Here is a 72,089-nt window from a genome sequence, read left to right as displayed (position 1 = left end):
CATATATCATGAAATTCCATTCTGCCTTTGTATCTTAATAGCATAGTACTAGTTGATTCTAGTTGAATCTAATTTCATATTAATAGTCAATTTAATTTCATATAGTCATATATTTTCATAATTAACAAACTCAAATCTAAACATGGCACCTGCATTTTAAGTGCAAATCATATTAATGTCAAATTGTAAAGCTCCACTTTATGTCTTTCTATAACTTTAAAATGTTTTCTTCTGGTATATAACTTCAGTTTGATAAAATATTTTGTATTGCATATTTTCTATAATTTTTACAATGAAGCTTGTCACTTCAAGTTGAGTAAATATTATGACTAGATGTTTTTTAATAAAAATAAAGCATACCAAATAAATCCACCTGCTATATAAAAATATTTTAAGAATCAGTTTCCAAATACTATGCAGAGCTAAACCCTATAGAGTATTCAGAATCTATCACTAATTTCTAACTCAATTCTGAACTCAATAGCTTAAAAATATTTTTTAATTAAAATCACCAGTTGTATATATGCTGGTACAGTTTAAACAAAAAGAAACCTGAGAGGAAGATACAAGCTTGCATAACAAGGTACAGAGCCCCCCAAAATAACCTTTAATGAATATCACCATGACTAGAGAAGTTAAAATGAAGAATCAAACACAATTTTTGCCCATAATAAAGAATCTAGAGTTTCTTCTACTTGGCCATTTATTGAATGCTTAGACTTGACACTTTCCTCACCAGAGAAGTTACTGGTATGCATAGTTTGGTATTAAGATCAAAGAGTCATCTCAAAGAGAAAAGTTCATATCATTGTCATTATATAAGTATAAACACTAAATATTTGCTGATGCAAGAAAAAGGCTGGATAAAAATTGACCTTTGAATGTATCTTATTCAATTGAAAAAAAGACTGTGTAATGTTTTAGTCATCTTGACATATTTGTCATTGTTTTAGTTTTTCTTTTTAATGTCCTGACCCAGCTTCCACATTACTACAAAATGATACTTTTTGTTTATACATGCAGAGCTTCAGATATTAGAATTATTATTTTTTAATTAAAACCTGGCCTTTCATGATTTTTAGATGTATTGATATAAATGTTTACACTGTTGTTATGTGAAATTAATGTATTCCCCAATAGATTTTTAAATAATACAATCAGTCTATCTTTCAAAGTTATTTTAAGATCTGATTTTTCATTTGAAATGGATTTAACCCAAGATCTCTTTTTTAAGTTTATTGAGATATAATTCACATTCTATACAATTCACCCATTCTAAAGTATACAACTCGATGGTTTTTAGTATACTCAGAGTTGTACAACCATCACCACAATGTAGAACATTTTTATCCCCAAAAGCAACCCTATACACATTAGCGGTCACTCTCCACTCCCCTAGCCCCCCCTCCCTCTGACAGCTCTAGGCAACCAGAAATCCTTTCTGTCACTATAGATTTGCTTATTCTGAAAACTTGGAAACTTTTAACAGATGTACTTGCTGAGAATGTCAGAGAGGGTTTTTTTTGGTTTTTGTTTTTTTGCGGCACGCGGGCCTCTCACTGTTGTGGCCTCTCCCGTTGCGGAGCACAGGCTCCGGACGCGCAGGCTCAGCGGCCATGGCTCATGGGCCCAGCCGCTCCACGGCATGTGGGATCCTCCCGGACCGGGGCACGAACCCGTGTCTCCTGCATCGGCAGGCGGACTCTCAACCACTGCGCCACCAGGGAAGTGCAGAGAGGTTTTTTATATTGAGGAGTTGGCAAATAAAACAAAAGAAACTTTGTGGTTAGTGCCAGGCAATAAGGTCTTGACTTATCTGGCTAAATCCTTAATTGTTTCACATTTCCGAATGCAATAAAATTTTGCATCTGAACTTCTATTATCCTTATTTTTGTTACTCAATTTTACTTTAGCCCTGCACAATCAATAAAAAGGAGACATCCTCAAAGTACTACCGTTCAAAAGCAATTAATTAGGAAAACCTAAATTTCAAATTCAGTAAACTTAAATTTCTAGTCCATTTCTTTCATTTTTTCCATTCTATCCAATCAGCACTTGCCAAACATGACTATCCTTTCCAGAAATGAGGCGTTTACAACAGAAAACTTTTGTGTATATGCTATTTGCAGTTGAATGCCATAAGAAGCAGTTGATTCAAGCTTGCCATCTGTTTTTTCTAAATCTCTAATATGAAACATACTTCCTTAAAATTACACCTATTCAGAAGAGTTTTATGAAACAAAACTGCCTCTCTTCTGATTGGCTTTGCTTTATTCTTTTACAATAGTGGTGTAGCGTAACACATTAGTAGGAACTTTCAATTGGTATACATTTTAGCTGCCAACATCAAATTTTTTTTAAAGTACATAGAACCTGAATATAAAAACTAGAACCTTCTACCCAAGATATCATATTGATATCTACTATTTAGTAGACTCCTCATTAAAACAATCTCATAATGTCTAATAAAATATATAAATTTTATTTAAATTTACATTTAAAATCCTATTTACATCCCCAAATACTTCTTTTAATCTTTTTTTTGGTAAATATGCTCTATACACACTAGAAAATAAGTGTTTTTATCTGCATTGTGCTAAATATGAGGATGTGATAGAAAATGCATCATTTTGTATTTGAAAGCTTTCTCCAGTGGTTTTGTCATTTGTAATTGCTCCTTTGGTTTGCCATGCTCTGTTGGACTTCAGATTCATTGCTCCAAGTGTCACCAATAGTCTATTCCATTGCTCTCTTTGACATGACACAGTAAGTTTAAAAGGCAGGATAGTGTTAGACAAAGATTGAGATATTAAAAAATCCATGGTAACTTGAAGAGAAAGGTAAGGAAAATTAAATTAATAAATCAACAGGATAAGGCAAGGGGATATGTTTGCTTTAAATAGTCTTTACATAGGACTCGGTGAGAGAAAAAAATGTTTTGAAAAAAAGGTAGAAGAAATAGAAAAGGAGAAGAGTGTACTGTATGGTTCAATTTATGAACTTCTAGCACTGGCAAAAATCATCTATAATGATAGAAGTAAGAAAGTGGTTGCCTGGAGTTAGGGGGTGAGGGTGAGGGTGACTACAAAGGAGCAGGAGGACAGAAACATTCTATGTTCACTGGCAATTACACAGGTGTGTATACCTTCATCAAAACTGATCAAACTATATTTTAAATATGTACACTTTATTATATGTAAATTATACTTCATTAAAGGTATACATATTTAATTTACATATAATAAAGTATTATTTACATATAATAAAAAGTATAAAAGATTTTTAAAATGTCAAAGTGGGCAGTAAAGGGTAACTTTTGGTTTGAATGTGGTCGTGTTTTGATCCTGAATGAAAGATGACCCTTCTCCATGTCTTTCCAAAGTACATTCAGCTCTTTTGCAATGTTAGCATTTACTCATCAACCCTGGATTGACCTGGCACTTTAATAGCTTTTAGGCACATTAAGATAGGCATTTCTTTGATAGACATTCTACTCTAAATGCCTGCTTTTTCCCCATTATTTAAACTGAGGGGAAAAAAAGCAACGAACTCATCCATTAAATATTCACAGAGTTCTTAGGACTTTTAAAGTACAATTTTGAATTGAAAGTACTGTTTTATAATATCCTTTTTCAGGGTAGGCTAAAAGCAAAAGAACAATACTTTTGCAGGAAAAGCAGGATAAAATCTGTCTTGCACAATCACAAAATTGCCTTTATTGTCACTTTATAAATCAATTATAAATAGCTTCAGAGGTCATGGGATTGCACATATGAGATTCAAAAATATCCTATGCGCTATTTTTGTAGGAGGGAATTGTATGGTGTTTGGATTGCTATGTAGAATGAGGTTGTTTTTTTCTATGTAGAGTCACTAGCCTGCAAAGGAGAAAAATCTATAAAAGTCATGGGGGAATTTACAAAAATAGCTACTCAGTAAGATGGATAGAAACTTGAAATGACAGAACATTGATAATAATATATATCTTAGGCTTATGTATAAATGAGAGAAAAAGACGGGAAATGAGAGTGTATGATAGAGGCAAAACATTAATATAAAGAATGTCATGGTTGGGGCAAATCAAGTAAGGCTAAAGAGAGACAGAAATTGAGAAAAAAATTTAATTTCCCCTAGGGTGTTCCAGACTTCTTCAAAATTAATTAAAATTTTTAAATGTACACTGAAATGTTAGAAGCATCAGAAAATATATTTTCAGTTGATGATTTTGAAGAAATTGTTTTAACTGTCATATTGGGTTTTTTTAATGAAGGAACAGAAATGCTCCATTATAAGATATCTCAATCCTTCCCCAAGGGGTGGGGGTGGGAACCTGCAATAAATAAATCTTTCATGAATAAATGGCATAACCACAATCACAGCTCACATTGTTCTGACTGCAATAGTCACAGTTAACCACTAGGGGGCTGTAATTCCATTGGCAGCAGTTCTCCGACTACGAACGTTTCATTCCCTGCAAGGGTACTTGTACTGGTTGGTGAAATTAAGTGGGCGCTACAGCAGGCAGAACAGGTCATTACTGTGTATTAAAAATGCTTTACTGCATTGCTATGTATAATTGTTATTGTATAGAGTAATAACTTGGCCACCAACTTCATCAAGCATGGAGTCTCATCATTGCTCCAAGTTGGCTATTAATTTTGTACCTCAGCTTCTTGAAACATACTAGGTAGAACCAGTTTTACATCCCTTTTCATGAAGAAATTGTTTTTATATACTATAAGTCCCCTACCATTTCATTAAAATAGAGGTTTAATGTGATCATGTGTTCTCACATATATATTTCAATAAATCTTTGTATTATTTGGAGCTGTAAAAGAGATAAGAAAATCCTGGTTCAACTTTTTTTTTATAACATTAAATGTATTTTCTGAAATTTAGATTAAAATAGCAAAGCTCTTATCCAACTTGTTTATTACTAATTTGAATTTAGAACTATTTTTTTTTATTTACTGTCATAAGGAATGAAAAATATAACAATTTGTTCTTATAGTCCATTGCATCTTGGATGATTAAAGGGGTAATTACATTAAATTATTTAAATTGTGGCCTTAAATTTTATCACATAAATATTGTATACTATGCTTCAAACATGCTAACTTATATTGATGATTATGAGCTAATAAAATATTTTAATGTCTTCAAATATGATAATTAACATTTCATATGTATTTCTCATCACATGAGAACTGGTCTTTAAAGCACACCATTCTACTTACTTGGCTGAAGGAAAGAACTAGCTTTGTAGGGGAGAAAAATCTTTTCCTCTACCCTGTTGGGTTCTATTCTTGAGGACTGCAAATTAAACTGACAAATGAGAGATTAAAAGCAGTAAAAGGTTTATTTCACATGTATATGGGAGCAACAAAAGAAAACAGCTGGCTTGTTTAATGGTTCAAGTTAAAGGCATATATACCTAATTTAGCAGGGAGAAGGGAAGGGTAAGGAATGGCTTCTATGGGAAAAACAAGTAAGTTTCATTTGGAAAGACAGATGGGTTTTTAGGAGAACAGACAGGCGATAAGATTGTGGTAATGTTTGTCTATACAGGTATGAGTGGTCTTTACATCTTTAGAGCCATAAAACTCCCCTGGAGAAGGGGTTTATGGTAGCCTCATTTCCCAGAAGTTGCTGTTTTTAGTCAGATAAGGGAAGCTCCGAAGTGGCTTTTTTTCTGCATCTACTGAATCTCAAAATGTCTTCAACTTAAAATAATCTGTATACCAACTCTGTGGGGGCTCTAAGTGGGTTCCCACAGCTTTATATTTTAAGAAAATCTTTGTATTTAAAAGTTTGGGTCATGTTTTATGTGCTTTGGGAAACTTCTTAGGCTTAAAACATGTTAAATATTAATGTTGTTATACCAAATTAATTTGTCCTACTGCAAAAATGTAGCTAGCTAATATTTGTTTTAATTTTGTTTCCACATCCCAAAATAAATACTGTCAATGGATACTTTTAAAATAATTGATACTGAAATGGTGATTTTTCAAATGCTATTTCCCCTTCCAGCTTCCAGTATCATTTTAATACCTATGGGTAAAATAGCATTTAACTACTCCTGGTCTGTAATTATTTTATGTGAAATTATGTTTTAACTTAATATTTGACTTAGAATTTTGCTGATTCATTTATAATACTTAGCTGATATTTAATTTCTTCTTGAACTGAAGGACTGACACTGATATACATCCTATACTAATGTTTGTTTTTTTTTTAATTCATTTTGTATAAATGAGACTGTCTTTATTCTGGTGCTAATGGATATCAGCCTCATTACTTTTCAGTTATGCCTTATACGTGAATAGTGTAAATAGTTACCTTACTTATAGAGTTCTTATTGCATTTTTCTAAATGTTTGCTTTTAGGGTTATCAGCCAATATCCATGAGCATCTGTAGGCCAATGATCACCGTCCTTCAAAAATAATTGTAAGTATACCCATAAACATGCCCGAGGACTCTTATTTGCAATAATATTCAACCATTATATTTAGGTGATTCCTATTATTTAGCTAATTTAGACCTACCTCTGACCTAGTAAAACATTTGCCATTAGTGACTTACCATATCTGAAGAAGAATATTATTTAACTGGTAAACGATATTTTAATTCCACCTTAGAAAAGGTCTCAGTCTATCTTATTACCAAATAATGTGATCAACAGAAACCCTTGCCAAAGTGTTAACCATCACCTGACTTTATATTAAATATATTTTAAAAAGATAGCCTAAGAACAATTAAGTTACAAAATATAAATGCTCCATTTTCTCCTTAAGAAACAAACTCTTATATCCAAGATTGGGGCATAGGAAATCCAGTTATTATTTTCCTATTATAAATTTTACAAAACAAACCTCTTGAAAATATTCCTGGTGGATCGACCTGAAAATCTCAGGAAGAATAAGAGGGAAAACTGAACTTTGTTTCTCAAAAGGGGATATCAAGTTATAAATGCTGAAAAACACTGCTCTAGAGAATGGACAACTCAGCATTCTATAGGCTTCCTGAGCATGATTATTTGACTGGGTAAAATATATTACAAGTTAGGTAAGGTGGGTCAATATATGGTGTCTTATTTTAAACTCCAAACTGCAGAGGGGATTCTCAATTAAATTTGAGTGTTCTCAGAGTCATATACATATATTTAATACCACAAAATGTTTTTAGAATGATAGTTTTGGGGGAAGAACTGATATGATTGTGGAGGTTAACTCACTTTGACAGTAAAATTTTAACAGACTCATTTAGTATAAAATTAATATATACTCAATATATAAATGAAATTAAGTAACACAAAAATAGAGAGTGGAACTCTATCAAAATTGGAAAGAGATTAGGGAGGGAATAGGGTTCGGAATGTCTGTTATATGCATTATTGATAATCAAAAACTAGAAGAAGAGAATGGTGATTTTACATCAAGACAGTTGCATTAAAATGACTGTATTAAAATGTACCAGTAGTTAGAATGGCGACCATTAAACTGTCTTGCTTTGTTATTTAATGAATCACCATTTACGATGATGACAAAGGTTTTACTTCCTTTGTTAAGTATGTATTGAAAAAGTTATTGAAAGCCAGCTTTCCAAAGAGAAAAAAATGAAATTTAAAAAGTGTAAAATGTAAAAATTGAAAGAGCCCCAGCAGCTCTCCTCAGAGTGCACAGGAAGTCACTCATTATAAGTTTGTGAAGATCCTAGCTTGCCTGCAAATATTTTCACTGTGTTGGAGAAATAGGTTAAGGTGCACATGCAGGTAAGTTTACATTCTCAAGCTTCAAACTGTGCTCACACAAGGCCATCTCACATAAATCAATGGCCTCATAAGCCTTGCCTTAAGACCAAGTAAAGACCAAGGTAGTAAAGACCAACGTCAGCCTTAGTAGAATGTGACGTAAGTCAATTTTATTTTTAGTATCTCCCTTTCAGCACTATTCCATCCTTACCACATTGTCTCCATTATGATTGCTCCTTGCTCTTCTCCCAGGCCTGTGCACCCCTCTTTGTACACACACCCGCTGACATCTTGCTCTTATCCAGCTTTTAATTGGAGAAGATCTGATACACAAATTCATCCTAGGGTGGCAATACCTAATAAGTCCTATCCCATCCAGAGAGGCACGTTTTAACATTGAAAATGTGGCTCCAACAACTGAATTTCTTGATGGGCTGAAAGAGAAAATGTGCCCCAAATCTCATCACGTGGGTATGTAAGGTTGTTGCCTACTTCACTTCTCTGAAAGGCTGGCCTTGTCAGGGCATGTTAGTGACATGAAAAATATATGTACAACCTGCTTAATATAAAGGTTAGAGACTGGTTATTTATGGTAAATAATTTTGTTAATGTTAAATGTGTTAATTCTCACTGTATATAGAAGAGTACCAAGAGTTATGTTATAATGTATAATGTATATGTGTACATTCCAAGTCTTTAAAATGATATTTTGCAAGTCTTTAAAATGTTGGGTACCTGGTGATTTCTGTGGCTATTTTAGCTATATAAGATTCAATTGATCTTAAAAAATAAGTCAGTTGACCTGATTTGTCTCCAGCTGTCATTCGAATTTAGTAAGACCTTCCCTAAAGCCCTACTTATGCTACCTATGCTACTGTGAAATACGTATATCACAGTCAAGGTAATAATTTAGGTAATGTATTCAAAGTCTCCTATGAAAAATGATCAGTTGGACAACTGTGCTTCTCCTGAGCTGGATAAGGTTTGTAATATCAGTAAGTATCAAAAGTAAACATTATCTTTTTTCTGTAAAGCCATATTAGCATTTAAAGTTTCTTCTCAGAAAACGCTAATGTAATGAAGAAATGGTGTACATACGTTGATTCTACACTGTCATGGTAGGATTTATACTTGTCGCTCTCTTGACACATATATTAACAATTTAAGAATTTTATCTTCTATCTTTTAACCTTTTATTTATGTGACCTTCTATTGCTAAGAATAAATACAAATTCACCTAGAATTTTTTTTCAGTATGAGTTCTTTGATATATAACTGAGTGTCTATTATTGCAGAGTTTTTTCTTTAGATAATTAAATTACTTTAGTTAAAACCTAAGTAGACTATAACAAAAATCAAGTATTACCTACATTGATAGACAATTCCATTATTTTCACTTTGCAGTGTATTGTACTTAGTTGCTTTATTCACAAATAGTTTAATTTCTTGGATTTGATAAAATAAGTGTATTTTATCACTCTTCAACTCTTCATTTGGTTAAAGTAAATAATACATAATTAAAACTCATGAAATATATACAGAATTGAGTGTTAAGTAACAGAATATAGTGTGTCCCGTGAAGAGTATATGTCTTTTATGTCACCTATAGGAACTAACATGGTACAATATCTCACACATAATATGTATTTAATAATATATTCAATAATTCATTCAATAATAACAAACTAATAATGGTAAAATAATGGCACTTCTAGAAGAGAGGTACTCAATCAGGCATGATTTTTAGCAAATGAATATATATACACATTTAAAGCATAGGAAAACCTCAGCCTTTGTAAGACAATTCCACATGCCTCACATTTTTTACCTTTATTAATATTCCAAAAATTTAAGTGGTCCTTTATAATAATCAATTAAACTGAAAAACATGGCATTAACTAAGTACTTAAAGAAATATTTATTGATTTTAATAATCTAATTGAGCCAATTGATAACTTGAAAAACCACGTACCATACACATTTTTCACTCTGAGTAGCCTGCACCAAAATCCACCAAGGCTGACAATAGTTTAGAGTGTACACATCCTAAGCTATTTCAACTGTTCAAAAGAAGTGAAAGTTACTTTATTTTGGAAAGGTAAGTAGCCCAGCAGTTTCAAAGGAGAGTTACATTTCCATCCATACTAGATAATAACAGTAAAATAATTTCACATGTATGTTTTCTGTTTTTGGATATATGCCTTTCAAAATATGCTTCCACTTTTAAAGTATACATTTTCAAAACATTTATATCTCCTTAAATATAAAATATGGGTATAACTTAAGTAACTGCAGTAAGCAAATTAATATATGTCATATAAGAGGATATCATGATCAAAGAGTTTATGACATAAACGTTGATTTTTTTACTTCACTCTTTTAAAATATTTATTAGTCTTAAGTTTAGTACATATTGCTCTAATTTAAATAATACCACATATTTTAAAAATAAAATACAGATACTTTAGTGGAGTGGAATTTTTATATGTTGTGTGAAATGAATATTTGTGTATTGAGTCATGTTTCTATTGCATTTTACTCTAATTGTTTTTTCTTTAACTGAAATTTTAAAATTACTTTACCTCCACCAAAATTATACATGTGATCCTGACAAGTAATACATTGCATAGGTTAGCTTGCCAACAATTGCTTTCTGAAATATTCCCTTTTTATAAATCTAGGTACGGTCATTCATTTAAATTTCTCAAAATTAAATATCTTTATTTGTATTTTTAGAGATACTAATAAGCTAGTACTAAACTAATAAAAAGAGAATAAGAAAACATGAAAATCAAATATTTATGGTATGTTCATTAAAATCTGTATATAATTAACTGCCATTCCACTGAGTATTCTCATTGACTTCATAGGGTTTTGATTACGAGAGAACAAACTTTCAATGTGTTGCAAGTTTCTTAGCATCATTGCTAATGACACTATCACTTAGATAGCTAGATTAGGCAAGAAATGGTCAGCCATCCTTGAACATCTTCCTATCCCTTATGTCCCATAACCAAATTCATCACTAACTCCTGTCAGTTTTAGCTCCTAAATGTCTTCACTCCATTTCTACCATCATTATACCAGTTTGGCTTTCCATTATCTTTTGTCTGAGTACTGGAATAGGCTCCTAACTAATATGCACCCAATTATACATTTGCACTCCCAAATTCATTCTTCCAAATCTTATTTCTCTTAGAATAAATACCCATATATTTATCATGGTTTACAAGGGACCACCTGATCTGGCCCCTGTCAACCTCTTCAGCATCATATTTTACACTTTCCCCTCACCCTCCTCATGAATGCTTCAGCGGCATGGTCTACTTCCAGTTCCTTGAACTCACCATTCTCTCTCTTCTGCTGTGAAAACTTCCTTGCATTTCCCACCTCTCCTAACACATCGCCAGTTAACTTCTTTTAAACCTTCAAAACATAACCTAAAAGATATTTCTTCTGGGAACAGGGAAGCCCTCTTGCCTACCTACCTCCCAAGACTAAGTCAGTTTCCTCTGTTATATACCCTCATAGGTAACACTGTGTAACTTCCCACCATAGCACTTATCACAGTCCATAATTATACATTTATGTTTGTGATTAGGTGAGGATTGCTATGGCCTCCACTAGATGTGAACTCCATGAGATCAGGGACTGTATTTGCTTTTGCTCAGTATTATATTCTTAGTGACTAGAAGAGTGCCCAACATATGATTCAGTAACTATTCATTGACTGACTAACTGAATGAACAAATTTAGGTATTATCTATTAAAAGTCATTTGTGTAACTTTTTGTGATGGTTAATCTGTGGTTGTTCAATTGCAGAAGATTTCTTCTACTCCTCCCCAGTGGTAGTTATAAATATTGCAGCCTGGTGAAAAATTAGACCCCTCAGTTACTAAGGCCTTAACATAGGGTTTCAAATGTCAGCTACCTACTAAGTTTGACAGCAGTAAAAGTATTGCCATGACTTTAAATGTAACATTAGCTACACAAGCAGCTGACACTTTTATAAATGCCTAATACCACATATGAATTGTTGAATAGTCCAACAGAGATATTGAATAAGTCTCTCTTGCCCTGTTCCATGCACTAAGAGCTTCATATTCACATAACCAAATTATATCACTGCTATGCATTATTAAATAAGTAAATTCAAATTTGTGGCAAATGAATTAAGCATAAATTGTAAAGTATTAAGGATTACTGCTAATGGAGCTTACGTTTCACACTAAAAAAGAATGGGGGTGGGGGAGGGATGGACTGGGAGTTTGGGGTTAGTAGATACAAAATATTACATATAGAATGGATAAACAACAATGTCCTACTGTATAGCACAGGGAAACATATTCAATATCCTGGGATAAACCATAATGGAAAAGAATATAAAAAATAATGTGTATATGTGTATAACTGAGTCACTTTGCTGTACAGCAGAAATTAATGCAATATTGTAAATCAACTATACTTCAATAAAAATTAATTTAAAAAGAATATATATATTCAATATATATATTGCATTTAATTATGAATAATAATTGATTATATGGAATATATTTAATGAATATATATATTAATATAATTGAAATGTGATGTTACTAAATGAATACATTGCTAAGTGGTCTAATTCTTAGTTCATATTTCCTCCTGGCTAATGAAGCTTTCTCATTTCTACTTTAGTCTCATACTGTACTTTATTTTTATTCCACTGAATTTCACTTGCTATCTTGCAGTGGCCCAAGTTTGTCTTAAATTACATATATCTGCCATAACTCATACAGTTTAATATCCTAGTCATGTTTCCATTTTTTCATCTGTTAAAATATCGACAAACAATTTTAAGACAGCACAATGAGTGTTAGAGCAATGTTTCACAAAACTTACTGTGGATAGAATCATCTAGGGATCCTTTAAACCTGCAGATTCTGATTCATTAGGTCTGAGAAGGAGCCAGAGAGTCTGCGTTTCTAACAAGCTCCCAGGTGATGTTGATGCTGCTGGTGCTCGGCCTATATTTGGAGTAGTAAGGTAACAGCAGGAGTCAACAAACTTTTTATGAAAAGGGTCAGAGAGTAAATATTTTTGATGTTGTGGACCATATGGTCTCTTGAAACTTTTCAGCTCTGCTGTTGTAGCATGAAGTCAGCTATAGACAACATACACATAAATGAGTATGGGTGGGGCTAGGTTCGAAGAAAACTTTATGAATACTGAAATTTGAATTTCATACTGTTTTCACTTAGTATGATATATTGTTCATCTTTTTTTTCCCAACCATATACAAATGTAAATGCCATTCTTAGCTCATAGGCCATACAAAAACAACCTGTAGTCTATCGACCACACTGCTAGTCCATAAAGTACCAATGGGTGACTTTGCCTGAGGCTGGAGGTGTGTGGTAAGACAGGTTCTGTAGAAAACATTACAGCTGCCTTGAAGAAGTAATGGTTTTCTGGACAGAGAAGAAGTAGGAAGTGAAAGAGAGAGCTATAGGCAAGCAACAGCATTAGTGGTTTCTAAACTGAAAGCATAGGAGTGTGACATAAGAACAACAAGCCTGCCTAGGTGGAGAAGGCTCAAAGGAAATGGGAATTACTTATATGCATATCTAAATAATTTCCAGTTTTAATGAGTAGTGGTGTCAAGTGAGCAGAATGAGAAGTGGGGGATGCTATTAAGTTCCACATTTTAGAATTTCCAGAGAGTACTGGTACACTGGGAGGGAAAAAGAGAATAGAAATGATTAAGTAAACCAGGACAAAATGCATTTGAAAGGTCAGGACTCTCTGCAAGTGACTACAGACTGTTCTCAGTTGAAAGCTTTGGAGAAGCATTGATGTAAATGATCAGGGTTCACAAATTCATTGATGAATAGTGAAATGAGTATCACAAAGATAGGCAGAGCAAGGCAGGCAAGCCATTTGTCCACTGTTACAAAGCACACAGCAAAGTCAAAAGGGCACCTAAGAACTGACAACTGAAAATTAAAAAATGGTCTCAGGAGGCAGAGTCAAGATGGCAGTGTGGGAAGATGCAAAGTTAATGTCTCCCCACAACTAGGGTGCCTGCCGGCTGCTAGTGGGGAACTCTGATGCCCAAGGAGACAGGAGGAGCCCCAAGTGAACTGGTGGCTTTTGGGATCTTGGTTCATGAGCCCTGGGGTCAGGCCAAAATTCCTGCAGTGGGAGCTCCAAGTCTTAACCACTGGACTAACAGAGAACTTCAGACCCCAGGAAATATTCATTGGAGTGAGGTCTCATGGAGGTCCTCATCTCAGCACCAAGACCCAGCTCTACTCAATAGCCTACAAACTCCAGTATTTGAAGCCTCAGGCCAAACAACCAGTAAGACAGGAACACAATCCTACTCATAAAAAAAAAAAAAGAGAGAGATGGCAAAAAATATGTCACAGATGAAGGAGCAAGGTAAAAGCCTACAAGACCAAATAAATGAAGACAAAATAGGTAATCTACCTGAAAAAGAATTCAGAGTAATGATAGTAAAGATGATCCAGAATCTTGGAAATAAATGGAAGCACAGATTGAGAAAATACAAGAAATGTTTAACAAAGATCTAGAAGAAATAAAGAACAAACAGAGAAGAACAACACAATAACTAAAATGAAAAATACACTAGAAGGAATCAATAACAGAATAACTGAGGCAGAAGAACGAATAAGTGAGCTGGAAGGCAAAATGGTGGAAATAACTACCGAGGAGCAGAATTAAGAAAAAAGGATGAAAAGAATTAAAGACAATCTCAGAGACCTCTGGGACAGTACTAAATGCACCAACATTCGAATTATAGGGGTCCCAGAAGAGGAAGAGAAAAAGAAAGGGTCTGAGAAAATATTTGAAGAGATTATAGTTGAAAACTTCCCTAACATGGGAAAGGAAATAGTCACCCAAGTCCAGGAAGCACAGAGAGTCCCATACAGGATAAATCCTAGAAAAAACACATCAAGACACATATTAATCAAACTAACAAAAATTAAATTCAAAGAAAAATATTAAAAGCAGCAAGGGGAAAACAAAAAATAACATACAAAGGAATCTCATAAGGTTATCAGCTGATTTTTCAGCAGAAAATCTGCAGGCCAGAAGGGAGTGGCAGAATATACATAAAGTGATGAAAGAGAAAAACCTACAACCAAGATTACTCTACCCAGCAAGGATCTCATTCAGATTCAATGGAGAAGTCAACAGCTTTTCAGAGAAGTAAAAGCTAAGAGAATTCAGCACCACCAAACCAGCTTTACAACAAATGCTAAAGAAACTTCTCTAAGCGGGAAACACAAGAGAAGAAAAAGACCCATAAAAACAAACTCAAAACAATTAAGAAAATGGTAATAGGAACATACATATCAATAATAACCTTGAATGTAAATGGATAAAATGCCCCAACCAAAAGACACAGACTGGCTGAATGGATACAAAACCAAGACTCATATTTATGCTGTCTACAAGAGAGCTACTTCAGACCTAGGGAAACATACAGACTGAAAGTGAAGGGATGGAAAAAGATATTCCATGCAAATGGAAGTCAAAAGAAAGCTGGAGTAGCAATACTCATATCAGTTGAAATAGACTTTAAAATAAAGACTGTTACAAGAGATAAGGAGAGACAGTACATAATGATCAAAGGATCAATCCAAGAAGAAGATATAACAGTTATAAATGTTTATGCATCCAACATAGGAGCACCTCAATACATAATGCAAATGTTAACAATCATGAAAGGAGAAATCAACAGTAACACAATAATAGTAGGGGACTTTAACACACCACTTAGACCAATGGACAGATCATCAAAATAGAAAATAAATAAGGAAACACAAGCTTTAAATGACACAAGAGACCAGACAGATCTAATTGATATTTATAGAACATTCCACCCAAAAGTGGCAGAATGCACTTTCTTCTCAAGTTCACACGGAACATTATCCAGGATAGATCACATCTTGGGTAACAAATCAAGCCTTGGAAAATTTAAGAAAATTGAAATCGTATCAAGCATCACTTCTGACCAAAACACTATGAGATTGGAAATCAATTACAGGAAAAAAACCTGTAAAAAAACACAAATACATGGAGGCTAAACAGTGCACTACTAAATAACCAAGAGATCATTGCAGAAATCAAAGAAGAAATTAAAAAATACATAGAAACAAATGACCATGAAACACGATGATCCAAAACCTATGGGATGCAGCAAAAGCAGTTCTAAGAGGAAAGTTTATAGCAATAAAATCTCACCTCAAGAGACAAGAAAAATCTCAATCTCAAATAATAAATCTAACCCTACATAGTCAAAACAACTAGAGAAAGAAGAACAAAGAAATTCCAAAGTCAGTAAAAGGAAAGAAATCATAAAAATTAGAGCAGAAATAAATGAAATAGAAATGAAGAAAACAATAGCAAAGATAAATAAAACTAAAAGCTGGATCTTTGAGAAGATAAACAAAATTGATAAACCATTAGCCAGACTCATCAAGGAAAAAAGGGGGAGGACACAAAACAATAAAATTAGAAATGAAAAAGGAGAAATCACAACTGACACTGCAGAAATACAAAGGATTATAAGAGACTACTAAAAACAACTATATGCCAATAAAACGGACAACCACAAAGAAATGGAAAAATTCTTGGAAAGGTACAATTTTCCAAGACTGAACCAGGAAGAATTAGGAAATATAAACAGACATATCACACATAATGAAATTGAAACCATAATTAAAAATCTTCTAACAAACAAAAGTCCGGGACCAGATGGCTTCACAGGCGAATTCTATCAAACATTTAGAGAAGAGCTAACATCGATACTTCTCAAACTCTTCCAAAAAACTGCAGAGGGAGAAACACTCCCAAATTCATTCTACGAAGCCACCATCACCCTGATACCAAAACCAGAAAAAGATACCACAAAAAAAGAAAATTATAGACCAATATCCCTGATGAACATAGATGTGAAAATCCTCAACAAAATAGTAGCAAACAGAATCCAACAGCACATTAAAAGGATCATACACCATGATCAAGTGGGATTTATCCCAGGGAAGCAAGGATTCTTCAATATATGCAAATCAATCAATGTGATACACCACATTAACAAATTAAGGAATAAAAACCATATGATCAATATGCACCATGCATCTCAATAGATGCAGAAAAAGCTTTTGACAAAATTCAACACCGTTTTATGATAAAAACTGTCCAGAATATGGGCATAGAGGGAACCTACCTCAACGTAATAAAGGTCATATATGACAAATCCACAGCAAGCATCATACTCGATGGTGAAAAACTGAAAGCATTTCCACTAAGATCAGGAACAAGACAAGGATGTCCACTCTTGCCACTCTCATTCAACATAGTGTTGGATGTCCTGGCCATGGAAATCAGAGAAGAAAAAGAAATAAAAGAATACAAATTGGATAAGAAGAAGTAAAACTCTCACTGTTTGCTGATGACATGATACTATACATAGAGAATCCTAAAGATGCCACCAGAAAACTACTAGAATTAATCAGTTAATTTGGTAAGGCTGCAGATACAAAATTAACGCACAGAAATCTCTGGCATTCCTATACACCAACAACAAAAAATCAGAAAGAGAAATTAAGGAAACACTCCCATTTACCATTGCAACAAAAAGAATAAAATACCTAGGAATAAACCTGCCTAAGGAGGTGAAAGACCTGTACTCAGAAAACTATAAAACACTGATGAAAGAAATCAAAGATGACATAAACAGATGGAGAAATATACCATGGTCTTGGATTGGAAGAATCAATACTGTGAAAATGACTATACTACCCAAAGCAATCTACAGATTCAGTGCAATCCCCATCAAACTACCAATGGCACTCTTCACAAAATTAGAACAAAATATTTTACAATTCGATGGAAACACAAAAGACCCCAAATAGCCAAAGCAATCTTGAGAAAGAAAAACGGAGTTGGGGGAATCAGGCTCCCTGACTTCAAACTATACCACAAAGCTACAGTAATCAAGACAGTATGGTACTGGCACTTAAACAGAAATATAGATCAATGGAACAGGATAGAAGGCCCAGAGATAAACCCACACACCTATGGTCAACTAATCTATGACAAAGGAGGCAAGAATATACAATGGAGAAAAGACAGTCTCTTCAATAAGTGGTGTGGGAAAACTAGACAGCTACATGTAAAAGAATGAAATTAGAACACTACCTAACACCATACATAAATATAAACTCCAAATGGATTAAAGACTTAAATGTAATACCAGACACTCTAAAACTCTTAGAGGAAAATATAGGAAAAAACACTCTTTGACATAAACCACAGCAAGATCTTTTTTGACCCACCTCCTAGAGTAACGGAAATAAAAACAAAAATAAACAATTGGGACTTAATTAAACTTAAAATATTTTGCACAGCAAAGGAAACCATAAACGAGACAAAAAGACAACCCTCAAAATGGGAGAAAATATTTGCAAATGAAACAACAGAGAAAGGATTAATCTCCATAATATACAAACAGCTCATGTAGCTCAATATCAAAAAAACAAAAAGTCCAGTTAAAAAATGGGTAGAAGACCTAACTAGACATTTCACCAAGGAAGACATACAGATGACCAAGCGGCACATGAAAAGATGTTCAACATCACTAATTATTAGAGAAATGCAAATCAAAACTACAATGAGGTATCACCTTGTGCCGGTCAGAAGGGCCATTATCAAAAAATCTAGAAACAAGAAATGGTGGAAAGAGTGTGGTGAAAAGGAAACTCTCTTGCACTGTTGGTGGGAATGTAAATTGATACAGCCACTATGGAAAACAGTATGGAGGCTCCCTAAAAAACTAAAAATAGAAATACCATATGATACAGCAATCCCACTACTGGGCATATATCCTGAGAAAACCATAATTCATAAAGATATATGTACCATAATGTTCATTGCAGCACTATTTACAATAGCCAGGACATGGAACCAATCTAAATGTCCATCGACAGATGAATGGATAAAGAAGATGTGGCACATATATACAATGGAATATTGCTCAGCCATAAAAAGAAACGAAATTGAACTGCTTGTAGTGAGGTGGATGGACCTAGAGACTGTCATAGAGTGAAGTAAGTCAGAAAGAGAAAAAGTTAATACCGTATGCTAACACATATATATGGAATCTAAAAAAATAAATAAATAAAATGGGGCTTCCCTGGTGGTGCAGTAGTTGAGAGTCCGCCTGCCGATGCAGGGGACACGGGTTCATGCCCCGGTCCGGGAAGATCCCACATGCCGCGAAGAGGCTGGGCCCGTGAGCCATGGCCACTGAGCCTGCGCGTCCGGAGCCTGTGCTCCGCAACGGGAGAGGCCACAACAGTGAGAGGCCCACGTACCACAAAAAAAAAAAAAAAAAAAAAAGATACTGATGAACCTAGTTGCAGGGCAGGAATAAAGAGGTAGACATAGAAAATGGACTTGAGGAACTGGGGCAGGAGGGCGAAGCTGGGGCGAAGTGAGAATAGCATCGACATATATACACTACAATAGATGACTGGTGGAAAGCAACAGCATAGCACAGGGAGATCAGCTCAGTGCTTTGTGACCACCTAGAAGGGTGGGATAGGGAGGATGGGAGGGAGGCTCAGGAGGGAGGGTATATGGGGACATGTGTATGTATATGTCTGATTCACCTTGTTGTGCAACAGAAACTAACACAGTATTGTTTAGCAATTATATTCCAATAAAGATCTACTTTAAAAAAGAAAAAATATGGTCTCTACCAATGTCTCAGCATCTGACAGACTTTGCTGATGAGCTACAGTGTAGGCATACACAATGACAGGCACAACAAGCATATAGATTTTATAGAAGATGTTTCTATTACTTCTGTGGAAGTGGAAGTGGAGTGAGATGATGAAATATTATAAAAAACACCAGAGTTAGGAATTATGAAAGATGGAATATCAAGTACAAAATTAACTCAATCCAAATACTTTTAGGAATTCTTACTCTTCCTCTAATTCTCTTTCCATTTTCCATCTCATCCCTCCCAAAAGGACTTTGTCCAGTTGTTTTGGAGTTTTGTTTCATTGGAATGCTAGACGTGAAATAAGATTTAATGAGAAATTATTATACACAAGAGACTTCAGAATTAAAAAAAAATTCTCCCAACAAGCTAATAAATGGGGAATTTTTGCTCCCACTTATTTACCTGTATCTCCCTGAAAACAGGAAGTGCATCTACTAGTAGCTGTGGCTTAGTCATAACCCAGGGATAAAAACGGAAGGCAGAGCAAAGGGAGAGTTTTCACTTTTCCACACTAGAGGGAACGTACAAATTTTGATCAGAAAATTTTAGGTAATTTTTAAATACTGACTGACCATGAGAGGAAAGGTAACAGAGTTTTATTAATCAGAGTTAGAATAGCAATGTAGACATAGGGAATTGTAAGTTTTTTTAACATTCAAAGGACCTGTGATCAAGTTCCCCATCAAATGAGGAGCGATGTTATACATAGTTATAAGTTATCATTTACTGAATACTACTCAATGTCAGGCAATATGCCGAAAATTATACAAATTATTCCATTTAATTTTCACAACATTCCAATGAAAGTGCTTATTATGACCTGTACTTAATATATGAGGCCTCGAGGGCTTAAGTGAGTTATCCAAAGTCTCCTGAGTCCTATGGACTTGCCAAAGAAAAACTGCTATTATGTCAATCCAGTAATATTAAGTGCCTAGCACATACCAGATGCTAGACAAAAGTTAGCTATTGTTCTTTTTATTGTTACTATTGTTATTAGTATTATTGCCATTTACTCACCTCCTCTAAGCCTTGTTTAGCTCAACAATAACATGGAAGTTAGTATGATATAAATTTGTCAGATGGATTACATGCAACAACCCACTTAAAGTTTCTAGCATATAAAAGCCACTTAGTAAATGTCAAAACTGTATGAACTTTTCTCTTGAAGGATACTTTATATTTTTAAATGAGGCCAAACAAGGCAGTAGATATTGATATTTCCCGTTATTTAGTGGCATACCCCTGGATAATGAACTGGACAGTTTGTCTTCAGAAAACAATGTTTGACTAGAAAATGAATTTGGTTTAAGTACCTGGCGTCAGGAGGTTAAGAGAGTTTATGGCTAAAATACTCAGCACATACTTCAAAGATTCTGAGCTTTCTTCCTGCTCCATCTACTACTTCCTATAGTTTGTATCTCTAAAGACTTGTACAGATATTTCCAAAGTATTTGTGTATTTAACAAAATAGTATTATTCATAATGTTATTAAAATAGTATAATTCATTCATTTGTGCCCCAGTTTAAACATTGTCTTTTAATAGTTCAAGCAATGCTTATCGATAATGTGGGAGTACTCAATAAATGTGTTCAATAAACATTGTATGAAAGTGTGAATGAATGACTCGTACATTATTATTTATTATTTTTATATCTTTAGATTTCTGCACAGAAAGCTTCCTTTAAATTGCATATATACTTATCTCTGCAAATTCATTTTAACAAAACACATAATGTTCCCCTGGATATAAAAGCATAAATTAATTAGTCTTTTTTTTTTTTTTTTTTTGACTGCGTTGGGTCTTTGTTGCTGCGTGCAGCCTTTCTCTAGTTGCGGCGAGCGGGGGCTACTCTTCGTTGCAGTGCGCCGGCTTCTCTTTGCAGTGGTTTCTGTTGCAGAGCATGGGCTCTAGGCACACAGGCTTCAGTAGTTGCGGTGTGCAGGCTTCGGTAGTTGTGGCACATGGGCTTAGTTGCTCCGCGGCATGTAGGATCTTCCCGGACCAGGGATCGAATCCGTGTCCCCTGCATTGGCAGGCAGATTCTTAACCACTGCATCACCAGGGAAGCCCTTGAATTAGTCTTTATTACACTTTATTTTTTTAATTATAGTTAAAATTGACTTTGGTACTTGATGTGCTAACAGTTAAGTGCAGCACACCTTCCTTACATTGTTTGCTCCTTGGTGCTTTTCTTTATTTAATATTCATTTTGATGAGTTGGCACTCCTCATGCCTTTAAAGTGTAAGCCAAATTTTCAGTTTACAAACAGATCTTTATGTTATTGGCTAACGGAAACCTCTGATTCTAAAAGGGAAAAAATGACCAAGTATCTCTAACATCCTAAAGAAACCTAAAATTTCAGTGTCTTCTCCAAATTTGTCCAATAAAGGCTGAGCTAGAAGGTACTTCTGTTTTCTGGTAAGGACAGGAGAGTCAAATCCACCACTTCTATAGTTTGTTCCAGTTCTAGAAAAGAATTTGGTGGAGGGGATTATAACTCATGGGTTAAAGAAGATTTAGACTTTTCTGTGGGATTGAATTTTTCAGGTGTATATGAAATTTATAAAGTAAATTCTGTTTCTTGCCAGAACTTTAATTTATGAGATCAGAAAAATGTTTGTTAGTTTTGGTACCATGCAAGTCATTGGCGATTTTGATAAGAGTTTTGTGTAGCAGTGGAGACAAGCCAGATTGGAGAGGGTTTAGTTGTAAGGAAGTGAAGACAGTGTGTCCAGACAACATGGTGGAATGGGGTGGTGGGAATTGACAGTAGTTGTCCTATTTGAGGGTCAGGACTTGGTGATTGGTTGTGAACAAGTAAGAGAGAAGGAAGAGCCAAGGATGATTCTCAGCTCTCTGGCTTGCGCAGTTAGTGATATGAGATACTTTTTGCTGAGATGGGGTATACAAGAGGAGGGGAAGCAGTTTTGTTTGGGGAGAGGGACAGAGATAAATTTAGTTTAGACATGTTGGATTTGAGTTGCCTCTAAGATGCCCATTGGGTGATATCTAGTAGGCAGGTGGGTAGCAAGTTTTTCTATGGCTTCCACTTCCATCTCAGCTGTCTCCCATTGTAGACAGCCACTTCCCCATCGCTGATTTACCTGTCAGTACAAACACATCACTTTCCTTCTTCCAGAAATTTGTCTCTAGTTCACTTCCTTTTCTGATGCTCTTTTTTAATTGAGATATAATTGACACATAATACTAAAAAGTACATTTTTAAAGAGAGTGATTCTATGGGGAAAAATTTTTTACTTGAGAGCTGATCATTGAAAAGATAGCTTAGGGGAAGAAAGCTGTAAAGTCAATGAGGGAAAAGAAATGAAGAATGGGTAAGATTTGCTTATGTTGTAATAAGGTATAGGAAGTGTCTCTGAACTCAGCACTGAAGATGCAGTTGAATTTAGAGTGTGGAGAGGGCAGGAGGAAGAGCATTTCAAATGTGTGTGTCGGGGGTGGGGGTGGGGGAGGGCTGCATGAAAAGATTGGAAACGAACGAGCATTGAATGAGGCAGAGTTGATGGGGCCTGTGACCTTATTGGGTTATACTTAGTAATGAAATAAGGTGGGGTAGACCAAGTGAGAGCAACATGGAAATGATAGAGGAAGATGCTGACCACGGGGTTTTGATAATATTTATAGCAGCTCTTCCAAAGAGAAACTCCTGTAAGTATTTAGAAATATGGGACTGGATCTCTCATCTTTCAGTTCTGATGCTTTGGTATTGTGCCCTCCAATGATTACACCTGTAACAAACATCCCCTACCACCAGGTGGCTATAGAGTTGTGTCATGCTCCATAGCTTTCCGGTGGTTGGGACTCTAGGGGGACAAAAGTCCTTCCAAGCCACAACTTTTAAAATCTGATCATCTACTTAACGTCCCATCTACTATCTAGACAACCTTTTAGGAAAAGTTGAATTAAGATCATCACTTCTCAATATTCCCAAGCTTAGGGAATTGATTTATGTGTTAAATTCCCAAGGGAGGCACCAAAACAAATGAAATAGAAGAAGTAAATATGATTTGTATTTAGTTTCTGTGTACCTTACACTATAACATATGACTTGTTCCCAGACAAATTTCTTTATGTTTGCTATCCAACATTGAATTCTGCCAGTTAAAAATAATTTTTTTACTCCTCTCCAATAATTGACTAATTGAGATTTCCTATGGCAGAGTTATAGCTGTGAGAAGGGATATCAACTGAATTAGAGGAAAAGAAAAGTATAGCTAGGCTCTCTAAAGCCTTCAGGAGAAGGTCAGTGGCAATTTGGATAGTACGAGTTGGCAGAATACAGATCCAGTAGTTCTGCCTTCATTATACTTTATGATATCACTCCCCGGAGAACATAAAGTTCTCAGTTTATTTTTTGGGAAAAATATGTAAATCCAAGATCATTATTTTTGACTCTTCATATTAATAAGTAGTGCCTTAAGTTTGCATTAGAACTAAAATGATTTAACCTAGTTTTTAAAAAGCAAAACACTACAACTTACATACCAAAGTATCCCGTCACAAGAAAAGGATGACATTTATTGCTCTAAATTATTCAGTTTTCACACAATTTGCTGTAAACATTTAACTAATAGAAGAGTCCAGAACTAGTAGTTGATGGTGATAACAGTGAATTTTATCTTTTTTCCTCCCACTTGAGTCCCCGGCAGTTAGAATAAAGAATGAGTGGACTAAGTTATCTGGATAATATACCCTTAAATATTAGATTAATTAACCAAAATAATTATGGAGAATTACTATGTGATGAGCACTATGCCAGGAACTGTGGGCGTTGCAGATAACTCTTAGCTAGGATCTATGACATCTCAGGTTGCTTATAATCCTATTGGTGAGATAAGACTAATTATGGAAAAACAAACAAAAAAGGAAGAATGTTACAAAAAGCCAAATCATGTGCTCTGAGCAATAAAGATTATACAGGTACAAAGGGGAGGAATCAATGAAGCCTGCATTTCAGCCTTTCAGAATCTTCAGGAAGTGAGCTTACAAACTGGGATGAATTGTACACAAATTTGCCATAATTATCTCTTCCATTTCATTAAGCAGTCTATTTGTCTTTTTTACACCTTACCCAGGCATTCACGTAAGTATCTTCTACATAAGTATCTTATATGCATAAATATTTGCTGGTTGATCGATTAAATTTTTGAGAAGGATATTAGTAAAAGCAAGCAAAAGAGAGACATTTTGCTTTTCTGTCCAATATATAGTTACCTTGAGAAAAATCTGTATTGACCATGGATAAAGTACCTTATCATTAGATCATAGTGCCAGTCTGAAAGTAAAGCTTATAGATCTGCTTCTTAAAGAGTGCAGTACCCAGTAGCTCACCCTCACGACACTGAAGAATGAAGGTAAAAATGTGAATGCTTGTTGGATTCTGAAAACAATTTTGGTTCACTGGTCTGCATCAATTAGTCATGACTTAGAATATCAAGATTTTAATAATGCCAGTAGTTAACTTTTCAGCAGAAATGTTTCTCTAATGCTTCATATATCCAAAAATTGAAGCAAATATTTAAATAGTGTGAGTTTGGTCTCCTTTTAGGAGCAGTATTTAAGTAGTATCTATCTTATGCTTAAGAAAAGCAGGATTTCTTTTTTTTAATCTTCATATCTTTACATTAAGGAACTTTTGTTTGTTTAGACATGCTCCTCTTCCACAAAAACAAGAGGCATTGAATGATATTGTTGCAATTAATGCTAGGCACATACATAATTTTACTGGGACATGGTTAGACAATAATGACACATCATCATAGATAGGGATAGAATGGCTACCACTGATGAAATATTAATAAAAACCTTGACTAAATTTCTTTTAGGTGAATTATCTCTACTACAGCATTGCATTTTGATGAGTATACATACTGGAAGTAATATTATAATTTAGCATTAAGGCTGTTGCAATCATACTTACATATAAAATAATTACTCTAGGAAACTGCAAGTGCTTTTCAAAATTGTGGAATAATGAACACATATTTTTCTACATGATGAACTAAATGGGATGACAACTTCATAAATGAATAGTCTTCTAAAGAAAATGTGAACTATTAGAACACATAATTAATAAACAGTTTGTCACATGTTATTTTCCACCTTTTTGTATTTATATCCATCAAATAGTCTGCACATTGAAGACAGTATCTATATTCTAACAGGTTAACCAACAGTTTGGAAATAAGTCTCCTTTGTTGGAAAAATAGAAACAAGTGTGAATTCATATTTTTCTCTTCAATTTGCCATTATTCTAGAATTTTAGGCAGGAAAATACGTTCTTTATCATTCATAGATAAGCGTCATTGTACACTTTAAATTTGGGAGTGCGCTTTTTCTCTACTCTTAAATTAGGTATTGCTTACTTTTAAATTGTTTTCTTCCTCTTCATTTTTAAAAACATTTCACCAACAAAGGCCTAGAATATCACCAGTAGTTCTCATTTTGCTGAGAAAGTTCTCGTATTTGATTCCATTCTCTTTCAGGTGTGTAAGAAAAGTTCTAAACCTCAACTTTGGTAATGAACCTTCCTTATTCAGGGAGGGCAGGCAAGAAGGAAATGGAACATTTTATATCTCCTGTATTGATAAAATCTTTAAAGTTTAAAAGAACCAAGCATTTGAGGGAATGTGAATCAAATAGATTTCTTATGCATTACTGGCAGAAGTATACACTGTACAACTACTAGGGGAAAAAAGTTGGCATTATCTCCTAAAAGTGAATATTCACAACGTGTATACAATGTATTGTTTTATTTTTTTATTGATTAATCGATTTTGTCAATGGAGCCATGTTGATGAGATGATAATGGTGATTCACATAGCAATGGTTAGAGTTAATCCAGTCCTGTGCACTTAAGGCCAGACCATTTTTCAAATTCCAGGATGGCTGAGCACCCAAGGGGGCATCATTTGGTAAGGCAGCATAATAGGCTAGGGCAAAACTAGAAGGGGTATAGAAAAAGGCTTTTTTTAAATAGGAACACTCTACATTTAGAGTAGTGCTTGGTTCATAGAATTTTATCAATGACTTCATGAAACCAATAATGAAAAAGAAGTAATAATGATTATTTGCCAATGGCTGCTTGAGGTGACAAATTTTTAGTCATAACCAGGAGAAAAAATGGGAGGCACATCAAATGGATAGTTTTCTGTTTTGTACATTTGGGAGAATGTGAGTTCCTTCCAGATACACAGGAAAAATGTGTCTTTGTCTTTTACATAATTTCAGAGTAGTGATCTACAAATTCTCATCAAGAAACTTTAAGCAATTTTAAATAGTCATATTCAACATTTAAGCCAACATAAACAATTAGGTATAAAGCAACTTGGCTTTTGTAAGGGAAAATTATAAGACAAGTAGAAAAATATGGAATTATTAACAAAAAAAAATCTAAAAATGTTTAACTAACTTCCTCACAAATGTAATTTGAAAAAGAAAAAGAGAATTGCCATTGGTTACATGGGAGGCGTTTAGTTGTGACAATAGCTATTATTGATTGAACATCTACTAATGTCACCTACTGGACTGGACTCTACAAGTTATTTCTTCTAACTCTCGCAACAGTCACATATGAGGAAACATAGGCCAAGAGGGCTTTAATGAGTTTCCAAGGTTCCATAGCTAGTGAGTGTCAGAGCCTGGATTCTGAACCCAGACCTGCCTGATTCTAAACTCACAATTCCTTCACCTGAAGCTGACCCATGTGTGCGGTAGCCATGCCGAGGGAATGAAGCAATGGATCCTGAGATGTTTCAGGTCTCCCATCCACACCCTCCTTCAAGCTTGTTCTTCAGCACAAAACACAGCGTCCCAACCCTAGCTCCACTGTCAACAGCACTGGCAAGTGACCCACTGGGCTCCTCCTTGACCAACTGGGCATCGAGCAGTGCCAAAGCAAATCCCTCCACAAAGCTGGGAGAGTCATGCTGTGGGCTACTCCTGCATGCAGGTGGGTACATATCTCCTGAGTCCTGGGACCCTGCCTAAGAAAAGTGAGGAGGTGGAGAAACAAATCAAGCAGCTCAGTATCTGCTACTACTAGATAAAAGTGACTATGTTTGAATCAGCTTAATAGCAGGTACTCAATAAATGTTATCACCATTATTGCTTATTATCATCATAATTGCTAGCTGTGTAGCTCTTAGCAATTCACATTAACCCTCTTAGACTCAGTGTCCTAGTCCATAAAATAAGCTTGACACTACTGGAATGATCTAAGATTGTCATGGTGATTATATTACAAGATAAATTCATTTATATTCACTGGCAAATTGCTCATTAAGTGTTAGGATAGGAGAGATAAGTTGTTTTCTCCTTTTGATGTGACAAAAATAGATTATAATTGTCTTACAGATTTTGGCTCTTGTGTATTTTATTTGCCCCACATTCTTACCAGCTTTCTGACAAACTAACCTTCCCCTGCCTCTTCATTCCCTGTAGATAGTTTAACAGTCTATTTAAATCTAGTGCTGACAGAATTTCTTTCCCAATTATTTCTTGTAATTTAGATCTACGCTCAAGACCCATTCCTAGCCCCTTCTTTCCTTCATAATACCTTTGAATACTCAAGTCCCCCTTGAACCTCTCCCTCTATCACACAGTTTGGCAATAACTAGTTTCCCATTTTTTGTACTCATTTATGTCGGTAACTTATTGGCTAAGTTGTAAACTCTTTGAAAGCAAAGACCCTATCTTCTCATACATTTTAGTACTTACTGCAGCACCTAGCCCCTTGCCTTGCATAAAGTAAAAGCTCAATAAATAATTACTGATGGAAAAATTCATGTAAGTTACCTATGAAGTCATTCATTAATTCTTATAACCAGGACTTGAAGACAAGATCTAGAAAGTTGAATACCCTAGTTTTAGTACCATACAAAACATGGCACTGTTTTATGTGGCAAATAAAACATAGACTGAAAACTCATTTAAAATCAAGAAAAGATTAGTTTGTGAGAGATGAATTCATGATGTTATTTAAGTGAAAATAATTATTTTGAAGTAAGACCTCACACTTTTTTTGTGTTAACATTGTGGATGGTAAACTTGCCTTCCCAGGAAATGTCTTTAGGGCCTTCAGCCAGAAAGGACGTTGGGCTCATAGGTCTAACCTCAGGTCATAGCTATGTTCTGACAATTAGGCCAACATTGTAATATAGTATACACAACTTGCAGCTTATTATTATTTTCAGACAATTGAGATGAAATATATCAGTGAAAAATATATATCGCACTAAATAAATCCTTGTTGATTGAAATACAAAATGAAATAAAAACTATGACACATTTTTTCTGACAACTGATAAGGAATAGACTTTTTATACAGTATATATTTTTTAATTTCTTTCTTTCAACTATCTTTCAAACTATCATCTTTATTGCCACCATTGAACCAAAGATAAAAGAAGTTTGAACATCAAGTATGTGAGTGATATGAAATGAAAGTAGAAAATGGGCCATGTGCCTCTACGTAAATTTCCTTGTCTTGAGGTTCCAAAAATTGGCCTCTTTTTTAAAAATGAAAGTAAATATCTTTTTTCTTAGACATATGGCAAGATAGTTATATGATCTAACTTTGTGAATTAATGTGTTATAATGATACAGAATTTTATTTTTCCCCTTATTATTTTAATGTAGAACAAATGCTATTTGAATACTCCCTTATTCCTCCTCAGCCATATACACACATATTACACTGATTACAGGATGTGGGAAGACAGTCTTTTAAATAGATTTTTAAAACAATTTCTTAAAATAATGTAGTCTAGGGGCTTGTCTTGGAAGTCCGTGTGGGTGGGTGAGAATCTGTCAACATGTCTGTTCTCAGTATTTTTCCTAAGGGCAACATGCTATTTTGTTTCCCATGTGATTATTTTTGTGTTTTATTTTCCTGTTTGTGTACTTTAATTTCATTTAGGAAATTAATGGAATGAGGAATGGCAAAGTATGATTGTTTAGATTCTCTCATAATATAGAATGATTTTTGTGATAAAGATTATGAATATGAATTCTCTTTGATAAACATCTACTTATAGTTGAGTGAAGTATTATTTAGTATAGAATGTAGTATTCAAAAGAAAAAGCAATTTATCTAGGAAATGCTTCTTCCCTTGTTGCATTTACCCTCTTGTTGGCTTGATGTATCTGTTTTGCCTATTTGTCCTTTATTACTGTCAAGACAACAAATTTCTATCCGGAGCAGATGGTGTAACTGCCATTGTTCAAATGCTTAAAATTCATTCTGCTGCAGGGAATTTTTATCATTAAACCTCTAATTTGGCAATATTAATAAATTGAATCTATGGACTGTTCTGTCTGGGATGTCTGAACCTTTGTTACATATCTGAAGAGAAAAATACATATTTATATGTATGAAAATGAAAATTGTATCAAAAAACTTATTTATTTCTTAACAAATGAATGTAAAGATTTTTTCCATTAAGTTAGTATATAGTATGATGGGTAAATGCTATAAAATTTTAGTCATTTTTTGTATATAAATTTATTGTGGACTTTACTTGTTTCCTTTATTAATGTCTCCATGTTTTATCCCAAAAGAAATTTTAGATCATGATGTGTCTTGATATAGTTGAATAGAGTGTTTAAATTTAAATCTATTTTTAAACTTCAAATTTAGGCCTTTTTGTCCATAGCTCCTCACAGCACCCTGCCCGACCTACCCCACATGAAATCATGAGATTTCATATTTTACCATCAGGAAAATAAAGAGAATGCCATTTTTCCCACTCTTAGCCACATTTTCAATATTGGAATGATTAAAACTGGACCAGCAGAAGTTTTGCACTTAACTTTATCCTTACAACTTTAAGGCAACAAATGAATATTTTGTGGAAATATTCATAATAACTTGTAAACAAATAACACATACATATACGTATTCAGTAAATAGAATTCCACAATATTCATGATTTTTCAGTGATTACTACTTTAGAAATAATTCCACTCAGTGTAATAAGGTAAACTATAAACAGTATCCCATAGTTGGACGATTATACAATCATTGGTGAATGAGTCTAATTGAACATATGTTGAGCAAGTCAACTGCTGTTAGGGAGATCATACATTCGTTTGTCCAGAATAGTCACAGTTTATACTTATCAAGCAAATATGAATACTTTCTTTGACTCTCAAGAGTGTACCAATTTGGATTCTAAGTTACATGTTTATTCGATCTCTTCTGTACCCATACAAACCTAAGAGTTACATGCTGACATATGTGAAAGCAGTATAAGCAAATGTCCATTACCCAGAGGAGCATGCAAACTTATTAATGACAAAAGAAATACATGTGAAATCATTGCAAAATAATCCATAATTCTTTGTATTAAAATTCTAAATATGTGGTACAGGCAATAAGCAGTGTTGGAATTCAGAGAGATAAATGGATGTGGACTAGAGCTGTTAAGCCTAGTTTAAGCTACTGCTCTGCTAAAGGGCCTTGCAGGCATGAGGTCACATGGACAAATTTCTAGGGATGGATATGATTATAGTTCACTGCTGATCAATCAACAGTGGAAATGACTGAATACAAAGAAGGGTATGGTAGAGAGAATAATCACTAAGGACTTGGAAATTCTGGTCTCTCATCCTGGTTCTGCCACTGGTCAACTTTATGTTATTGAGTAAATTACTTCTTCCCTTTGGCTTTATTTCCTTCATCTGTAAAAAGAGGGCATGAACTGGATGCATCCATTCATCAGTTATTTATTGTGAGATTACTTTGTGCAAGGTACTCTACTAAGGGCTATGTAAAGGATCTCTAAAGTTCGTTTCCTGCTCTAACTTCTACAGAAATGTCACTTCCATCACCAATGTTTCCAGGGACATAGTTGTAACTGGTTTGGGATCATGTGCTTCTCTGTCACAAAAAAAGAACATTTCTTGCAGGTAAGTTAACCCAAACCAGCAAATATTTGTTGTGTTGACTTGAAACTTTTCCTAGCAAGTGTCCTTTATTTCCTAACTGGATTAAGACCGTATTTTCATTCCTTCTGATAATGATGCAACCCTAGAATGGTGGGGGACTCTTTCAGGAGAAGCTGGCATTACGTATTTTCAGAGTGTGAAAACTACCATTATGCTACAGGTAACCAAGGCTTCAGACAGCTTAGCTGGGAAGCCTGGATACTATGCACTGGTCTCCTTTGTCACTTCTCACAACTGAGGCCTGTTACCCATTCTGATATCATAAAGCTTGCTCTTGTTCCCAGTTCTAATCACCTAAAAGGAGAGATCATGCTCTCTGGAGTAAAGTTGTAGCACCTGCACAAGGAACTGTACCACCTCAAAGAAGCTGAGATGTCTTCTGTGAATCTAGCTGGTTCAAGGCTGTAGGCCCACTTGCCTTGGCGGTTTTTCCTATCGCAGAGAGTGGAGAAAGCGGCCCAAACCATCAGAATGGATTATACATCACTTTTGATAATGCACATGGATCCTCCACTCCATTAACTGGAGAAGTTGGAGGTAGATCTAGTCTAAAAAGAATCTGAGGAAGAAGAGAAAAAATTTAGTGGTCTAATATTTATTCTGTCCTTTAAAACTGTGGTGTAATATCCACAAATAATTCTGAGCCTTCTTAATACAGTAGATATGAAATACAAGATCAAATATTAACAACTTTTAAGTTGCTACTTAGTTCATTTACATTTGGTGCATCATTAAACAGAGACAGATTTTTTTTTTGGTAGAAATGCCAGGATGTATTTAAAACCAGCTGCAAGTTCACCTGTCTGCTGTCAGTATTGTTAGTGGTGGTCATGGTCATAGTGGGAGGGGATGAGAGGGAGAGAAGTCAAGATTTTATAAAGAATAGTTGAATGAAAAACAGAAGAAATAGGAGCTATAATAGATGTTTTATCATAAATGATTGCTGCAATGAAAGCAAATTATGAAATTTAGAACTGAGGGTATTAATTTTCTCCGTATTATAACTTTGCTTAGGATGGTGTAAACATTGCTATAAGGGGTTTCCCCTTACTTTTTGCATGGTTAGGCATGAAACGGAAAATTGAAGTCCTTTTAGGAAAATATTCCAAGTGAATTCCAAGTACTAAGAAATCTCTACTAACCTTACAGGTAGTCCCATTGAAATTTTAAACTTTCAGTGCACTTTTTTCAGAAATACATACTCCTGTACATTTAAATCTGTAAACGTACTAAAGCAACTACATAAAGCATTAAATCAGAGATATGAACAGCTGAAAACTGATAGGAGCTGAAAATAGAGTTGTAAGTAAATCACTGAGAATCTGTCTTTTCAAATATACTGCTCGTGAATTTTAAATCAATCTGTTTTATTCTGCCACTCATAGTAGACTATTCTACCCCTTGATTTACAAAACACTTAAACTTCAAATACTTTTGACTAAAAGGGGGGAAGTGGAAAGAGGAAAAATAAAAGACATATGGAATCACTTGACAATGTGCTGAAATATTAATCCACAGGCATCTCTAACTAAGTGTATTTTAAAATTAAGGCCAAATTCAAAAGTAGATTATTTCTTTTGAAAATGGCCTCAATTATTTCAGGGTGTAGAAGTAAAAACAATTTAAACCTCTACTCATTTTCTATGTGTGTGTGTGTGTGTGTGTGTTTGTGTGTTTAATCATTGTTCTGGCAAAATAAGAGCATGATCCAAATTTTATGCCTCATTCCCAAACTTCTGGAGATTGGTGACACCTTACAGAGCTGTTGGAAGGTGTAAGACAAGAGAAGGAAAATGAAGATGTTAACTCACACTGAGATCTGGAGGGGTAACCAGCCGTAGACAACCCAAAAAGCTGAGAACCTGAGCAAGACAAACTTGTTTTTAAAAAGACATTGTAATTGCAATTGAAGAAAGCCAGGACTGGCTAAGGCAGAGCAAGTGTAAGAACAAAAAGAAAGGAATTTGACTTGAGACCAACAGGATGATGGGTACTTTCTTCCTCATGCCATACGAAACATTTCTAGGATAGAAAGCATCATAAGAAGATCGATCTGCACCCATGGTGTTTTAGAGCAACTGACTGGGCTCTATAACAAAGTCATAGATTATTTTGTCTTTTTAATGTAGAAGGAAATAACTGATTAAATGGAATGTTTCACTGATTTTTCCAAACAAGCCTACTTACAGAATTTCAGAAATGGGGAGTGCCTTCTCAGATGGGCTCACGTGAACCTACTCATTTCCTGACCATGTACTGAGAACAAGTTGAGAGGCAGCAGCAAAATAGCCTGACAGTTCAATACAATAAACAAATTCATAATTTAAGGACAAAGTCTATCAGTTTTAATACCTTCAAATAGGGATTTAATGGCATCTGTCACTATCCATTATTGAAATGCAGAGGCATGAGATGTTATATTCCCTGGGCCTGTAGGTTAGGAAATACATAGATCAAATATGTTGTAAATGGAATTCTTGTACAACTTTAAAAGTGATCACTTGTGATATGTTTTGGGCCATTATGTAATACTATGTCATTACATTATATAATAATGTGTCAACTGTTTCAATAATATTCTAAGAGAAGAATTAATATCCTTACTGATCTTTAATATTTTGGGTTTTGCTTTTGCTTGAGCAGCTCCATAAATGAATATTCATTTTGTACATTATTTCTATTGTGAAAAGAAAAATAAATGGCTTCTCTTGTTACAAAAAATAGCTCTATGAATATTCCGATCAAACTTTTATTAATTTCTATTGTGATAAACAATGTGACATAAACATCTAAAAGCCATTTCCTGATGATTAAATTGTACATATTGTTAAATTCCATTTACAAATTATGTGAGGAATTTGTTTTTTAAGGAAAACATGATCAGAGCATGGACATATCTGTTAGGGCAGTCCCACCCAGCCTTTTTCAGAAGGTTGTATTCTGCCATAGTATAAAGAATCCTGATTTGTTCAAGAAATATTTCCAATCTAAAATCTTGGAGGCAGGTGCTCACTTGTCCTCCTCCATGCTTCGAAAATACAGGGAGGAGGCCAGAGTGGCAACTGTCACCATGATTGATTTCGTTGGGATAGAAGATTGGCCAGCTGATTGTAATCAATGGATTGAGAATTCTCTCAGAACAGTGAAACCGTTAAAACTCCTCAAGGTAGAACAAAGCAGTAATGTTTCAAAATTTAAGTATTTTGAAATGCAAGATACTTTTCTCATATCATCTACTCTTCTAAACAACACAATGTTTAAGCCATGTACTGTTCACAGATTATAATGTTGTAATGGTAAAATGTACACCCAATGACAAAAATAGTGATAAATGACTGAGATTATTTTAATTTTATATTGAGCTTTGTATAATGCTACTTGGAAAAATTTTTGTAGAATTATTAGTAAATGTAAGAAGATTCATATATGATCAAATATTTTACAATCTTCCTGCCCTTAAGTTTGAAGTGTATTACAGGTTAAGCTCAAGCCAGGAAGTAAGGTTGTTTTATAGAACTCCATGATTCTCAAAACTGAAATTTGAAGTGAACGTGGTATATCATAATAGTGCAATTAAAATATAAATTTATCATTCATTTTTTATTCAACAAGTACTTATATAACCCTTAATATGTGCAAGGTATTTTCCATGCATACTCTATTCTTTTTTTTTTTTTTTTTTTGTGGTACGCGGGCCTCTCACTGCTGCGGCCCCTCCCGCTGCAGAGCACAGGCTCTGGACGCGCAGGCTCAGCGGCCACGGCCCACGGGCCCAGCCGCTCCGCGGCACGTGGGATCCTCCCGGACCGGGGCACAAACCCGCATCCCCTGCATCGGCAGGCGGACTCCCAACCACTGCGCCACCAGGGAAGCCCCTCTATTCTTAATGGTAACAATCTTAGCAACCTAGTAATGCAGGTAGTATTATCTTCAATTGATTGTTGATAATGCATCCCTGAACCATGGAATGTAGCATTGGATGTCATCACTCTCTACATTTCTGCTTAAATATATTTTACTCTCACTTTGAATGAAAAGGTGAAACATAAATATCATTAGGAGTGATTACTGAGTAGGAACAATCAAGGGACGCTTCCTACATGGCATGGACCTCTGGCTAGAGGGAAGTACACAGATGGGCCATTAGCAAGTGGAACATTAAAGACTTTGTCAATAACATCTTATCTTTTGCAAGACCACAGGTAGAATTGTATCCACATTTTGATCTTATGAGTCTCCAATCTCATTCTTCACAGAAGGTGAGTGTCACAGAGTGTTCCCAGGCTATGCCATGTCGCAGTGAAGTTTGAGAGCAAATGTTTAACAGCTGCAGTTTTGGTAACAAATTATGCACATTTTAAAAATTATTGAAACTTATTTGAATTTGATATTCAGTGCAGTCACACAAACATCTTTGGAAGACTTAATAGATACCAGACCCTATACTAAATACAATGAAAACAAAAGCATATTCTGTGCATTCAAGTAGTTTACAGCCTGGCAGTAGAGAGCTCTCAACCCCTTTCAAAAGTAGGACTCTTCAGAAAAAGGAAAAAAAAGTAGAACGCTTCTACCTTATGCATTTGAGTTACACCACCTATTATTATATTGTGCTTTCTGTTTCTCCTTGTTTCTTAAACTCAAAGGAGTAAGTGTTCATTGGTAGTAGATTTTCTGCTTAAGTGCTACCTGACTACATTGGCATATAAAATTCACAAATAGACTCAGATAATTTTTCCTAACATAAAACTGTTTTCTGCTTTTGCTGAGTCCTTATATTTAAGAACATGAAATCAGGGCCCTTATACTCTGTTGGAACCTCTTCTGATATGGAGACTTTGGTTAGTATAGTCTCATTTAAAGACGAAGAATGGGGGAGTTCCTGGTTTGCCTAGTGGTTAGGATTCCGGGCTTTCACTGCCGTGGCCCAGGTTCAATTCCTGGTCAGGGAACTGAGATCCTTCGAGGTGTGGCCAAATAATTTAACCTGGTTTCACATAAAGATTTTTAAATAAATAAATAAAGGTGAAGAACCAATTCTGAAATATTGAGAATTGGTGAATATTTGAGAGTGAAATATTGAGAGTGATTTTCTGACTAGCTCTTATATTGAAGGGTTTTTTTTTCCTAATTGATTAGCTTTTGAAATTAACAAAAAATTCTTGTTATTCCAAACTTGGTTAGATGCAAGTGGTTATCCATATAAGATCAACAAGGGAAAACTTAATTTTCTTTCAATAATTACTTTCAACTTTCAATAAAGTTCAAATTGCTCTCAAGAACAAAGTATAACTATTTCCCAGTAGATGATAATTTAAACAGGTCATTAAAAAAGAATATTATCCCATTCCATCAGGATGTAGACTTCATTCAGGCAGTGATAAAATAAACTGCATTAATATTTATACATCTTTGGAAATATCAAGTCTACATTTTCATAGCTTAGATCTTATTACTGTACCTTACATGAAAAAAAAGATACAATTCAAGTGAAGAATTTTAACTGATTTTTTTCATTAATACTATGTGATATCTATATCAAAACTTTTTAAAAACCTGAGCAAATGTCTTACTTTGAAACTACCATGGGAATATACAAGTTAGTATTTTATATATAACGTGGTAGATGCCATTCAGAGTAATAAATAGGACATTTTTTTGCATTTTTTTGTATGTATTTACTTATGTTTTAATGGTTGTTTCTTGGGTTTTGCTTTGTTTGTGGGATTACTATACCAAAATGATAACATTTTTTTCTAGGTTCCAAGTTTACTTAGAAAAGTGTATGATGTTGTAATTTAGGGTATTGAACCATATTAGTTTTATGCAAATTAGTATTTTCTTTTTTTAGAAACACAATTCCAACCACCTTAACTAAATATGGCAAATTCAGTGGCTCATATATCCAAACTAAAATAAGGTAAGGAGTAGTACAGGACTTGGAATTGATGGCATCCTGGAATTTGAAAAGTGTCACAACCACCTCCTTACCCCATTGTTTTACTGCTTATTTCAGCTCTTGTGCATGTGCTATCCTCATTCTCTTAGACTGTTCTATGTGTCAGGAAATGTGACTATTATCATCTTTAAAGAGCCATCCTTACAGATGATCATCCAGGAGAATTGAGAATGCTTTCCCTTAATTTCCACCTTGGAATAATTGAGAAGGACTATAATTGACTTATGTGGATCAAATCATGGTCCCTAGGATCATTAGAGTGACCAAGAGGCTAAGGTACTATTACAGACCCAGCCTGAGAGAGTAGCCTCCTCTGGTTGGGGGAGGGAGCTTCCACAGAACCATACAGATTAGCGAAAGTAGAGTTCCTCAAAAGAAGGAAGACACTGGTAACAAAAAAAGGGAGGAGAAAATACTGGAAAGACAAAAGCAACTGATGTCCACTACATAATCCAATAACAAAATTACATACATATATACAAATATATGTATATCTACACATACATGTATATACATATGTATATCTCCTTTTCGATCATAAGTAGATTTTTATAGTCATGTTTATATAGATCCTATATACTATCTATTAATATTATTTCTGATTTATTCTTTTTTTATTGTGGTATAATTGCAAATTAGTTTTTAACAGATTAGTTTTTTGTAGAAAGATTTCTTGGATTGTTCATGAATTTTCAGTTTTCCACTGACACACATTTGTTTTCTTGTTAACAATAAATTTTAGCTCACCACAATGATTTGATAATTAACTCCCAACTTTTGCATACTGGTGTTACTAATGAGTAAATCAGGAAAAAGAAATTTAACAATGAATTTTGCAAAACAGAACCCATTTTCTAAGAAAATATTTAGAAACTAGGAGACATGATTTTTTTAAAAGGAGAAACAATGTTATTATTAATGAAGTGGATGTGACCTTTGTGATAACATATTACTTTTGCTTCCTTTCTGTGTGCAATTTTGTTCTATATAAATGATGTTTCTGGATAAATCAGTTGTTGCCGTTTACAGAGCAACTGAAAAACAAATCTCTTTTAGTGTTCACAAGAGCCCTAGATGCTAGGTTACTTATTTGTGTCTTAGAAAAAGATGAAGCAATATTGATTACTTTGACTCTCTATTTTGTCTTCTTTAATGTATGTGCTGGTGTTTTTTAATGCAGACTTCTCACTGCCATAATGCTTTGTCAGCCTTCACATATTATTTATTAACATCTTGGTTTTTAAAGATGAAAATATGAACCACAGATAAATTGAATGATTTAACCTAGATAGTACAGGGTAGGATCAGGGTAGGGGAGAGCCTTTGAGTTTCTGTCCTCTTTGCAGAACCAAAATGAATCAGTTTTAACAGGAAAAACCTCACAGTGTAAAGGAACTTTGCTAAGAAATTATGAAAGTGCAAGTTAATTAGAATACAGAGCTACTTGCAAGGACTGACAATTATTAACTACATGTTCTTGGGCTGGCTCAATTTCAGGCAATTTGCTGCTAAACGAAACAAAAAAATTTCTGTTAGTTTTCAGTCTTGCAGAGAAAAAAAACCCTTCAAGGCACCAACCAAGAAATAACTGCTCTATAAGGTGCAAAGAAAGCAGATTTTAGATTTAAATTTTTGAGCCAGTGTTTTTGGTGGCTTATTCTCTTTGCTATATATCACAATTCTAATTATATCAATAGTTAGTGAAACATTTTGGGAGCTCGTGTGCTTACCTAAGTGAATAGCTGAAATTGTTCAAAAATCGATGTAGCTAGTGGGAGATAAGTGTGAGTTTGCCTTGTTTTAGGCAATAGATACATTTCTGAGAAGTTATATGTAACTGAACTTTCATTAAGTCATATTTTAAGTGCATGGATACTATCTATAGCACCTCACGAGTCTCCTGAATTCACATAGGAGGATGACTAGAACTACCTGCTAAAAAACAAAATTCAACTGAGTACATTTTAAAGATCTAATTGGCTTTATTGAATGATTCATGAGTAGGGCAGCACATCCCATCTAGCAGATAGAAAGGAGCTCCAAGGAGTTGTACAAAATGGAAGCCCTTTATAGGCAGAAGGGGGGAAAGAGTGGATTATTTCAGTCTTAGGTAACCTACCTATGGGAATGGAAGGAGACTATGTGGCAGATTATTTTATTGGTTCTGACTAGAAAATTCCAAACTGACCAATTAAGACTACATTCCTGGGGGTGGTTGTAACTGTGGTTAGATCAGGTATTAAGTCTTCGTTTGCTGACATAGAGCTTAGCACAAGTAACTCCATTTGGGGCCTATTGTTTCTTTTTAAACACACTGAATTGTTCCCGTTTAATTTTCTTCCCCCTCACACTTTAATCAGATTAGCATCGTATCCTTGAAAATTAGATATGTCGTTCCTATTTAATGGTTTATTAATTTGGCATATCACCTGCTTATAGGATCTGAAGGTTTTGGTATTTGAGCCTTTGTAGATAAGAGTTACACGCCCCTGCTAATAAAATAAGTACTGCTAGAGGCTCTGAAGTAATTCTTTTCTCAGAACTGAAAGTATTAAAAATTGGTGGCAACATAATTATAGAAATAAATGAAAAGTGAGAGCATACTAAATAAAGTTTTAGTCCTCAATACTGAGTTTCTTAATTGTGCTTAGTCCATAGTCGTGATGTGAGTGGCTGAGGGGCTCGGGTATGGGCCAGACATTGAGAAGAAGGTGAGTCAACAGAGAATGGTAGCTCAAATAATCCCAAAGTAGATTCTCGAATACAGCATTTTTCAGGAAGGGACTGTGAGTAATTGGAGACGAAAGACATATGAAAACAGCCCATAGAAAAGCGGAAGAGGGCTTCCCTGGTGGCGCAGTGGTTGAGAGTCTGCCTGCCTATGCAGGGGACACGGGTTCGTGCCCCGGTCCGGGAAGATCCCACATGCCGCAGAGCAGCTGGGCCTGTGAGCCATGGCTGCTGAGCCTGTGCGTCCGGAGCCTGGGCGTCCGGAGCCTGTGCTCCGCAATGGGAGAGGCCACAACAGTGAGAGGCCCGCGTACCGCAAAAAAAAAAAAAAAAAAAAGCGGAAGAAAAGGCAGCACTTAATACCTCTATTGTTTTGGGAGACAAAAGAATTTCTGAGCTGGTGACAATAGTCCCTGTTCTATTGAATGCCAAAAAGCCACTTAACAGTTACAAAAGAGAGGAAGGAAGTATGAGGAAGCTCAGGAAGTAACAGAGGAAAAAATATATATAAATATCAGGTGGTGACAGGAATGCAAACTATGGAAGAAAATAGATACATTAGGGCTCATGTAAAGAAAAAAGTGCCTTAAGAAAACAGCATGAAGGTGATAGCTCCATAGAGGAGAAAATAATGAATATGAGAAAATACAATGGAAAGCCTGAAAAACAGTCAGCAGCTTCCCAGGGGAGCCACCAGGGGATCAAGAGAGATAGAAGAAGGAAGGAGAGAGAAAAAAAACAAAACCACGAATGAATGACAAAGAATTAGGGAAACAAGCTGCCCTAGTTGGAAGCTGACTTTGAAAGTATAAAGGGCAAAGTCAGGAGAACTTAAGAAAGTCTAAAGGGAAACTTGAAGAATTATTTAAAATCAGACAACCAAGTGTAACACAGTTGAAAGCATGTGCATGCAATGTGTAGTATAAGAATGCAAAAGGCAGGATTATAAAAATGCAGAAGGCTGTGGTGGTTTATGCAATTTCAGGTCAATAAATCAGATTTAATAATGAAAAAACCACTTTTATGAAAAGGGGTGAATATCGATTATTTCTGAATGAACTATATCAGTCACTAGATTTTTTTTTTACAAAACAAACATAGAAGAGTCATTAAAAATGTGATTGTGGATGAGAAACAGTATTTTGGCAACATGCTTTGATTCTCATTTTCCAGTGTGAACAAAGGTTTTTATTTTCCATTTTCCAGTATGAACAAAGGTTTTAAAATCAGCATGTCTATTTTCCTCAACTTCAGGTATCTGCAGGTAGTTTGCTTAACACTGCTCAGTTCAGTAATAGTTTACTAAATGCCTACTGTATGCAGGCACTATGCCAGGTGTTGGGGACCCAAAAAAGATTCAGATATATTTGTTGTTAATTAATTGCTTCCAGTCTCACAGAGGAGCGAGATATGCAGACAAATAATGAAAATAAAATGGCATGAAGGCAGTGATGGAATAAGTATGAGATCCACAAGTACTGTAGAGAAGGGAATGGTTGGCACTGTCAGAGCAGGCTTCACAGAGGACATGATATCTACCAGTGTTCTATGTCATGACTCTGAGATGGCCAAGCATGGAAAGGGTCAAAGGTCATTCCAGACAGAAGAAATAGCATGTGCCAAGACAGGGATGTCTTAAAACAGTGTAGTCTGTGTAAGGAAGGAAAAATAATTTTCCCTCTACCATTCTGAGTTCTTGGCTGAGACCCCCTATAATAAAAGACAGGTTAAGAAGTTTATTAACATGTGTACCTCCTGAGTACATGAGAGATACTCAGGAAACTAACTCCCTGAGATGGCCCAAGAGACCACCTTAAATGCTGTCTTCAGCTAAAGACAAAAGAGGATGTTGAGGGTAGTGGTTTGGGACTTCAAAGGGGAGGAAGGCAATTCACATGGATATGGAAAAGCAAAATGTTTGGTAAATAAATATTTACTGGGCCAGGCAGAAACAATGAGACACAGCGTGGACTCTGATCTCTAGGCCCTCTTTGCCCCCCACCACAATCACACTGAGCCCATATTCTTTGCAGCTATCTCTGGTCATAGCTCTATTCTGGGAACAGGCCCTCTATCTAAATTCTTTTAGGCAGTTAGGGGGAAGGTCAAAGTTTCTTCCTGAGTCTTTTGGGCCTTGATTGTTTTCAGCTTGAAATAATCTGCATGCCAAAGAGACATTTTGGGGTGGCAAGTTTTGTTCCCCTAAAATATCCACAGTCCTTGGCTCCAAGGGACTAGTAGTACATCAGTTCAGATGCAGGCATTATATTCTCCATTTTTCCCCAATTATTTCATGTAAGTGTTTTCCACATATGATCATGACAATTATAGTACTAAATCCATAGTGCCTAGTATACTTTTCAAGCATTTGGGAGGATATTCTATTTTCACTTATCAAATTCAGGTTTTCTTTCAATACTATCTAAATATTATGCAGAAACTATTAACAGTTGGGAGCACATTTTGTCATTTTTGTCTGCCGGCGAACAATGCAAATAGTAATTTTTATTCTTGTGGGGTTTTTTCTTGATGATTAATTTATTTTGATTATTCCCAATACAATATGATACAGCAGTCTTTCTTTTAGAATAGAGAAACACAGTGTTTATTGCACTGTAAATTGCATTTTTCTCTGAAAGAATGCTTTGTTTTTTCATAGGTGGGGCACAGGTCAGGGAAGGGAGAGGATGTCAGCAGGGCTTTTAGCTGTAGCTGTATCAGCCTGAGAAAAACAAGGTAGTCTTTTAGGCTTTCCTCTTTAGTTTTTTTAAATATCCATATAACATCATTCAATCATTTCGTCATTGAATGACAGGTGAGAAGTAGGATAAAACATGGTTTAATCCACATACAGAGTGGTTCTGTCATTTTGCATAACTTCCTATGAAATGGAAATAGCACAAGACTGATTTGTCAGTCTTTTTTGGCATATCTGGAGAATGAGGACAAAACGGATGGCATAGATCTCTAAGTTGACTAAATTTAATGTCAGTCGTTACTCTATTGCAAAGTATCACATAAACAACTAATTAATGCTTACTAAACACAGATGAAAGGAAAATCCTAAAGTCCAATTTTCATATCATTTACAAAGTAAAAGAAACCCATCTGATACTCAGTTGAATGTATTGAGAGGATTCAGAAATCACTGGGTAACTCTGAAGGTAGGTTTTTTAGTTCGTTGTAACACATCATTCCATCTTTAAAACCATTCAATGCCTTCTTATCATCATACCATGACTTCAAACACCATAATGATAGGGTCCCAGGCTTTTCTCTCTAGCTTTTTCTTAAACAACTCATTCACTATTCCCCAGCCTCAGTGGCTCACACCCACCTTAAGCCATTTGCATTTGATGCTCTTTCTGGAACACTATTCTCCCAGATCCTCAACTGACTAATCCCCCTCTTTCTTCAAGTTTCAGGTCATACATCACTGTCTCAAAAATTCTACCCTGATGACCCCATCTAAACTACTCACCCTCACCTCTCATGTTTATCCGTTTTATTTTTCACAGCACTAATACTATATAAAATTATCTTATTTGTTCACTTCCTTATTGACTCTCTCCCTGTCCCTATATTGTAAATTCCATGGTAGACAGGACCTTATCTGTCTTGTTCACAGCTATATCTCAAGCAAGCAGTTTGCATGTTTATTGAAGTAAGAATGATAAGTAATAAAAATAGACCTCAGCCAACTAATTGATTAAATCTTAGGTCTAGTTCAGGGTGGTGGAATTGCATAATGATGTAAGAGAAAAGATTGAAAAGATTTCAGAGAAGAGATACAGAGATGATGAAAGGATTAGAAAATAAGACCTATGAAGAGGAGAAAATGGTGATATGAATTGGAGTATTACTACTCCAGAGAAAGAATCCATTATAATTGCTTGTTTTTTATAGTTTACAGACTACTTTTGCATGTGTAAAGTCCCTTAACCTTTCACATAATAAATATGTAAATTTGTTATTATTATCCCTGTTTTACAGGCATAGAAACTGCGGCACAGAGAATTTAACTGACTTGTCACATAGTTATAAGGTATAATTCATGTTTTCTTAGTCTCATGTCCAATATTTTTTTCCATGACACCACTTTTGGTTTAGTCTGCAGAACAAGGAATTTAATTTGGATGTAATAAACAAAGACATTTCTTATTACAGTTTGTAAATTCTGGTAAGAGTTATCCCAGGTTGTTCCCAAATATCTTTGAAATGCACTTGGAATAGATATTCATCTGTCTGGTATGGTTTGGGAAAGGGTAAAGGATATGGCTAGAGGGTAAGAGATTACTTCAATATGGTCTCTTCAAGTGCTAAGATTTTAGTATAGTCTTTTGGCCAAATTTTTGACTTTCAGAATAAATCATTTCAAATTTATTTAACAGTTAAAATTTGACCAAATGATACTACCTTTTGAGCTTTATATCACAGCTGGACTTGGCTCTAGGATGTGCTCATTGCATGGGCTGTGTATATTTTTATTCAATACCCAGAGCGTGCAGTGTGAACATAATAGAGATTGAAAGACAGCCAGAGGGTAAAACACAAATTATTAAAAAGTAATTTTGTGCTTTATGTAGATTTATTAACTCTTCATTTTAAGCTTTGTACTAAACCTGCCTCCGAACTTTCAATTCCACAATCTAGATTCCAAACTCATAACTGGAATCTGCGTACTTCTATTTTTATAATGGATTTTTTTATTCCTCTTTTATTTAGATTAAAAATTTGTTAAAATTTCACATGGGTAGTCAAAGTTAGCTTTCAGTAATGGAAGAATTCTTTTAATAGAACTATAAAAAGCACATTTGGAAGAACATAATTATTATGATTTTTTATCATTTTATTGATATTTCTTTGCTGACACAACAGATGCTATTTACAGTTGATAATTAAAATCTCCATAGTATGATTTTACCCCATGATAATATTGGTGAACATATCATCTTGTGATCAGCTAAATGGATGTTTCTTTAACCACCTTGTTAAAAATTTTCTATAATTTCCAATATTTTTACAATGAGAATCTATTACTTCAATAATTATAAATTGATTTTATATCCTTAAGTTGAAACAGAAAAAAAATTTCCTAGAGTATTAGAATGAATTAGTTTGATTTGACAGCTGTGTGATCTTTGCATAAAATTCCAAATATAAAATATACTTGCTCCAATCATGACTATAGTCCTCATAATTAGAAAATTGTTTTGTTATTCTTATTTTGGTATCTCCTTGCTTATATTAAGAACCAAAAGCTGGACTTTTAGACATCTAATAGCAAAATATATATTTAGAAGTTCTTATTAAGAGACCTGGACTTGGTTCAAAAGATGAATAAAAAGATATTATAGAAAAGAAAAATAACAAAAGTACATTTGAGTGAACCTATAAAACAGAATAGAGATAGAAAATGGGCTTATAGGGAAAGAGGAATTTTAATAAATGCTCATTTGAAATATTGGGATATTTTCTATAATATTATCAAACAAAATTATGGTGTAATAGTTTTAAAGAAAATGTCAGAATATGTTCAACACATTGTGTTTCTTCATGCCTGGCATATAGCAGGTCCTCAATAAGTATTTGTTGCAAGAATAAGAGAACCAACAAGTCTTATTTGAGCACCTGTTATGTGGAGGATAAAAACCTACGAGCCAAACAGAGCTTATGATCTAATATGGGAGAGAAGAAATATAAGACTGATGCACAAATAACCACTACATAAGAAAGTGTGTGATAAGAATAAATGTATCTTGAAAGGTCGAGGAAAGCCAGATCATTTCCCATCTGGGAAGGTTTTAGAGAGAAAAGGTGACTTGAGCCTCAGAATTAGTAAAAATTAAGTGAGCAAAATTATTTATTGTAGAAATTTAAGCATATATAAAGATTACTAATCAATATTACTATAAGACACTTAATGAATCAAAAACAAATATCAGATCATCAAGAAATCTTTTTATAATCATCGATTCTTTAAAATTCCATTTGCCTTTTACCTTCTTATAATATGAAATAGTCTAGGTTCCTGGAAGCCTCTTTGTCTCTTGGCTTTGTTTTTCCTTAATATGTCACATATATCAATTCTAGTAGAGCATATGCAAAACATTTCAGTAATTACTCTGTCAATCATTTTATTCTTCATGTTAAACTTGTAGCCTAAGTTATTAGAAATTAATTTAAATCATGAAAACAACATTAGTTGTTTCTAGTATAAAAACTTGTAACTGTTTTCCTTCCTGGGAAGATCAAAGAGCTTAATTTTTTTTCTCTTTATTTCCTCTTTGGTCACCTTTGTGAGAAGTACCCAGTATTAGGAAATGTTGATTTCATCAGGGTAGGGAGCGGTGTTAGGAGTAAAGCAAGCTGATTGCCCCACCCAAGACATTTATGCCTATCATATGAATGATATGAAAATCACTTGGATTCTAAGCTAGTTTTCTCACCCCTTTCATGCATATTGCTCCTAACCCACTTTCCTATTTATCAGATAGAATTTAGCTACGCCCATTTTCTTTTTCCTCTTTTTCCTTCTCTATCTCCTGTTTCTTCTTATTATTTATTAAGTGTACAGAGATCATGCAGGTTTTGTTCACCATTCTTTACCAACTACTAACACAGCCCATGGGCTTGAATGAGCATCCATATAAATATTTGTTGAATAAATTAATAACCACTTGGTCTGGAAAAGAAAACCCAATTAAATATAGCCATCTAATCAAGAAACACAATATAGGAAGATCAATCTGACTCCTGAGTATACACAGTGCATACTAAAATAAAATGCAAATGCTTTTTATTTTATAAACTCTTAAAATATTTCTACTACTGCTTCTCTACCCAACTCTGCCTAAGAGCACAGAACACTTAGGGCCTGTCTGCCTCACACCCCTTCAACACTTTTTAGCTGTGTAACCTGAAGTCAGTGAATTCATATTCCTGAACTTCAGGTTTTCTCAATATAAAATCTGACTAATAATATCTTGTCAATCTGAAGGCAGTGGATTGAATGAGAAAATCTATTGCTCCAACTTATTATGGATGAAAATGTGAATATAATTTTTTAAAATTTATGTGGAAAAATGCATGTGGAGTATTTTGCTCTTTGCTTATTAATTAAAACTAATTAGTTACTGTAACTAATTCCACATGGGATTCTAAAACCCCCTAAATTAAAAATAATACATAAATATATATATCTTTTAATAACAGAACTCATGACACCTACTTAGTAATGCTGATTAATATTATCATTTCTAAGTATGTAATCCGTGACATTTCTAAACACAAATTTTTAAGATCAAAAGCTTTGTCATACACGATTGTATCCCTAGATGTTTAATAATCCTATATTTTGAAGGATTAAAAGTTAAAGAACCATTGATAATGGCCCTTCAATTGAAGTAATTGTAGAATACTTTTTATTGGTGAACTCCTTTTTTTTTAACTTGCACTGAAATTTTATCCATATTGTTCTTTTATTCATTTAATTAAGTTGTATCTAATGTCTGGTATTGTGCTAGGAGCTGCAGATGCAACGATAAATAAGACTCAATCCCTCTCCTCAAAGAGATCAAATTTTATTGGGAGAAGTGGGCAAGTAAGCCTACAATTAAAATACTGTGTTGGAAGTGCTACAGCAGGAGTAGCCCAGGATGCTTTGAGAGCACATGAAAGCAGTGCTCCTAGAGAAGGTGGTATCAGTGTTGCATGTCTCCTGCCTATTCATGTCCTTCCCACAGAGGTTGAAATGCAAATTATTTAAATATTTAATGTCTAACTGAGAGATGTAGCAAGAATTTATTGTTTGATTACTTTGAGTTTTGTACTACAAGGAACTACAAAACACGTTTCTGGGACTAGCGGTGGAGATGAAAAGAAAAGAAAAGAAAAACTAAGAAACAAAGAGGCAGTTTTCACGAACCTAGTAAGTAAATAAGGTATGATGAGGAATCAGATGGTCACGGGTACAATTCCTGGAAATTGCGAATTATGAGGTTGAATGCAATCTGATAGGTGACAATGCTAAGGATTTTTCTTAGAGGGTAATGTACTTAGATTTTTTAAGTACCAAACAAGACACACATTTTGAGTTGTGTGCATTAGGTTGTAGAACTAAACATTGCTATGAGAGCAATTTACCATTACACTACTTCTTTAGATGTGTTAAATGGTCTGGCAAGCCACATGTCCAATCTGTTAGCCAAAATGTGTTAATGTGTTATAATGGCTACTTTAATATCTATTCTTAATTACACTCCTTCAATGTGTTCTCAACCCATATTAGTGTATTGCTAATGAATTATGTTAATATTCTTTTGCTGTATATGCTCATTTCATGGTTATTAGTTACTTTTTTCATTGTTCCTCAACTTCTTACGTAATTTCGGCACATATCATAGACTAAGTGTTCCTTTACTATATTTTTACAAATAATTTTACAACTACCTCATGTACCAAGCCAAAAAATGTTAGTAAATGAATTGGTTTACTAAAAATGCTAGAGGAGCTATATCTAGATCTGCCATTTTAGGAGACTGATGAGGCTACACATTGTAGAAATCTTTTCTGCCTCTTAAATTCCTTTCACTGGTTTGACTGGATTCTTTTGGAAAATACTGTACCTTCCCAAGTTTTTTTTGCGGAGCACAGGCTCCGGACGCGCAGGCTCAGCGGCCATGGCTCACGGGCCCAGCCGCCGCGCGGCATGTGGGATCCTCCTGGACCAGGGCATGAACCCGTGTCCCCTGCATCGGCAGGCAGACTCTCAACCACTGCGCCACCAGTGGTTTGAATTGACCTGCTCATTTGAATTGACCTGCTAATTAAGGTTACAGAAATAACTTGCTGAATCATAGCACACTTATTTTGATTATTTCCATCCTGGCTTTCTTCATATTTTCATTATTATTTCAAATATGCATTTACTTTTTGTTTGCATGGTAATTTCAGCCAACTTACCTTCATTTAGCTCACTTTGTACAAGAAAATGAATTATCTCATTGTTTCATCCATTTGATTGATTTCTGCTACTGTATATACTTTTGAACTGTCCCAGATATTTTCTGAGCTTCTCTATTATCTTTTCTGAACTTTTTATCTCAGAATCACCTATCATTGTTTTATATGCTAACTTTGTTACTCTTGGATGCTTTGTCTCCCTGCTTATTGTTTAACTGGAGAAATTAAAGATGGAGAGAAAAATAATTAGTTTAATTTAATCTCCAAATTTATTCCTGTCCTCTCTGCTTTTACACAGTGTTTTTCCTAAGGTATTGCTTCAACATGAAGAAAAAAGAATTCTCATTTAATCACCCATTGATCCATTTATTCATTTATTTTGTAACTATCATTAACACAGTTGGTTACAAAGGAATGGATATATCCATTAACTTCTTAATGCAATAAATTCCTATTTCCACTGAGTCAAGTTCTCTTTTGCTTTACCTTTAACTCCCTGTAGTCTAAAAAAGAAGAGAGACAGAGAGACAGAGAGAGAGAGATATATATATATATATATATATATATATATATATATATATACACATATATCTCAAGCATTGCTTAGAAAGCGTTTGCTAAAGTTGAGTCAAGTGTCAGGTAATATCAGGTAATTTTTTTTTCTGGAATAGATTTGAAATTGAGCAAAAATTATCTAATATGAAAATATTCTATTTGAAATAGCCATCAATTATCATAGACCTTATACAAAACCTTCTCATGGAAATGAATATTTTTTCTGAAGTCATTTTTAGATATAGTCAAATTGTATCAGTTCATATAGTTTGAAAAGTTAACACACTGACAATTTCATTTAATTTCAATTTGGTCAAAAGACATCTTGCCTTGAAAAGGGCATCTGGGAAAAAGAAACAAAAAATTAAATATATTTATATCATGTTTAACTTGGTAAGGAAAAGGCCTAAGTTATCTCAAGAAATGAATATTACATAATAATAAAATAATAAATAAATAATGTTTACAGTGAGATAGTCTTAACTCCAGAAATGAATTTTCAAGTTGTGATTATGAAACAATCTTATAAATAAATAGCTGCAGCTCAGTGAAATTGAGAGGCATGTATCTTCAGCATAATTCAATTAGTTGCTATGTCTTTTGTCACACTTCCTTATTTTTAATAAATTAGTTTAAAATAGAAATATTTTCATACATTTCCCATAACTTGATTGCTCTTTCATTTCAAAATAAGGATGGAATGGAACCAGAAAAAAAAATCATCTAAAAAATATTCATTCAGGGCTTCCCTGGTGGCGCAGTGGTTGAGAGTCCGCCTGCTGATGCAGGAGACACGGGTTCGTGCCCTGGTCCGGGAAGATCCCACATGCCGCGGAGCGGCTGGGCCCGTGAGCCATGGCTGCTGAGCCTGCGCGTCCGGAGCCTGTGCTCCGCAACGGGAGAGGCCACAACAGTGAGAGGCCCACATACGGGAAAAAAAAAAAAAAAAAAAAAAAAATTCATTCATGTGATATTTTATGTTTTTAAAGACCATTGATGTTTTAGGGTATTTACCTAAATTACCCTTCATTTTTAATTGTTTAAATCCTTATTTGCTGGCAATCAATAGCAGGTTACATGCACAAAACCTGTGATAATAAGAATATGGGCAAAACTTTTCTGCTTTATAAATAATTCATGCAAATTCAGCAATGCAGCCTGAAAATGCATTTTTATAAACTACATGTAATATGGAAAGTATTAAGTGATATTAACAAGTAACCAATTTTAATGAATAGAAGAAATCTGTTTTAATGTGTTAAGTCTACTTCCCTTAGGATACAGTTTGTCTAGAGCAGGCATGAATATGTTTTTATACATCATGATCCACCTAATCAAATTCTTCAGGGGAGGTAATTATTTTATTTCATTTTCATATTTTTAGAGTTCATAATTTCCATGAAAAAAAACTGATTATTGATAACTATAGCTTAGAACTCCTGAAGAATAAGCTAAAAGCTTGTTCTTTTCTTTTGATGCCTTCTTTAAAACTATTGACCCTTGCCAATTAATTGATGATTTGGGAAGCAGTCAATCATGCTCTGAACATCTAATGCATCTAGGCTAAAAACCAAGGTACCTCGGCATAAAATCTCTTGGTTACTACTGGCAAAGCCCTGGATTTATTCATCTTTGAATTTCTAGTATGTAGATCAGTATACAGTAGTTTCTCATTAAATGTTACTGACTGAATTAATTAGTTCCTTTCAGCAGGCATTTATAGGGCACCTGTTATTCTGCCTTCTGTCTCCAAACTCCTACTATACTTCTTGTTTGTACTGTTTTATCAGTACTATTTTAATACATACCCTGTCTTATGATTGTTTCCCTAGATAGTTTAGGACTTTATTTTATTCATATGTAGTTTATCAATAGAATTAAATTACATGTTCCTTGTAGGTAGGAATCAGGTCACTCATTTCATTTGACTCTTTCATAAAGCCATCACGTAAATACACAATAAATATTTTGCTGGTTAATTTGAACAGTATGAGAGAACATGAAAAAAATGCTGCCATATTCCCTTATACCACTCAACAAACTATTCCACAAAGTAACATGTATTTTAAGGGAAATGAGAGTATATATGTGTTATAAAGTAAAAATAATTTTTACTCCAGAATGTCAGCTAGGAATGCTGAAAAACAAACTTGCATAAAATAATTTGTTTAGAAGAACAAATCAGTGCTGGGGGAAGTCTTCTATTTTTTATCTTGCAGAATATACTCATTTCTTAAATTTTGAGTTAGGTTTTTATTTGAAATTGAGTTATCAATTATATTTATTGCCTAATTTCTTATTTCATGGATAATATCTTGGTCTTCTGTGCCTATTTACTTTCCAACTAATATTAAGACTAGACTGCAATATGTGTGTACTTCATTGTTTTATTTTTATGATCTAATGTTTCCTTTGTTTACCAAAGAGGTTTAAATAATATGAAAATAATGTATTCAGTATACAGAGTTTTTCTGTGCATATCTTAATTACCCAATGCCAAGACTAGAGATTCAAAGAATAGGTTTTGTACATTTAAACCTAGTAGGTTTATGAGTATGACTTCACAGCATCTATAATCTCCTAGGATACCTAGCATGAGACTCAGTAACAGCAGCAGATAAGATATACTTAATTTTTTCATTCTTCTCAAATCAATCAGTATTCAACACTTACCAAGGAATCTATCTATAAAAAACTATATCTCACATATCTATCCATATTCTGCCGTCCTTTTGGCTTCCAGTACTCTCAAATCCCTAAGCTGTTTAGGGACCACTATTGTAATGCCCAACTGTGGGTTTTTCTTAACTTTTACTTAAATCTCCCAAGCAAACACACACATCGATCAAGTCTTACTTTCCCTAGGTCTCATTCTTTTTTAACGTTCAATTTGCCAGTTAATCTACAATGCTATAGTAGTCAGCTTGTCAGCCCTTTCAGATAGAATCTTACTGCAAACTAGCCATTTCAAAGTGTTTAAACATATGTAATGAATTTTTATGTATTGTACAGCCAATATGTTGCTTCATTCTATATTGATTTTTCTTTATCAGCAATTATCTTCCTCTTTGGGGCTAAAATAAATGCTGAAATAAAAGAGTGGCAGAATTTTTCAATATTATCTGGGAATACGAGATGAAGAGATTGGCTTTTTGAAATAACAAGGCATTTTAATACCTCACTTAGTACTTCTTAATTTCATATTTATCACACTCATGATACAGAATGTTGACAAGTACATAGAATTATTGAATATTTTGCTTAATTTTGTTTACATAGGTGCGGATATTATAAAGTTACATCTTTCTTTTTTTAACATCTTTATTGGAGTATAATTGCTTTACAATGGTGTATTAGTTTCTGTTTTATAACACAGTGAATTAGTTATACATATACATATATCCCCATATCTCCTCCCTCTTGTGTCTCCATCCTACACTCCCTATCCCACCCCTCTAGGTGATCACAAAGTAGAGAGCTGATCTCCCTGTGCTATGCGGCTGCTTCCCACTAGCTAACTACTTTACATTTGGTAGTATATATAAGTCCACGCCACTCTCTCACTTTGTCCCAGCTTACCCTTCCCCCTCCCCGTGTCGTCAAGTCCATTCTCTACCGCTCCGTCTTTATTCCGGTCGTGCACCTAGGTGCTTCAGAACCTTTTTTTTTTTTTTTTTTAGATTCCATATATATGTGTTACCATACGGCATTTGTTTTTCTCTTTCTGACTTACTTCACTCTGTATGACAGACTCTCTAGGTCCATCCACCTCACTACAAATAACTCAATTTCGTTTCTTTTTATGGCTGAGTAATATTCCATTGTATATACGTGCCACATCTTCTTTATCCATTCATCTGTCGATAGACACTTAGGTTGCTTCCATGTCCTGGCTATTGTAAATAGAGCTGCAATGAACACTGTAGTACATGACTCTTATTGAATTATGGTTTTCTCAGAGTATATGCCCAGTAGTGGGATTGCTGGGTCATATGGTAGTTCTATTTTTAGCTTTTTAAGGAACCTCCCTGCTGTCCTCGGTAGTGGCCGTATCAAATTACATTCCCACCAACAGTGCAAGAGAGTTCCCTTTTCTCCACACCCGCTCCAGCATTTATTGTTTGTAGAGTTTTTGATGATGGCCATTCTGATTGGTGTGAGGTAATACCTCATTGTAGTTTTGATTTGCATTTCTCTAATGATTAGTGATGTTGAGCATTCTTTCATGTGTTTGTTGGCAATCTGTGTATCTTCTTTGGAGAAATGTCTATTTAAGTCTTCTGCCCATTTTTGGATTGGGTTGTTTGTTTTTTTGATATTGAGCTGCATGAGCTGCTTGTAAATTGTGGAGATTAATGCTTTGTCAGTTGCTTCATTTGCAAATATTTTCTCTCATTCTGAGGGTTGTCTTTTCATCTTGTTTATGGTTTCCTTTGCTGTGCAAAAGCTTTTAAGTTTCATTAGGTCGAATTTGTTTATCCTTGTTTTTATTTCCATTACTCTAGGAGGTGGGTCAAAAAGGATCTTGCTGTGATTTATGTCATAGAGTGTTCTGCCTAGGTTTTCTTCTAAGAGTTTTACAGTGTCTGGCCTTACATTTTGGGCTTTAATCCATTTTGAGTTTATTTTTGTGTATGGTGTTAGGGAGTGTTCTAATTTCATTCTTTTACATGTAGCTGTCCAGTTTTCCCAGCACCACTTATTAAAGAGGCTGTCTTTTCTCCATTGTATATTCTTGCCTCCTTTAACAAAAATAAGGTGACCATATGTGCGTGAGTTTGTCTCTGGGCTTTCTATCTATTCCATTGATCTATATTTCTGTTTTTGTGCCAGTATCATACTGTCTTGATTACTGTAGCTTTGTAGTATAGTCTGAAGTCAGGGAGCCTGATTCCTCCAGCTCCGCTTTTCTTTCTCAAGATTGCTTTGGCTATTCGGGGCCTTTTATGTTTCCATAAAAGCAGTGAAATTTATTTTTCTAGTTCTGTGAAAAATGCCAGTGGTAGTTTGATAGGGATTGCATTAAATCTGTAGATTGCTTTGGGTAGTAGAGTCATTTTCACAATGTTGATTCTTCCAATCCAGGAACATGGTATATCTATCCATCTGTTTGTATCGTCTTTAATTTCTTTCATCAGTGTCTTACAGTTTTCTGCATACAGGTCTTTTGTCTCCTTGGGTAGGTTTATTCCTAGGTATTTTATTCTTTTTGTTGCAATGGTAAATGGGAGTGTTTCCAGAATTTCTCTTTCAGATTTTTCATCGTTAGTGTAGAGGAATGCAAGAGATTTCTGTTCATTCATTTTGTACCCTGCTACTTTACCAAATTCATTGATTAGCTCTAGTAGTTTTCTGGTAGCATCTTTAGGATTCTCTATGTATACTATCATGTCATCTGCAAACAGTGACAGCTTTACTTTTTCTTTTCCAATTTGAATTCCTTTAATTTCTTTTTCTTCTCTGATTGCTGTGCCTAAAACGTCCAAAACTATGTTGAATAATAGTGGTGAGCGTGGACAACCTTGTCTTGTTCCTGATCTTAGTGGAAATGGTTTCAGTTTCTCACCATTGAGAACGATGTTGGCTGTGGGTTTGTCATATATGGCCTTTATTATGTTGTGGTAAGTGCCCTCTATGCCTACTTTCTGGAGGGTTGTTATCATAAATGGGTGTTGAATTTGCTGAAAGCTTTTTCTGCATCTATTGAGATGATCATATGGTTTTTCTCCTTCAATTTGTTAATATGGTGTATCACATTGATTGATTGGTGTATATTGAAGAATCCTTGCATGCCTGGGGTAAACCCCACTTGATTATGGTGTATGATCCTTTTTTTTTTCATGGACCCAGTAAGATATTACAACTAGTTCAGACAAGAACTCAACATACCACCTTCACAGTCAGATAGGGATGCTGAAATAAATTTGCAAATGTATGCAAAACTGGGCAATAGTCATAGGTTTACAATTACTTGCATTTTACTAGATACAATTTGTATTTCTATGGACAGAAATTGTTTGCATTACTATCAGTTTTCTGCAACTTCTACCTCTAAAGAATTGTGAGATAGTCTTGCCAAGGACAAAGGTGGAGGGACTTCCCTGGTGGTCCAGTGGCTAAAGACTTCTCGCTTCCACCACAGCAGGCATGGGTTCCATCCCTGGTTGGGGGAACTAAGATTTCACATGCTGTGCAGCTCGGCCCCCCAGAAAAAGAAAAAAAAAAGGACAAGGTGGAGATAACCCAGTTGAAACCATGCACCTTGGACTGGGACTCAAACATAGCCAAAACTCAGATTGGGACTTGAACCCACATGGCCAGGACTTAAACCTGGCCAAAACCTGGATTGCGACTTGAACCCATGAGGCTGGGACTTAAACCTGGCCAAAACCCACAGTCTTCCAACTGAGATCACACACCTGGTTTCAGAACTTAATGAAGCTCAGGTTCTTGATGTCACATCGCAGAAAGAATTCAGTGAGAGACAAAGTGATAGATAGGAAGTAGATTTATTTAGAGAGAAACACACTCCACAGACAGAGTGTGGGTCATCTCAGAAGGTGAGAAAGGCCAGTGTATGATCCTTTTAATGTGCTGTTGGATTCAATTTGCTAGTATTTTGTTGAGGATTTTTGCATCTATGTTCATCAGTGATATTGGCATGTAGTTTTCTTTCCTTCTGACATCTTTGTCTGGTTTTGGTATCAGGGTGATGGTGGCCTCATAAAATGAGCTTGGAGTGTTCTTCCCTCTGCTATATTTTGGAAGAGTTTGAGAAGGATACATGTTAGCTCTTCTCTAAATGTTTGATAGAATTCGCCTGTGAAGCCATCTGGTCCTGGGCTTTTGTTTGCTGGAAGATTTTTAATCAGAGTCTCAAATTCAGTGTTTGTGATTGGTCTGTTTATATTTTCTATTTCTTCCTGGTTCAGTCTTGGAAGGTTGTGCTTTTCTAAGAATTTGTCCATTTCTTCCAGGTTGTCCATTTTATTGGCATAGAGTTGCTTGTAGTAATCTCTCATGATCCTTTGTATTTCTGCAGTGTCAGTTGTTACTTCTCATTTTTCATATCTAATTCTATTGATTTGAGTTTTTCCCCTTTTTTTCTTGATAAATCTGGCTAATGGTTTATCAATTTTGTTTATCTTCTCAAAGAACCAGCTTTTAGTTTTATTGATCTTTGCTACTCTTTCCTTCATTTCTCTTTCATTAATTTCTGGTCTGATATTTATGATTTCTTTCCTTCCGCTAATGTTGGAGGTTTTTTGTTCTTTCTCTAATTGCTTTAGGTGCAAGGTTAGGTTGTTCATTTGAGATGTTTGTTTCTTAAGGTAGGATTGTATTGCTATAAACTTCCCTCTTAGAACTGCTTTTGCTGCATTGCCTAGGTTTTGGGTCATCGTGTTTTCATTGTCATTTGTTTCTAGGTATTTTTTGATTTCCTCTTTGATTTCTTCAGTGATCTCTTGGTTATTTAGTAGCATATTGTTTAGTCTCCATGTGCTTGTATTTTTTACAGTTTTCTTTCCTGTAATTGATATATAGTCTCATAGCATTGTGGTCAGAAAAGATGCTTGATACGATTTCAATTTTCTTAAATTTACCAAGGCTTGACTTGTGACCCATGATATGATCTATCTTGCAGAATGTTCCATGAGCACTTGAGATGAAAGTGTATTCTGTTGTTTTGGATGGCATGTACTATAAATATCAATTAAGTCCATCTTGTTTACTGTATCATTTAAAGCTTGTGTTTCCTTATTTATTTTCAATTTGGATGATCTGTCCATTGGTAAAAGTGGGGTGTTAAAGTCCCCTACTATGATTGTGTTACTCTCAATTTCCTCATTTATGGCTGTTAGCATTTGCCTTATGTATTGAGGTGCTCCTATGTTGGGTGCATAAATATTTACAATTATTATATCTTCTTCTTGGATTGATCCCTTGAACATTATGTAGTGTCCCTCTTTGTCTCTTGTAATAGTCTTTATTTTAAAGTCTATTTTGTCTGATGTGAGAATTGCTACTCCAGCTTTCTTTTGATTTCCATTTGCATGGAATATCTTTTTCCATCCCTTCACTTTCAGTCTGTATGTGTCCCTCGGTGTGAAGTGGGTCTCTTGTAGACAGCATATATATGGGTCTTGTTTTTGTATCCATTCAGCCAGTCTATGTCTTTTGGTTGGAGCATTTAATCCATTTACATTTAAGGTAATTATTAATATGTATGTTCCTATTATCATTTTCTTAATTGTTTTGGGTTTGTTATTGTAGGTCTTTTCCTCCTCTTGTGTTTCCTGCCTAGAGAAGGTCCTTTAGCATTTGTTGTAAAGCTGGTTTGGTGGTGCTGAATTCTCTTAGCTTTTGCTTGTCTGTAAAGGTTTAATTTCTCCATCGAATCTTAATGAGATCCTTGCTGGATTGCATAATCTTGGTTGTAGGTTTCATCCTTTCATCTCTTTAAATATGTCCTGCCACTCCCTTCTGGCTTGCAGAGTTTCTGCTGAAAGATCAACTCTTAACCTTATGGGGAATCCCTTTTATGTTATTTGTTGTTTTTCCCTTGCTGCTTTTAATATTTTTTCTTGTATTTAATTTTTGATAGTTTGATTAATATATGTCTTGGCATGTTTCTCCTTGGATTTATCCTGAATGGGACTCTGCATTTCCTGGACTTGATTAACTATTTCCTTTCCCATATTAGGGAACTTTTCAACTATAATCTCTTCAAGTATTTTCTCAGACCCTTTCTTTTTCTCTTCTTCTTCTTCGACCCCTATAATTCGAATGTTGGTGCATTTCATGTTGTCCCAGAGGTCTCTAAGACTGTCCTCAATTCGTTTCATTTTTTTTCCTTTATTCTGCTTGGCAGTAGTTATTTCCACAACTTTATATTCCAGGTCACTTATCCGTTCTTCTGCCTCATTTATTCTGCTATTGATTCCTTCTAGAGAATTTTTTATTTCATTTATTTTGCTGTTCATCATTGTTTGTTTGGTCTTTAGTTCTTCTAGGTCCTTGTTAAACATTTCTTGTATTTTCTCCATTGTATTTCCAAGAATTTGGATCATCTTTACCATCATTACTCTGTTTTTCAGGTAAACTGCCTATTTCCTCTTCATTTGTTTGGTCTGGTGGGTTTTTACCTTGCTCCTTCATCTGCTGTGTGTTTCTTTGTCTTCTCATTTTGCTTAACTTATTGTGTTTGGGGTCTCCTTTTTGCAGGCTGCAGGTTCGTGTTCCCATTGTTTTTGGTGTCTGCCCCCAATGGCTAAGGTTGTTTCAGTGGGTTGTGTAGGCTTCCTGGTGGAGGGGACTAGTGCCTGTGTTCTGGTGGATGAGACTGGATCTTGTCTCTCTGGTGGGCAGGTCCACGTCTGGGGGTGTGTTTTGGGGTGTCTGTGACCTTATTATGATTTTAAGCAGCCTCTCTGCTAATGGGTGGGGTTGTGTTCCTGTCTTGCTAGCTGTTTGGCATAGGGTGTCCTGCACGGTAGCTTGCTGGTCATTGAGTGGACCAACTGTGAGTAGTAGTAACTCACCTAGTCTATTAAATAATAGACTAGGTGAAAATCTTGCCAGTAGGATATCACCTCTTATTCTTTTTGAAATTGCCAACAAAAATTGTCAACAAATCAGACACTATATTTTGTTTTGGGAATAAGTGAGGAATCACATGGATTTAGGGAGAAAAATCAACCTAAAATAAAATGTGTACAATAGTATTGCCTTTTATTGTAAAGTACTTGCATAAGTAACAGGAACATCATGATGCCTAATGTAAATGTCCGAAGTATAAGAGGGGCTACTCACATGAAAAAGTACTATGAATTTTCACACGACACATTCAGACCATAGCAGATACGTAGTTGCATTCCGTGTGAAGCTTTGAGTGAAAATATGACAAGAGGATCAAAAACAACTGAAATCTATGCTTGCAATTTTCATCCAAATCTCTCAGACGAGTCAACAAAAACCAAACACACATTTTAAAAAAAATCATTTCCATCTCCTTGTAGTTTTTGTTTTGCTTGTGCTTTTGGTGAATTGGTTTTATATGATGCTAAGATCTCTGAAACAGCAAGGCTATCTTCCAAATTTAACCACCATCGAGTGAGGGAAAAGTGTTTCTAACAAACCTGTGTTTGCTTTTAATTATTTATTTACTAGGTTGGCCTTTCTTCAGAAGATAAACAGGAAGACAATAAGTCAACTTACCTTGAATGTATTTTTATCAGTTGAGCCAGAAGGATAGGTTGAATCTTTGTCTCAGCAGGTAGGACTCTCTAGGAAGAAGAATCACATGAGATCAGGAGGGGACAAGGCAGGCAATTTACTAAGGTCCTAATTAGTAACCAACCAGGAAAATCTCTGATTAGGCACATTATGAATACTGACAGCAGTTAAGGTCCAGGCATACAGGAAGTTTATGTCAAAAGACCAAACCTATGCATCAGGTAGACATCCCAGAAATTAGGCAAATCATGAGATCGGTGGAGACTAGACAGGTATATCTCTTCCCCTCTGACATACACCTGTATGGCTGCCACTGGCTGTGAAAGTTATCTCAATTTACCCAAGTACTTCAAGCTGATTTGTAGCTTAAGGTGAAGTTTTCCACAGTGCTGAAAAGTGTTCTGTTTCCTCTTGCTGATTTTCATGTAAATTTGTGGTTTCATTTTTAAACAGACTTATTGAGATATAATTTAAATATTTGCTTAGTTTTTGATATGCCTTTCTTCTTGGCACATATACCCTGTAAGAAACTAGAGGTCTCTTTCTTTTTTTAGTATCCATGACACATTATTTTCTCCTTTCCTTAAGAGAGATTTTTCTACTTAAAATGTATTCTTTATCTATCTGATGTAACAGTTGTCATTTTTCCATCCCTATCATTTACAACCTAATTATTTCTTGGACTAAAACCTGTTTATAAGGAGATATGTTTGCCTGTTTCATGCTGCTGACAAAAGATTCATAGTGATAGTAGGCAAAGCAACATGTTCAGTTATCAATTAAATATACTAAGGCAGGGGAAACATTAAATATAAGATCTAATGACCTAGAGGCTAAGCAGCAGATTGAAAACACAAGCTACAGTTGTGAGTATTGAGCTCAATTCTGTTCTGAGCTTGCTCTCTTTGCTTCAGCTCTCTCTGCAGAAATGGAGTAAGTCATGCTAACCAACCTTCAAAGATACTTGTGAGGAATGTTGCTAAAAATAATAAAATGTAATAGTCACTAACATAATTTTCTAGAGAAATTGAAATGAAAAGCAAACTGAGTATCTAAGAAATAGTTTTTATAAAGTTTATTCAGAGAACAACCTTTCTAACAATCATCTTATTTCTCTTTACGATTATCTAGTTTTACCATATTAGTGTTACCAAGGTGCCATATTATGTAGGATGAGTCGAAAACTTGAATTCTGAGCAAAAATTACATTTTAGGTTTTGTAATAACATGAAGCAATTCAAGATATGAGATTTGTGTTTGGTTATTTACATCAATATTGAACACACTGTGTTTCTTTTTCCTTCTAGTAGATGTGATTTTTAAGGTCATTTACATTAGAGCTTTATTTTTCCTAACACATACACATAACTATTATTATTTTTTAAGTATAATCCATTGTACAGCCAAATTTTAAAATGTTCTGAAGGAGTTTGATAGTACCTTAAGTTCAATGAATAGCAATATTGGATACTATTGGATACCAAATGCATTGGGTAAATTATTTGTCATAGAGCTTTATTTTTAAAGTACAGTTTATATTTCAGAAAATGCACAGTAACTAAATTACTTCCCTACACTTTTCCTGAATAACCTTTTACTGTATTCTGGTTTTTTGGTTGTTGTTTTTTGTTTGTTTTTTACTTAAAATGTTACTTAGTAACTGAAGCAGTAATGCAAACAATAGAGCTCCCTTACAACATCCTTGCATTATATGTTCATTTTCTGCTCGGATTTATAGTATTCTCTATAGTCTGTGGATTATCAGAATCATTGAACTCTATTTTTAGTCACACTTCATTAATTCAGAATGGACATAAATTGAGGATGACTAAGTAAAAAACAAAAGAAAAGTATGGGGTTTAGGAAATACTCTAAATTCCTTCAGAAACAATAATGTTGTTCACTAGAAACTCCAGGGTTTTTTTTCCCTTGAAAACATTTTTTTTTGCATCATGCAAGATTTCTTAGCAATGTGACTGTCACATTATATCAGAACAGACAAGTGAGATGATGGGGCACTGTTAATTTGATCTTGAGCAATGATTTCAAACATTCTATAGTATTCAATGATATCTATTATTAAAATAGGTTACAGCAAGACCTTTGCTAGTTACTTCAATCATTACTTGTTATCACTATATAATTATGAAAATAATTTAATAGTTTTACATTTTTATAATTCATGGTATCATTGAACTATTAATCATTTGTTTCTTGAGTTTTAAGTGAACTCTGGGCTCTGCTAAATAGAGGAAAACAATGTCACATTGTGGGGAGCTTAATATATTCAAACCTGTAAGCAACAGTTCTATTACACTTATGTTCTTTTTGGTTTTGTGAATCTATTGTATGTTTTTGATTTGTAGTTGTAAGCAACAATTCTAAATAGTAGATTATGAGCTAATCTGAAAATAATACTATCATTTATAGAATCTGTTGCTTTTTAACAATAAAAGATCCCTAGAGAACAACAATAAAGTATTGCTTACAACAGTGCATTCAGCCGTCCCCCGGATCTGTCTTTTGCTTCAATGGTGTTTGGACAGAACAGACCCAGGGACGCCCCTTGCTCCAGCCTCAACCATCCTCCAACCCTTTTTCCAGTCGCAGCTTTTGGAAACAGCCACTCAGCCATCCTCAGCTTTTGGGACCAGCCAACACCATTTTTTGAGCTTAACTCCTTATTACTGATCAGCCACGAACTCCCAGATTCCTCAGAATTATTCCGCTGAGGTGGAGGCCGCCGCCAACCTCCTGGTCAACCTGCATCTGGGTCCTCCTACACCTACTTCTCTCTGGGCTTCTATTTCCACCGCGAGGATGTGGCTCGGGACGGCATGGGCCACTTTTTCTGCGAATTGTCCAAGGAGAGGCATGAGGATACTGACAGTCTCTTGAAGATGCAAAACCAGTGCCACGACACTACCTTCTTTCAGGACGTGCAGAAGCCGTCCCAAGATGAGTGGGGTAAAACCCAGGACGCTATGGAAGCCGCCATTCTCATGGAGAAGAGCCTGAGCCAGGCCCTTGCGGGCCTGCAAGCCCTGAGTTCTGCCCGCAGACACGTACCCCTGTGACTTCCTGGAGAGCCGCTTCCTGCAGGAGCAGCTGAAACTCATCAAGCAGATGGCGACCACCCGACTAACCTCCACAGGCTGGCTGGTCCCAGGCTGGGCTCGGCCAGTATCTCTTTGAAAGGCTCACCCTCAAGCACAACTAGGAGCCTCCAGAGCCCAGAGGCCTTTGAGGAGCCGCCCTGGTGTCAGGGCTTCTGTCTGAAGCCAGTCTCTGCAGCCACTAGGGCTTTGTAACCACCCTGGGGCCCTCTCCCAAGCCTTGGACCAAATGGAAACAATAAAGCTTTTTGCAGCAAAAAACCCCCAATTATTTACACATGACTTTAATTCTGCTCTCTGTGAAAGGGTACTTGGTTTCTGTCTTTGTTTTCCTGAGACCTTGAGAATAAGACAAGTAAATTTTGGAGAAGAGGATTTCTTTAGTTGTGTCTCATTTTTTTTTTTAGTATTAGTTACTGAACCTATTTGTAATCTGGCATAAACAATTGAATTATTGAATTAATCTAAAAGGAGCAAAGATCAGGCATCTATGTTAGGAAGCTAACTTATTTGTTTATTCCTCAATCCAACACTCAAAGCTTACTCTTTCCTTCCAGTGTCCTATAAAAGATATATTGATACTATAAAATATATACTGACTTGTATTTTGAGGAGTCTAAACTAAATGAAAATAGGAGTAATTTGGACTTTGGAAACCTTATGAGAATATTTATGTTATTTATTATATGTTGAGGCAACTGAAGGTGAAACTGGAGCTGTGGAACTAGATGGCATTGAAGTCAAATGCAGCATTAATTTCTAGGAAGCCAAGTAACCAAATTGGAACCAATTAGCTTTTCTCAGTGTTGTGACCACAGATTGCACACAGGCTCTCTTCCAAATGTGTGTCACAGACCCAAGGCAGCTATGGAAGGAGTCAGACTGTGTGTCCTGGTTATGAGCCAGACACATGACCTTTACTGATAGGCAATGACATATTATGGGGTGTTTAAACATTTCTAGACATACACAAACTTTTTAAATGTTTGCATTCCAATAATTTTAGCTAAATTCATTTACATACTTTCTTCTTATGTATGGAAAAATTTACTTTCCTCTAGTAAAAACATATCACCTATATCTGCCCATGTCTTGGAAGAGAGAGGACATACTAAAACTTCTGCTTCACTGATACTGAAGAGCAATATATGCATATATCCACAATACAAACATACATTAGATTTACTAAACATAGTAAATAATGAAAGGGTTTTAATATCAACATAATAGACTCTCAATGACAAGTCCTATGATTTTTTTCCTTCTCAGTACTTTTTCCTTTGTACAAGATATTGCCTTATGTTTCCAGAATGAGACTGATAATGGGTTTATCCTCCTAAAATAGATGCCTGATCTATGCTCCTTTTAGAGTAAAATAAATTCTCTTAGCAAGAGCCTTACACAATAGGTTTGAAGGTACTTTGTGAACACGTTTTGAGAATACCTGAAGTTAATTACTAATCATCTAATTCAAAATGACAGGTACTCTGATTTACTTTTACACCTCACCCACACATTTTTAAAAATTTTTTTAAATTTGTATTTAGCTCTCAGAAATTCTGTGAGGGAATCCATCCCCTGAAGGACCAAAGTTCTATAATTATTTAAAAGATGTGTATTTACAGCTAGATTTAAATTTAAGATAGGTGGGTGCAGAACCTGAAAAGGCATAGATAGGAGTAAAAGTAGGTTTTATAGCATGTGCCCCAATAAGTAAATTCCACTCCATACACTTCCTTCTTGCAAATACTCTAAATCCAGTGTCATTCTACTGTGTAGGTGCAAAGTGCATATCTCATAGCCATTGAAACAGTAATATAATCATAAAAATGAGTACCAGGAATGATTTTTCTTTGCCTATAATATTTCATAAAGATGCTCTTATAACCCTTCTGCTTGGGAGGATCTAAAATTCAAAATGGAAGGGAGATTATACAGTCACAATAGTTCTTTGGAATCATTTAGCTATTTCAAGTAAAGTTACATATTTAAGACCAAAAATTAACTTCTACTTCAATAAAACATATACATATATATGATATAGTTCAGGCTATTTTCTAAACCAAGTAATTTTTGAAGGGTAATGGTACTGCTGATGTACAGGGCATGAAGAGATATTTTCTTTCAAATGACTTAGAGAGGTCAAAAGTAAAGATGCTTGTGTTATGCTTGCGTTATAGTATATTTTCTATATTTGTGTCAATTTTTGATATATAGAAGAGCCTTTTTGCACTCCATTTCCTTTCAACAGGTCTTTTATTTTATAAAGTGCATTTTAATAGGTAAGATGTCACCGTAAAAACTGATAAAAAGGATAGCAATCATATGGTGGTTTTAAATCTTTCAAATTAAGCTAAGAATTATATTCACACATAAATAATTTTCTGGTAATAAATTAGAGTTCTCTCAGCATGTGAAATATTACTTTAATTTGATGATCAGGTTGGTATATTAGAGCTCTTTTATTGGAGTAGAAAAACATAAAGCCTAATTCCCTGGTGATTTATGTAATAGTGCCCAAGCCATTACTAAGCCCACTTTGTCTATTAATTAGAATTTTGGTGATCAGATGAATTATGAGTCATTTAATTGAGTATAATCATCATCAGGTAAGCCAGTATGAGCCATGCCATTGAACAAATTAAGCTTACTAAGAATACCGATTTCAAACTAATATAATATTGCAAGTCAACTATACTTCAATTTTAAAAAAACGCTGGTTTCAACTCTTCCCGTTCAGTACTTGCCAAATAAGATTATATCTTTTCTCTTTAAAGTTTTCTTTGCAGAGAAAAAATAAATGGTGACCTTGGCATAACAATAATTGGTTATTTCCAGACTCTCCTAACCTACAGATGAATTAGTTGAACCTCTGAGCTACAAAATTTTCCATGCAACTTTCATTTCTTCTCTGCATACTGGGAACCAAGTCAAACAGTTTTTTAAAGAGACTTTTAGTTAGAATTTACTTTTGAGTAGTACTTTTGAAAGGATATAGTTAACTATTTTATTGATGAATACATACATTTCTACCCTTTAAGCAATGAGTTGAAAGAATACTTTTGTGCAATAAACTAGGAGTGTTGTGCACTGATAACAGCTCACATTCATTGAACATTTACTGTAAGCTCAGAATCATTCTAAGAGTATTACATGCATTTTTCACTATCTCTTCCAACAACCTTTTATGATAAGTTTTGCTACTCTTTTAAAAGATAAGGAAATAATCACATAGAAGTTAAATAACTGGCCCAAGATATACAGCTTGTACACAGCAAAGCTGAGATACCTCCTTTAGCAATTTATGGCATAAAGTTTTCCATTTTTATGCTCAGAAATCATTCTTTTGTGTTTGGTCTTTATTAACTATGTAAATATCATACTGACCTTTGCCCCAAAGCAGTGCATACCCTGAAATAAGCAGTTAAACAGTTGTACAGTTAAAAGATAATTGATATTTTTCTTCTCAGCCTAGCATGCAATAACACATCTTATGGTGTTTACTAATCTAACAATGTGGATTCACTGTGTATAATGACTCTGTATTGACCAAAACTGAAATTTATGCAGTATATTAAATTTATCATTAAATATATACATTTGTGGCAGGTCGATGATTAATACCCTTGCAAGCAAACCCACAGACTGTTATTATGAGTTGGCCATGTGTTTGCTTTTAGGCACTTTGCCTGAATAAAATGTATTCAGGACCAAAATATTCTTCTCTTACACAAAAGTAGTCTGTTTTTTATAATTAATGTATGAGTTTAACTGGAGAACAGACCTGAATAAAGAATGGACTTAAAATGTATTTCTATTTAAAGTTATTGGAAGCAGTCAGAAAGAGAAAAACAAATACCGTATGCTAACACACATATATGGAATCTAAAAAAAATATGGTTCTGATAAACCTAGGGGCAGGACAGGAATAAAGACGCAGAAGTAGAGAATGGACTTGAAGACATGGGGATGGAGAAGGGTAAGCTGGGACGAAGTGAGAGAGTAGCATTGACATATATACACTACCAAACGTGAAATAGATAGTGGGAAGCAGCTGCGTAGCACAGGGAGATCAGCTCAGTGCTTTGTGACCACCTAGAGGGGTGGGATAGGGAGGGTGGGAGGGAGGCACAATAGGGAGGGGATATGGGGATATATGTATACATATAGCTGATTCACTTTGTTATACAGCAGAAAGTAACACAATATTGTAAAGCAATTATACTTCAATAAAGATGTAAAAAAAATAAATAAAATTACTGGATGCATTCAGTGAATCATCTATTCTTGGTTATCTATATATATGCATGGTGGCATGCCATGTAAACCATGGACTAGCCTCATCATCGGACTTATGGCCTTTATTTGATATTTTTTGGTCAATGATTTTAATTAGGACATATCCAATATCTTCCACTTTGTGAAACTGTTTCTATACAGTTCTTAACACACCATGGGGGAAATCAAGCTGAAGATTTACATTTAAATATTCATGTATGCCCACTGGTATTCACTGATGGAAAAAATTCTAGAGTGCTTTCCTTACTGAAATTTATGAATGGTTCTTGACAAATAAATTTCATCAATTTCAGATAAATTTAAGTGAAAATCTGGGCTTTCCCGGTGGTGCAGTGGTTGAGAGTCCGCCTGCCGATGCAGGGGACGCGGGTTCGTGCCCCGCTCCGGGAAGATCCCACATGCCGTGGAGCAGCTAGGCCCGTGAGCCATGGCCGCTGAGCCTGCGTGTCCGGAGCCTGTGCTCCGCAACGGGAGAGGCCACAACAGTGAAGGGCCCATGTACCGCAAAAAAAAAAAAAAAATTAAGTGAAAATCTAATTAAAATGACAAAAGCAATTATATGTAAATATAATTATATGCCTTGTTTTCAGATCCCAGATGCCCAATCCCCAAATTACATAAAAATTATTGTTAATCTCAGTAACAAATATTAAAATGAGCATTTTGCTGCATTACTGGTATCTTGCACTTTTTAATCAATAGACTAAAAATTCAGAAGATTCGGGTTTGCAGCATTTAGACTGCTTTGGATTTGACTTTAACTGTTAATTCAGCTATTTTTACATTTCCATCGTGATTGATGTCGTACAACAATATTGTATTTATTTCTGCAGTTGTTAAGCTGATCTATGATGGCTTAGACATTGTCACATTCCATAATGTGTAGATCTTTTGAAATACCATAAAACTTATAGAATATTTCTTTGATCATTAGAATTATTCAATGCTAGTCATTGACATTATTGACAGGGACCATATTTTTAAGAATTTGGCATGCACAGTATTGGGCTCAGGCATTACCATTATTCATAGTTGACGGTTCATTGGAAAGTAGAAAAATATTCAGATACTATTACCGTCTCTTCTCTAAAAGTACAGACAGTCCTCAACTTACAGTGGTTCAACTTATTGATTTTTTTCAACTTTACTGATGGTGCAAAAGTGGTACAAATTCAGTAGAAACCATACTTCAAATTTTGAATTGTAATCTTTTCCTGGGCTAGCAGAATATCGTATGATACTCTCCCGTGATGCTGGGCAAGCTGCAGCTCCCAGTCAGGCATGTGATCACAAAGGTAAAGAACCGATACACTTACAACCAGTCTGTTTTTCACTTTCAGTACAGTAGTCAATAAATTACATGAGATATTCAACACCTTATTATAAAATAGGCTTTGTGTTAGATGATTTTGCCCATCTGTAGGCTAATGTAAGTGTTCTGAGCATGTTTAAAGTGGGCTAGGCTAAGTTATGGTTAGATGTATTAGGTTAGGTGTATTAAATGCATTTTTGACTTACGATATTGTCAACTTACTATGGGTTTGGGCACATAACACCATTGTAAGTTAAGGAAGATCTGTATAGATAGTTGTATTCACTTGTAACATACTTGAGAATGAGTCTAATATGCACTTGTTATAGAGCCTGTTCATAGAAAATGAGCAATGACAGTACCCAAACATTTACCTTTTCCTTTCTAAAGTACAGAAATGAAAATGTCAGGGTTCTGTTAGACATAGGCAAACAAAAAACAAGAAAAAAAACACTCTTTGGGAGCATTTACCTTTATAAGAGAGAAGTGTTAAATCTTAGAAGTAGAGTAACTTGGACTACAGAATTAAATTTATCTGAAATACACTGTAAAATAATATTTCACATCACTTGGATAAAATCACTTAAAAATTTCAATTCCATTTTATATTTTGGATTAAGTAACTTCACGCATAAGCATTTATTTATACAAAATAATTTTTAAAGGAATATGCTAGCTATATGACCTTGGGCAATTTACTTAGCTTTCCTGTAAAATAAGTATTTCTCACCTTTAAAATGGGGATAACCCATTTTAAGCTTTGATGCAAAGATTAAATGAAATAATATAATTACGTACATAGTTTTAAATAGCTACAGCTAATATCTACATTAACAATATTCACAACATATACAAACAGCCTCAAATTGAGGCGCATACACGTATTCTGTGGATTTTCAAATATGACTTTGGAAAAATGGCAGCCATATGTACACATATGTATTAAAGTTAATAGGCAGAAATTGAGATTATTAGACTGTGTTACAATTTTCTGTTCTTGACTACATCGTTTGGTCAGTGTTTCCTGCCTTAAATTTTCATTATTAAATGAAACATGAACAGCATAGCTATGAAGGCAGGTTATCTTCATTTAACTATAACAAGATTAATATGGATCAGGAGACTTATCTGATTGCACCCTTAAGATCACCAGGATTTAAAGTGCTGCTTCCCCATGCATAATTGGGCTTTAAAAATTCTATGATTCTCCATTAGTGAGCCAGATATTCTCAGGGCAAAAGCTCTTTCCCAGTTGTCAAGTAGACAAACTTGAAAGCTATATTAACTCTTTAGGTTGCCAAAGAACTATAATTGGCCTAAGGTAATAACTCACTGAATCTCACTTTACTGACCTGAATTAATTAGAAATTAACTTCAGTTTGGGGTAAACCTTATATTAAATAGTAAGTTCCAAGAAAACAAAAACACTAAGAGATAAATTATTTCACTAAATTTTTCAAATTTTTATTTTAAACTTTATTTGTATCTTTATATTCCTATGACTATTTTAATGGATTTGATGGAAAATATATGATTGATAAATTTGACAAATATGAGCACTCGCTTCAGCAGCACATATACTAAAGTTGGAATGATACAGAGACACTTAGCATGGCCCCTGCGCAAGAATGACACACAAATTCATGAAGCAATCCGTGTTTTCAATACCTTTGGACTGCAAAAAAAAAAAAAAAATGACGTATGTGATATTAAGCTAAAGAAACCAAGATTTTGAAAGCAACATTAAGAAATCTAAGGTTGTTACAACTCACCTTTTCCTTCATATAAACTCAAAAAAGCCTTTTGGCCACTGCCTCTTCTCAGGATCTCCATCCTTAATGGAGGACATGCAAATAAATTCAGAAAAGGAGAAACACATTCATCATTTGGCATTCGATATTCTTGAATTCTACTATTCTTATTATAGACTATCTGGCATCATATGGCAATGTGAGGTTTTATTTTCAGTGAAAAATCTCAATATTAAGTAGAAAAATATGGCTATGAAATGATACATTTTCTATTTCATCTATGTGAAAATATATAGAAGTTTAAAAGTCGTTATATATGAGCGTTAAAATCACTTGGGATCTTTATATTCTTTCTCTTCTGTTTCTCAAATTTTATATGCTATATATGTATATTGTTTATAAGCAATGGAAATAATGTGATATCTTAAAACATTGGAAATTTTTTTGCCACAAAGACCAAAAGGAGTCTCAAACCTTTTACTTCTATAACTAAAATTTTCTGTCTCCAGATCTCTCAAAATACTTACATTAATAATACATTATATTATAATATATTCTTTTTTTAATAAATTTATTTTATTTACTTATTTATTTTTGGCTGTGTTGGGTCTTCGTTGTTGTGCGCGGGTTTTCTCTAGCTGCAGCGAGCGGAGGCCACTCTTCGTTGCGGTACGTGGGGAGAACAGGCTCCAGGTGCACAGGCTTCAGTACTTGTGGCACGCAGGCTCAGTAGTTGTGGTGCATGGGCCCAGCAGCTCTGTGGCATGTGGGATCCTCCTGGACCAGGGTTCGAACCTGTGTCCCCTGCATTGGGGGCTTAACCACTGCACCACCAGGGAAGCCCTATAATATATTCTAATAAGAAAACACATTAGCCTCTGGCTGCTTCGAGGCTATATTTGATAAGTTTTTGAACTCCCAGCTTGTTATGGGCAGTAGGGAGAATAGCTCTGTTCTCAGTAGTTGTGTTTTTCCCGACAGTAGCTCCTCAGGGCAGTGCACAGACACCTTTTAACACATGAACAAATGTGTTTGTGGGTTAAACAAGATCCAGGCTCTGCAGTCATGACCCAACAAAGAGCTTCATAACGTGTCTTTCCACCTATTTCATAGTCTAGTTTTTCCAAGATATACTCCTAAGAAAATCCTTACCAGAAAAAAAAAACGAAAGAGTGGCGTACGGTTCATTCTATCCAGTATCTGAAGCTGTGTTTCTATGGCAACATTTAGAATTTGAAACACTCCAAGAGCCACCATTTCTCCTGTTAAACAACAAACTTTTCAGGGAAACTGCTGAGCTCGTAGTGACTTTTTTTGTTTGTTTTTACAGTGAGACGTTTTCAAGATTTTTTTTTCTCTAAGTCTGCAGTAGGCAGGAAAAAAAAGGAAAAATGTATCTTCTAACACCCCTTTTTCTTATCTGCTTTCTCACTTCAAACAAGTTTCTCATTGTGTTTCTGTCCATATTTTTCCAAATCCTAAATCAAAGAATTTGAAATAATATATTTGTGGTAAGTACTCAAGGCTGATCAATGTTCTTAAGTCAAAATGTACAGCACAATAAGAGATACTTTATATTACATAGTGTCTTATCCTTAAAAAATTACGTCTATTATTTCATTTGAGCCCCCCAGTA

General features: G+C 34.8%; 2 non-coding genes and 1 pseudogene across 2 annotated transcripts; all 3 read left to right on the top strand.

Moving 5' to 3' along the window:
- Positions 1-27,319: 27,319 nt before the first annotated feature.
- Positions 27,320-63,195, top strand: LOC132513070 (ferritin light chain-like; annotated as a pseudogene).
- On the top strand, positions 27,417-27,545 carry LOC132514161 (small nucleolar RNA SNORA35). Its single transcript, XR_009538653.1, has one exon. It is a non-coding gene; the product is annotated as a small nucleolar RNA SNORA35 (small nucleolar RNA).
- A 7,063-nt stretch (positions 63,196-70,258) lies between the features above and the next one.
- On the top strand, positions 70,259-70,365 carry LOC132514126 (U6 spliceosomal RNA). Its single transcript, XR_009538628.1, has one exon. It is a non-coding gene; the product is annotated as a U6 spliceosomal RNA (small nuclear RNA).
- The last annotated feature ends 1,724 nt before the right edge of the window (positions 70,366-72,089 follow it).

Source organism: Lagenorhynchus albirostris, chromosome X, assembly GCF_949774975.1.
Source record: "Lagenorhynchus albirostris chromosome X, mLagAlb1.1, whole genome shotgun sequence".
NCBI classification, from domain to species: domain Eukaryota; kingdom Metazoa; phylum Chordata; class Mammalia; order Artiodactyla; family Delphinidae; genus Lagenorhynchus; species Lagenorhynchus albirostris.
This window is presented reverse-complemented; position numbering and strand designations above follow the sequence as displayed.